Source organism: Manis pentadactyla, chromosome 10, assembly GCF_030020395.1.
Source record: "Manis pentadactyla isolate mManPen7 chromosome 10, mManPen7.hap1, whole genome shotgun sequence".
Classification (NCBI taxonomy): Eukaryota; Metazoa; Chordata; class Mammalia; order Pholidota; family Manidae; genus Manis; species Manis pentadactyla.
The window spans coordinates 38,438,529-38,508,320 of NC_080028.1; the positions used below are offsets into that span (position 1 = coordinate 38,438,529).

The 69,792-nt window shown below is 51.3% G+C and overlaps 2 long non-coding RNA genes across 2 annotated transcripts; one reads left to right on the forward strand and one right to left on the reverse strand.

Annotated features, from left to right (window-relative positions):
• Positions 1 to 18,024: 18,024 nt before the first annotated feature.
• LOC118927299 (uncharacterized) lies at positions 18,025 to 22,588 on the reverse strand. Its single transcript, XR_005030788.2, has 2 exons — positions 22,325 to 22,588; positions 18,025 to 18,331 (listed from the first exon to the last, which is right to left on the reverse strand). It is a non-coding gene; the product is annotated as an uncharacterized LOC118927299 (long non-coding RNA).
• A 9-nt stretch (positions 22,589 to 22,597) lies between these two features.
• Positions 22,598 to 28,477, forward strand: LOC130679023 (uncharacterized). The gene is made up of 2 exons (XR_008992031.1): positions 22,598 to 23,169; positions 27,553 to 28,477. It is a non-coding gene; the product is annotated as an uncharacterized LOC130679023 (long non-coding RNA).
• Positions 28,478 to 69,792: the final 41,315 nt, after the last annotated feature.

Consider the following 69,792-nt stretch of genomic DNA (forward strand, 5'->3'; position numbering starts at 1 on the left):
ATGGTAGTCGTTAGAGACACAAGCTGGGGGAGTGGCAGGGATATTTGACAACTTAAAAAGTCAAACTGGAAGGGATTTACTTCCAGGGCCACAAGTGACATACTTCTCATGGAGTGCAAGTGTCACTACATTGCAAGTGGCTGCATGGTGGTGTCATGGCATACATAAGAAACTTCCCAGAGGACCACAGAGACTTTTTTTGATGGCAAATAGTTTACAGCATCATTTTATATTCTGACAAACAAAATATACTATTAATAAAATGCCAAGTTTACATAATTTTAAAGCTAAAACTTAAGGCCCCAAAAGTAGTTGGTCCTCAGGGAGGACCTTTAAGCTAGGCCCCCAGACTGCTGGGGCCCAGTTCACTCTCTTCTCTCACTATCAAAGGAACTTTGGCAGAAGAGTTTGAGAATCCTTATACCAGTGACAGAGCCTGGACAAGAGCCAGGAGTTCTGACACTGTTACTCTTTAAAAGCAGCACATACAAACAGCACTGCTCTTGCCCCTTTCCCACTGTTTAACCTTCAGATTTAGCATTAAGAACATGAAGTATTCGTTCAAATTTACGGCAACTTATTTCAGGTTCCTTCCTGTTTAATAATTACGAGCCAAACCACTAATCATCAATCCAGGGAATAATCACACTTTATAGAAGGTTGAAAGCAGAATATTTAAAATTGGTTGGATTCGTAAGGAAAACCCCAAAGGCTGCCTGTCACTTAGATCTTTAAGTTTTATGACCATAGACGGAGTTCAGCCATTCAGGTCTTGCTGACCCTTCCTTTCATTACCCCACTCTCAGCCTGTGCAGGTGCCCTCTGTTGGCCCAGTCTTGGGGCTGCCCAGGGCTCAAGGCTGCCATGTTCTCCAAGGGCCTTGGTGTGGCCCTTGAACATCCACAGGACACACACCGGACTAAGGGCTCCATTGCCAACTCAGCAGAAGCCACCACCATGGCCCTGTACAGCTGCACTCCTAGCTCCTGGTTTTCTAAAGTGTTACTGTCTTCTTAATAGTACAAGTGATATATGTTGATTGTAGAGAAATGTAATAGTCTGGATAGGTGAAAAGGAGGAGGAAAAAAGTCCCAGTAGTTTCCCCATGGAAGCAGAACCTTGGTTAGCTTGGACAAGTCACTTGGCTTCAGGGGCCATGTTGGACCACCACCTGTTAAGTTTACATAGTGTGACTCTGACTGTTTAAAGCTCTGCTCAGTGTGGGGGTGCAGGGAGGTGGTATTCTGCTGGGTGTATTGCTCTGATAAAAATCAGAGGCCTGCCCAAGCTCAGGGTGGGAGGGGACTGGTCCCAGCCTGGCTTAAGGATCATGAAGTTGGTCCTTTGGTGAGTCTAAGGGTTGGATCCAGGGACAGGGGGTCTTTCCAGTGGATCCCACCACTCCTCGAAATGGCAGGCTCATGAAGAAGTGGGCTGGACAGACCCACCAGTAATTCTGAGATTTTTCCCTACACCTACTCTATGACTTTTGAATATTTAAAATTCCTTGAATAAAGAACAAACATTAATTGCAAGTACTCCTAGCAAAAGATGCCAAGTGACTTAGATCCATGGCAGCTCCATTTCTGAGAGAAGGAAATACCTTATTCTGCCAGATGAAATAAAAGTAAAGTGTCCCCCTGGTGCTCCCAAGGGAGGGGCGCTGGGTGTGGTAAAGGCATTCCCACCCCAGAACCCAGGGATGACATAGGGAAATGCCATTTAACCATGTCCAGAACCCAAAGAACACTGAGGCAAGCTCTTGAAGGCTTAGGTAAGGGACTGGAAAGAGGGATGGAGACAAATGTGATGTTGTGAGCTGCCAGATTCAGTTCAGGAAACCAGTGCTGGGGGCAAGGGGAAAGGTGGGGCACAGAAGGCTTCCAGGGAGATGCACTGTGTCAGAGGAGAATAAGATAAACAGATCACTGTTAAAACATGAACTGGCAGCAGAGGGTAGGTGATGGCTGAGCCTGGGGCAGGGGGTATTGGGGTGAAGAAGAGAGGGGTGGCAGTGGCTGTGAGGGAGCTCTTTGCAGAGAGCAGCCTTTTGAGGTGATGGCCAGGACTCTGGGTCTTAAGAACAGGAAAGCAGGTTATATTTCACACCCTTCCCTGAATTAGAGAGATAGGATTTGGTCAAGAATAAGTCCCTAGCAGGAAGCACTTGTGAGCACCTCGCCTGTCCATCTTGTTGATGAATATGGAGTGGGAACAAAGTTGGGAATGTGGGCGTCTGACAAGGTGTTTACGATTCTAGAATCACTTATACCTTCTTCCTCTTCCTCTGCCTTGGCTAATGGACTGAGGGTACCAATTGCACAAAAGGCAATAAGGCATCTGGTTTGGGTAAGGCAGAAGCTGGGCCCTGCCCTCCTGGCCTTCTGAGGAAACTGATTTTTGAATTTGGTTTGTTTTCCAACCATCCTTTTGTCCCCAGCAAGACGCCTCCAATCTCTGAGTCTCTTCAAATCCTCACAGCTTTCAGTCCTGAGAACTGGGAGTCTGGTCTGCTCCCTAAAATCCACCCCTCCCATGCAATGCAGTCTTATCTCCTCTGACCCTGGAAGGTGGCTTCTGAATTCATCTTTCCCTGCAATCCAGCTCCTCTGGGGCCCTCATTTGGGAGACTGGCATCATCATCCCATTAGTCCCTTGGGCTGGGAATCTGGGAATCATCTGGATTTCTCTGCCTCCATCAACCTCTCTCAACAAATATTTATTGAGCATCTTCAGGGAGCCTGGCCCTGTTCATGGTGCTGAAGAAGAGCATGGACTTGTTTTCAGGGACCTCTGGTATGGATTCTACCTTCTCAACTGTTAGCCTCTCTCCCACCTTACCACCCTTGGTCCTCCCTGTAACTTGTAATCCTCTGCTTGGTAGCCAGAATGATCTTACAAACCCACATCTGCCTTTCTCATTGCTTTACCAAAAAACAAATTTGAAGATTTAAACTGTAGAGTGAAAAAATAAAGTTGTAAATTTTAACAGTTGGACAGCATTATATTAAGCAATATAATCTGTTATTTATAGAGATACATATGTACCAAAAATATAAAAACATGGAGCAGAAGAACTGCGCCAAATTCACAATGAAGTGCCTCTGGGAGGGAGGCGAATGGTACTGAGGAGGGGGCGGGGAAAAGGAGCTTCAGTTTTAGCTGTCATGACCTGTTCATTTTATTTTTAAAATTCCAGTGCAGTTGGCAGAATGTCAATAGTAGCTTAATAAAATCTTAAGTTTGGATAGTGGGCACAAGAGAATGGCATTATTCCATTTTTGGTATTGTAGGAAAACTTGTCAAAATTTAAACCATAAAACCCTTAGGGATCCCTTGTTGTCCCCACTCCCTAAGCCTGACAGACTGGCCCTTTTGGAGCTGGGTGCCAAGGTCCTCCCCTGCACTGGAGATGCCACAGGCCCTCTTGCCTCTGGGCCTTTCTCCAGGATGTTCTCTTCTCGGAATGCCCTTTCCTGCTCTGCTCCTCACGCCTGCCCTTCCAGGCTGGCCTCAGGGGTCAGGGTGGAGGTAGGATGGCTGGTGTAGGGAGCTGGTTAGGAGTGGAGAGGTAAAAACATTCTGGGGAGGACAATTCTTTCTTGTCCTGGTTAGTATTCAGTTCTGGCTAGAGAGACAGATCACTTATTTCTTTTTATTTAAAATCTGGTTTGTTTTAAAACTGTTATCAGTGAGGAAGAGGTGGGAAGAGTAAGACCCTCCACAGAGCCCTCCAGCCCTCCCAAATAGCCTAGCCCCGAGGCAGAAGCTTCCCAGCAGGATAAGGAGAACTGAGGGTCATGCTTTGGCTTTCCCTCTTTCCCTGCTGCCTCGGAAAAGCTGCTTTAGCGCAGGTCAGTGCCATCCTGTGCCTAAAGCCTGGGCCTGACCTGGCCACCAGTCCTGGCAGGACGCTGAACATGCACACACACTCAGCCCAGAGCACCCTCCCTCGCCATTCTCCCCGGACTGCCCTGCAGCCTTTGAGGTAGAGTTGGTGCTGCCCCTTCCATGTCATCCTCACTTCCCCTTTCACATTCTAAGGTAGATGTACTTCATGCCACCCCTGCCCATGGCAACTGTCCCTTCCCTTTCGTAGCACACACCACCCTGAATTCCAGCTGCCTGTTAGGTACCTGTTCCTGCACCACTCCTCTCCAAGAGGATGGGAGGGAGTCTGTGCTGTTTGCAGCTGCATCCCACCACCTGCCCCTCTGCCTGGCTTGCAGTGAAGTGCTCAGTACTTTTTGTGAATGAATGAATTGTCTCCCCACTTTGGGGAGAGTGGGCACTTTGTTGACAAGGACTATGTCCTGGTCATCTCTGGATCCTCAGTGCCTTGTATAGTGCTTGGCATATAGTAGGTGCTTAATAAATATTTGTGACTTGAGTCATTGGAATTCCACTTCTCCCCCTACAAGCTGGGTAGAGGGTGATAATCTTTGTTTCTCTCTCCCTCCTCCCCCAGCTTTGTCTGGATTGGTGGTTGAAGCTGTGGGGCCCTTCCTGCCTTCAACAACCACGCACCCAAACCTTCTAATGGTACAACACAGAGTGGTGGCCTAGTCCCTAGGCCCAGGCATCTGTCCCCTAGCCTATCCCAAGTGTGGGAGGACTCCTTCAGAGAAGGGGTGCTTCCATACCCTTCCCCACTTACTTCAATCTCTGGTGTTATCGAAGATCCCCCTGAATTCATCCTGTTTCATCTTACTCTACTCTCAGAGAAGAGGTGTTGTGTAGCCAAGCACATCTGCTCCTCAACCCAAAATAAAAAGATCGAATCTCTTCCCCATCTGGAACTTTCTTTTCAAGTTCATATCACCATACCAACAAATCTAGTGTTCTCCAGGAAGTCTACCTTGTTTAAGCTAAGCATGTTTTAATTTTCACCCCCTTCTCCCATTACTCTATATCCCAACAGTGATTGCAGTTTGTATTTATTCTATAAGGAACTAGGATAGTATAGGCTATTTAAGTGTGAGCTCTGTCTTCCTAACCGTACTGCATAAGCATGTACTATTTTAAGCAGACTTGGTAGATGATTATCACAAATTGACAAGAAGAATAAAAATACATACCAAAAAGAAAGCAGAGGATGGCCTTTCTTTTTGCTTTAATGTAGAATTTGTCATCTTGGTGCTTGCAAACTCCTTAGAACAGTAAGAGAATTTGATTTCTGCAAAACATTTCAGGACATATGTAATACCTTTTAAGTACCCAGAATAAAGATCATGTCTTTTATTTGATTTATTTTTCTAATTCCTGCACTCGATAAAGTTTACTCAAAGTCCTTGGTTTAAACCCTGAGTGTTAAGTGGTTGACTTAGCTTTGGATTGTGGTCCACTGAGATCCCTGGATCCTTTTAAGCCAAAGAGTTATTCCCTGCCATGTGGATGTAGATAAAGAAGGACCTTTAAGTGTGGCTCATGAGAGGAGGCGGTTCTCCTGGGCCTCAGGCTTCAGGCTGTGTGTGTTGGACGTGGGGAGGAGGAGGGAGAGTCGAGACAGACATATATACAGAGCTGGCAGTTGGGGCAGGGTTGCAGAGTGCAGAGAGAGAGGAAGAGAGGAGTCTGGGCCAAGACCAGAGGTGGCTCCCCGGGGAGTCCTCGGAGCGGGCAGCCGGACGTCTCTCTATCCTCCCCGCCTGACGGATGGGTCTGCCGCCCAGGCACAAGCTGTCAGGCCAGGCCGCTGCCAAGGCAGAACACTGGCGCTTCTGTGCGCGCTGCTCCGCGCGCCTGGAGGATGGGGCCGCCGGGGAGGCCGAGGGAGTGATGGAGAAAGCAGACATCCCGGAGCAGGAGCCGTGAGGGGCGGCGACCGGAGCCGCTGGGTCACAGGAAGCTTGTCTGCCTCCCCAGAACAAGGGCCACAGGCTGCCCCCCACGGAAGCGCGTGTGGGTAGAGAACCATGTTGGGTACTGAACTGGAATCAGCGCTTGGGGGAAGCTGCTGGCGGACGAGAGGCAGAGGGAAGGACACTGAAGGAGGGCTCGGGCGAGGAGTTCTGCGTTTGGGCCAGACGCCCCTCCCCTTCAATAACAAAGCCGTTTGCCTTCAGTTACACGACTTTTCCTTCCTGGTCTGCTGCTCAGAAACCTTCCAGCCTTTCCCTCACCCCTTCTTCGCCGTCTCCACTGGCATCTCCGCAGCCGTCGGGGCCCTCTAGCTCCGCGGCGGTCTGCCAGGCCTGGTGGCGAGGCGGCGGCGGCTCCCGCTCGGGACCTGCGGATCCCCGAGGCTCGCGATCCGCCCCTGGCCCGGCTCCGACCCCGCCCGGCAGCCGCCTCCCCTTCAGCGTTAATTAAAACTTGCGAGATGGAGAGGTTGGCGCGGGCGGCTCCGTTTTATTTGCAGCATCTTTCATGCTGCTGACGATCGTAAAGGGCTTTAATATTGAAATATGGGCCATTTTCCCAGCTCCAGCCCTCGCCGCGCGCTCCCCACACCCCCACACCCAGCCACCCCGCGCTTGATGAAAGAGCCCCTGCAAATCCATTAAGAAGAGATAATTGAAAACTCCAGGGCGATATTTAAGGCCGCGCGCCGACGCGGGGCGGAGGGCCCGATTTCGCCCGCAGCGCCCGGGCAGTGGGTGCCTGCATGTCCCCAGCGCTCTAGGCCCACCCAGGCCCCCGCCTTCAGGGGGCCTCACTCCCAGCTCTCAAAGGGTCTGCTCCGAGCTCTTTGGCTCTGTGGAAGACTTGCCATGAGAGACTTCTAGTGCCATTAGGAGTGACAGGTCACACGGTACAAAAGATGGCCCAGGGTCCAACGTGCACATTAGCAGCACCTTGCCCAGCTGGCCCAGCTTGGATTTGATGCAGCAGCAGGAAGAACGGCTTGGTGCCTCTGGACCTTGCACTCCCCTCTGCCTGCAATGTCTCTCCAGCGCTGTCCACACTGGGAATTGCTGTCCCTCCATCAACACCAGCCAAGCTCCATCCAAAGTAATGGTTCAGTGTGGAGTGGGTGGGAGTATAGTCACACCAAGACTGGCCATGACATGATCATCACCACAGCTGGTAATGGGGACACAAGGGTTTATTATACTGCTCTATTTTTGCATATGTTCTCAATCTTCCACAACAAAATTTTAGAAAGCAGCTCAAGTATCTTCCTTTGACAACTCAGTCTCCCAGAAAGATGAGCTACCTGTGGCCCTGTACAGTACTGCCCCTTAATAGGTTGTGTTATCATTACTGTTTAAAGTCTGTCTCCCTACTAAGCTATGACACCTTGAGGACAGGCATCAGGTCTAATTTCCCTCCTTAGCCCTTGCTCCTGGCTCAGTGCCAGGAACACAACATGTGTGCAGTAAATGTCACTAACTTGTATGCTGCCTGGATCCCTGGAGGTCTCTAGGGTTTCATGATTAGGAGGCACGCACATGGAGGCAGGATGGGACAGAGCAGGCAGAGAGGCAGCATCTGTGAGGCTGGCTTGGGGGTCCTGTCTGTTTCCCACAGTGACTGGCTCCAGGATGTTCCCAGAATGGGGTAGGAGGGCCAGGGAAGGGTTGAGGACCATGTTCTTCACTGTGGTGTGGGAATCCTTAGGTCTCTACCTGTGTCCTTTGGTGGGGGGCTTCTCATGGGTCATGCTCCCAGTCACGTTAGCCTCAAAGGTCCTGCTGCGAGTGAGTGAGTGAGTGTGAGTGTGAGTGTATGTGTGTGTGTGCGCACACCCATATAACACTCTGGGTGGGGAGGGGAGAAGAGAGAAGGGGGAGAACTTATTTGATGACCTACCTGTACAAAAAGGCATGAGTGGGGCAGACACCCAGCTGGCCCCCACCTCTCTGCAGGGCCTTTCCTGATCACCCCTCTTGCCCCACATTTCCCAAGCATGGTGCCCAGTACCCTGCCAAGAGAGAACTCATAGGAAGGCACCATTAAGGGAAGGCTGACTGGCGCCACAGTTGTAGGGACAGCCTCTGCATGGCCAGGATGGGCCCCTTCCAATGCTGTATTTCCAACTCAAGGACTCCTTGTTAGAACTGTAAAGCATGAGAGCTGGAAGGGGCCAAAAGAACATTAGGCTGATGCCTCTCAGTATCTTTGGGGCAGCTGAGGCCCAGAAGGCATAGGTATGTGAGGCCACTGGTGACAGAGCCAAGGCCAGAATCCCAACAGGCTAGTGGCAGAGTTAGAATTAGAGTCCCAATCTCTTAGACTACTTAAATATATACAATAAATATTTGAAGTGCATTTCACAAACATTATCTTATTTAATTCTCATGAACCTATGGAATTGTATTACAAAATCCATCTGCAGATGAAGAAATGATGCTCAAGGAGATTAATGATCCAAAGTCATACACTGGTAAACAATAGATCCAGGATTTGAACGCCAGCTTGACTGGCTCCAATTCCAGTGCTCACTCTTCCAGTATACACCTCCCACCCTACACACATACACACATACACACACACACACACATGCAGCCAAGCTGGACCAGTTTCCCAGACACTCACTCATCGTTTTAGGAATATTTGCAGTCAGAAGTCTTTTCTCTCCTTAGCCCACCTCCCCCACAGGGCAGTGCTCTTTGCCCCAAATGAAGGGGAGATGGGGGTGTCTCCACTGTAGTCCCGGCACGGGCCCCCATGGACTGAAGCCATGCACAGCCTGGTCTGCACGCAGCCCTGCTGCCATCAGCGGCCACTGAGGCCTCAGCTGTAAATCCCCAGGTCTCAGCTCATAACCATTAGCAAGCGATTGGGCTCATCAGGACGCGTTTATGAGACTCAGGTCAGATAAATGGATTGCCGGAGGTCAGGAAAGAGGGATCTCCTTGCCTTGCTGCAGAGGTGTCCCCACCCACCAGAGAAACGGCAGATTTCTTTTGACTTGCAGCTGCAGATGGAAGTGGGGGTGTTGTTACAATGGGGTAAAGATGTGTCCCTGGGGTAATCCACATTCCTGGAAAGAGAAGGGCCTGGAGATGTAAAGCCTCAGAAAGCTCACTGTCCTTAGCACTGGAGCTGCACACAGGGACACAGAGGCACATCTGTAAATGCATATGCACTCTCACACCCCATCTCTGATTCAGATCCAAACTTTTCAGCAACCACCTCTAACTACACACCCTCTATGGTGTCCTCACACTGTCCCCCTTGGAGGTGTTATCTAGATCAGCGCTTCTCAAGCATCACTGTGTACACAAATGACCGGGGAGCTTGTTAAATGCAGATCCTGATATGGTAGATCTGGGGTAGCTCCTGGGATTGGTTTTCTAATCAGTTCCCAGGTAAGGCTGCTTCTCCAAGGATTTTAAACACTCAATGGTCCTGCCATGTTGAAGGGATAGTTTTCAGAATGTGGAAGGGATAGGAGTGTAGAGTTTGAAAAAGCCCCTGCCCCTAGAGAGTCTGCTATGCAGACCCAAGGGACTGAGCCTCTTCTGGCATGCCACTCCACACCTCTTCACATGGCTCCTTCTTGCCCTTCAAATCTCAGCCCAAATGCCACTGCCTCAGAGCAACCTTTTCTGACCATCCAATTTAGCAGATCCCTGCTTCACCCAGTCTGTGATTATGTTAGCCCTCTTCGTAGCAAGTATCACAACATGCATTTATGTATTTGCTTTCTTATTTTTTTGTCTGTCCTGCCTCCTTAGTTCACTCATGAATTCTTGGCACACAGTGTCTGGCACATTGTAGATACTCAGTAAATATTGCAAAGGAATGAATGAATGAAGCACTTCCATGCTGAGAATTGGTCAGGTGAAGAGTATCAGAATCAGAGGCCCGGCTGTAGGCAATTAGAGAAAGCTTCTTGGAGGGAGGGAAATGGAAGGAAAAGAACATTATGTGGAGGAATTCAGAGAGGTGACCCAAGGAAAGGAGAGCAGCAAGTGCATCTGGGTAACAGGCCATATTGGCCCGAGTGGACATTACAGGGCTGGGGAAGCATCCTGGGGCACTGGTGCGGACAGGTGCTGCGGGGTCTGAAAAGCTTGGCAGGCAGCAGGAAGACACATGGTTCTCCCTCAACCTCATGGGCAAGGACCTTCATTTATTTATTCTTTGCTGTGCTTGACAAATTCTTCCTGAGCCTCTACTACATGCCAGGCACTGTGCTGGTGCTGCACACACAGGGATGAACACAGCAACTCTTATTCTTGTCCGAATGGAGTTTACAGTCCATCAGGAGAGACTGACATTAAACAAACTAAATTGTTCTGGTTGGGCTAAGTCTATAAAGAAGTGCCTGATGAGGGGTGTGCTGGATAGTGGAGGAGCTTCCCTAGGGAGTGGCAGTCAGCCAGGGTCCTGAGAGGCAGGGCTCTTCCTCACCAGCCCCTCTGCCTCACAGTTTTCATTCCGGACTTTCCCACCGTCCTCTGCACTGTCTCTTTAAGAGGTGCGTCTTTTTCCTTTGCAAAGGAGGTTCTGGGCACAGAGCCCAGCCTGCCAAGGTTGTGGGCTATAAATCAACACTGGCACTCCCTTGGCAGTGGATTCTCCTCTGAGCTGCCCAGATGGCGGGCAGGCCTAGGGCTCCAGGAGCAGCCAGGCAGGAGTAGGGCGGTGGGCAAGGTGGGGACACAGCTGGGCCCCAGGCTGGTGACAGCTGCCCACCTCTCTCTAAGGGCCTTGGGCCAAAGAAAATGCCAAGGTCCTTCTGTGCCAGTCATAGGGACCTTCTGACTCCTGAGTCACAGGCTAGCATGGGCCTTTGGCATCACTGCCCTCACCCCTGCCAGGGACCCAGGACTCAGAATCCTCTGAGGCCACGGGCCGTGGGTTTTCCCTTGTGGATGATGTCTTGGGGTCAGTCTGCTCTAGCATCCCACCTGGAAGCTCTGCCTGGGCTTTGACCTCTTGCCTCTTGCTCTAGCCAAGATGTGCTCTCTAACACTGCATGAAGGACAATGGCCTCCCATCTGGTGGGGGCTCTGGGCTGTGATGAAGCGCTCCCTCCATCTTTACTTTAAGCCTCCCTGAAAGACAGGGAAAGAAGATTCCTCAAGGTCAGCTGGAGAGGGTGGAACTCCGCCCTCTTGGGGGTTGGCATCCCTCAGCCACCCTCACAGGTGCTGTGACAGAGGGAACATATGTTGCTCCCACCCCAGAGGACAGTGGCAACATCTTAGCAGCCACAGCCCCACAGAGCTGGGCTCAGCAGGCCTTGACAGAACTGGAAAGGCTGCCTCTCTCCTGGGCCTGGGCCTGGGCCTGGGTTTTGTGTGGAGGGTAGGCAGCAAAGCCAGTAGACCCCGCCCCTAACCACAAAGGAATAGACAGGCTTGACTGCTCTCCCCTCTCCCCCCACAAATAACCAACAATGTTTCAAGGACAGCCGACCATTCCTGGGTTATAGAACAATAGAGATTTCCCAGGATGTTCTTGTCCTCAAATTCTCTTGTGAAAGGTCAGAGCTCCTTGAGAGATTCTCTCTCACATGCTCATTGTACAGACAAGGAAACAGACTCAGAGGCATAAATGCAGGTCGTTGAGCATTCAGCCTATTTCCACCACACCATATTTGCTTCCTTAGTAGAAACCCCCTGGGCCGCCCCTAAGCAGCAGTTATTAGGCTCTAAATGTAATGAGCAGATGGAAGTTAGATAACAAGTAGAACTTTCTTGAAACAGTAGATTACAGAAGAGGATGAGACAAAGTAAAGGAATTGAGTTCTCTAAAACAGTGGGGTGGGGGCTGGGAGGGATAGAATCAGGAATCAGTTTGGAATTTTGCAAAAAGGAAGTAGAGGGAATGGAGAGAGCATGAGCCCAGAGCATGGCAGCTGGAGAGTGGGGCTTCTAGGTGCTTCATGGGGGACCTCCAGCCTTCACCTGCTCCAGGCTTCTGGGTATCTACAGTAGTTTAAATTCAGGCCTTACCTCATCTGATTCTCTTGGCTTATTCCTTGCTCTCCCGGGATGGCTTATCTGGCTGCCAGAGTCATTTGCTGTCTCTAATTTGTGTTTAAATTAAAGTTCCCACAAACAGGGGCTTAATGTGCTGTTACCAAGAACTCCCAGGCCCCCTGCAGCTCTGGGACATTGAGGGGGTTGGGGAGCAGGCCATTTTGCATGCACCGAGGATGACCCTTCCTGGCGCAGGGACCTGGCATGGGTGATCCAACTGGGTTTCTCCAGTCTTTGTTGCTCTCCCCAAGATGGTGTTGCCTGGAGGCTGGGCCACTCGTGTTCATAAAGGACCTGGAGATCTACAGACTTGTCAAGGGGCTCCCTGGTGATTGTTCACCCGTTGTAAAGACCTTGGGAAGAAGGGAGGGATGTGTGCAATAAGCAGAGGACAGGGGTAGATAATAAGAAGGCACCAGCTTCCATTTTTTAACACTTACAAATAGTGTTCTCTGTGTGCCAGCACTGTTCCCGAGGACCCATAACTACAACCTCACTAGACTGACTCCACAACCCTGAGCTATGTATCGTTATTATCATCAACTCTGCTCTTATAGATGGGAAAACTGAGGCACAGAGAGGTGAAGTAACATGCCTGTGAGAACACAGCTAGTAAGAGGTGGACCCAGGATTCAAATGCATGCAGTCTGCTCCAGATTCCCAGTGCTATGCTGCCACTAATGTCAAGACTTATCTGTCACCCTCTCAATCTCTTGATCACACAGTGGGGCCTCTCTTTGATTGCCAGAGTGAAGCTCCTGCCCTGCTCCCTCCCACCCTCTCTGAGCCACAGTCCTCTCACCTGTAAAATGATGATAAGGTACCTGGAGGGACTAAGGGGCCAAGAAGGCTCACAGAGACAGCGTGTGAGAGCAGGGGAGCACAGGACAGGCCTTCAGGGCAGCCAGTTTCCTTCCTTTGGTCCAGCCCCAGCCTCCCTGCTGCGCCTTCCTGCACTGCCTCTTAGTTCTATCTTCCAGGGAGCTAGAGGCTGTGATTCCTCATCCCTCAGTGAAAACCCTCAGGAGACAGTTCTCTCTTCCCTCGGGAGCCCCCAGGAAAGAAGGGAATCAGGCCAATCTAGAGCCCGAAATGCCCTGTCCTCCCCTGCTCTGCACCCAGGTGAGTCCGTAGGGGGTCCAACAGGAAACAAACGACACATTCAAAAGGGCTTTCTGAAGAAAGCTTAGTGGGATAACAATTTTCAAGGCATAGACAGGATTAAGGAAACCAATAAGCACAGATGAGGCACCAGGAAGTGCGTAAGACTGATGATCAGCAGAGCCTGAGGCAAGCTGGGGGCAAGAGGGGAGCCCAGGCCTTCAGGAGGGCAATGGGGGCAGCAGGCAGGAGCCTGGGAAACAAGTCTCCTGGGCTCTGGTTCCCTTCCCTGCCAGGAGCCCTGCTGACCACACCTGACTGCAAACAAGAGGCCAGGAGCCCAGGTGCTGCCATCTGCATAGGGTGGCCTCCTGGGGGCCCAGGGAAGCTCCAAGAACATGCGAGGCAAAGAAACTACTCCGCCAGCCCCCCAGGACCCCTTAAGACGAGGAAACCTTATCTCTGCTGCTCCACTGCCACCTCAGTCCTTGCCTGCAGCCAAATGGTGACTGGCAGGGCAAGGGATTCAAGACTCCTTCTCTGACAGAAATGGACCTGCTCACAGGGAGGTGGGGTTCAGGCAGAGAGAAGCTGGAGGGACGGGGGAGGTTCTGGCCATGTGTGAGGGGGACCCAAGTATGGGGAGAGGCAGGGAGGGCAGCACTGGAGGGTATGGATGTCCAATGGCAATGCTAAAGGACTCTCCTACTTCAGGAGTTGGTACAAATCACTGTCATTTGCTCCTGCCTCCCCTCTGCAGACTGTGAGTCCCTGTGGGGCAGAGATTTTGACTTGTCCATCCTTGACACCTGGCTTGCTGCCTCTTAGGTGCATAATCAGAATGTACTGAACAAATAAGAGAGTAAGAAGTAAATGAATGAACAAGGATGTTCACAGCTCATGTGACACCCGTGGGCCCAAGTCAGGAGCACTGCGGAATGAGCAACACACCACGCTCCTGCAGAGGTTCAATTTTATTCATCAGCCACCTCAGATTTTCCATGCAGCCAGTCAGGCACTGGCTGTAGGAGCCCACGTGTATCTCCAAACTGGCCAGAGGCTGTGCTTTGATGGCCCCCAATGCAAATGTGCAGTGACTTCATTTGGCTCCTCCTGATGAGGGAACAGGGGAAACAGCAAGTTACTTCATTTCTCACAGCAGCCTTCCTATGAGCTCTTTCTCTGGAGAAATTTTGATCCATGGCAAACCGTCTGTGGTGTTCCCGGCTGAAGCCTTTGGCAAGAGATGGGAGGCAGGAATGACAGTGCCAAGGAAGCAGCTGAAGGATCGCCACCCTGGGAGCCACAGCTCAGGCTGGCTTTTTCCAATGGGCCATAAAGACTGAGGGAGGCAGGGGGAAGTGGAGGGGTCACCAGAAAAACACACTAGAGCTCCTGAGTGTAGTCGCAGTGCCAAGCCCACCTGGGGTAGCAGTTACGCAGATGGGGTGGGTGGCTGGCTTCATAACCCCTGCTCTACCACTTGCCCGCCGTATGACCTTGAGCAAGACACTTCCTTACTATGCCCTGAGTTTCTTCATTAAAAAAAAAATGTGGGTATTATTGATACCTACTTCCTGTGGTGGAGAAGAGCAGATGAGTTAATAGCCGTGAAATACTTAACAGAGTACATGGTCACTAGTAAGCCCTTCATAAATTTAATTACATAAAAAGGAGCAAGACACTTGGCTTCTAGCCCCATAAACTTTCTTTTCCTATAATAAGGCCAGCCTCGGATACCTCTTGTATTTGCTGTGAGAACTGAACCAAATTGCATGTGAAAATTATAACATGTTAAACTTTGTTATTGGCCATCAAGACCACAGAAGCAGCCAGATTTGGCAGTGGGGGAGGGAGGCTAAAGGGCTGTAAAATGTCAGCTTCTGACTATCTGCCTTGTGGAGGTCCTCTTCTTGTCAACATCATCTGCTCTTTAGCTTGTTCCAGTCTTTGGCTGATGACATCCAGGCTGCCTGTGGTCCCTCCCTCCCACACAGCAAGGGCTGGAAGAAGTCTTTCTAAAGTACAGCGGTGCTTCCTCTCCTTCCCATGAGGCCTGGACAGTCGGTGCATATAAGCTGTCAGAGAGGAGCTGGAACCTCCCCCTCAGCCCCTTTCACCTGTGGGCGGGAAGGGAAGGGCCGGGCAGGGGCAAGCCCAGGGTGGCCAGCTCCTCCATGCCTGGGCTTCCAAAAGAGATGTGTTTGTTTTTGTCGAGGAGAGCTGGGAATGAACACAAATACACATCCCAGAATCCATTACCAATTCTGCCACTTACCACTACCTATGGGATTTCAAATAGTTTCTTAACCTCTTTGAGTCTCAGTTTTTCTCATCCCTAAAATGGGATGATTATACCTAATTAAAAGAGTTAAGATCAGTGATATACATATGAGAGTCCCTTGGTATATGGCTAGTCCACTAAATGGTAGCTATTATTAGCTATTATTTTGCACTATCTGTACCCCATCCCCTCTGAGGGACGGAGAGGTGCTGACATCCAGACTAGAAAAGGTGGCGGCAGCAGAAGGTGATTTATAACTCTGATTTGTTTACATTTTCTTTCCAGAGCACATAGTAAGTACTCGTTTCTTCATTCATTCATTCAAGAGATGCTTACATTGTACAATGGTCCTTGTACGACTTGCCATTATTTTGTTCACTTGTATTTATCTTACTCTCACCACTAGAACTGCAAGGTTCGTGAGGGCAGGGGCTGTGTCTGTTGGGTTCACTGCATGCTAGGCGAGTGAATGGGTGGAGGTTGAAGCATGTCCTCAGGAGGGAACTGGGCCAGGCAAGGAGATGGCGGCAGGAGGCCTGCACTCTGGGCTCAGTCAGGCCTCCAAGAACAAAACTTTCCCTTGACCTGGTGCCTCCACAGACCTTCCTTCAGCTGTGAGATCCTGGAGGATCCCTGGAGACCAGACTTGGGGAACCTCTTCCCCAGTGGGAAGATACCCATCCACCCACTCAGGTGTCTCTGAAACCCCTGGGGAAGGGTCCGAGTCTTCCAGTCTCAGGACTACAGCAAGTGACCAAAATAACAATAATGATAAAAAGAGCAAAGTGATAGAGAATAGGAGGAGCACCCTCAGTAACTTAACAGAGTGGGGGTTGGCATTAACAGGAGAGAAGATGTGACCTAAGATGGTTTCATGGATAGTGGGTGCTCCCACATAAAAAACACTCATTCTTGCCCACCAACTTCATTCTACATGATCCATGCCATCTAGAGACATAAAGGGAGAACGATAATATCCAAAAAATGGAAACAGCTCTAATATCCATCAACTGAAGAATGGAGAGACAGAAAGTGGCACATCCCTACAATGGAGTATTATCCAGCCATGAAAGGGGATGGGGTACTGCCACTTGCGACAGCACAGATGAGCCCTGAAAATGCTATGCTGAGTGCAAGAAGCTGGTCACGGATGATCACGCATTCCATGGTCCCTTCCTATGAAAGTCCAGAATAGGGTAATCTTTAGGGACAAAGAGCAGATTGGTGGTTACCTAGGGCTGGAGGGAGGATGGCAGGGGCGGGGGCGGGTGATAACTAAAGGGTAAAAGGTTTCTTTCCAAGGTGATGAAAATGTTCTAAGTTGTTGACAGTTACTCATATCTGGGAATGCACGAACACCACTGAATTACACACTGAAATGGCGAATTATATGCACGAACACCACTGAATTACACACTGAAATGGCGAATTGTATGGAATATGAATTGTATCTCAAGAAACTTGTTTCAAAAAAGAGAAAGAGAAGGGGAAGAGAAGGGTACTTGCCATGGAGCTGGAAGGCTGTGACCAGAAACAGAGCCCAGGCCCAGTTGGTCCTCGCTGACCCCCAAGCCAGAGCCTACATGTCATATAGGCTGTGTTATGGTAGCCCCCAGGCCCCGACTCGGGAAGATAAACTGGCCCCAGAAGGTATGGGGCTGGGTCTCTTCTCCCCTGACAGCTCCCTCTCTGTGTTTTTGCTGGCACAAGAAGCATTCTGTCTTCTTGTATAAATAGGGGAAATTTATGATCATTTCCCCCCTTCTCCTCCCTAGTGGGCTACTAGGAAGGGGCTGGGGGGAGGAAGGAAGATATAAATGTGGAAAGACTAGAGGGAGTCAGGGATCTGGGCTGTGGCCCCAGCTCTCCTCTCCCGCTGCATGTTTGACCATCTGGATGAGGAGGCGGCAGGAGAAAAGGTACAGGCCCAGGGAGGCGGGTCTCCAAGGCAGATGTCCAACAGGAGGGGCCCAGGGAAAATTAGGGAAACATGGCTTGGCTACCTTGAAACATTACCCAAGGAGATACAGGCCCACTGCCTGCTTTGGGTTATTTTTGTCCTTGTGGCTTGTTGAAGAAGTTGATAGGGTAAGAGAACATATCTTGGATTCAGAAAATTAATGAAAAACTAAGCATGACCTTAAGCTAAGTCACTTCCTCTATCTGGGCCTCATCTACAATGACTAAGAGGGAGGGTGTAGACATTAACTTAAGGGTTTTCAAACTGGCTTTAACTGTGGGGTCCTGTCTTCAAAGGAAACCTTAGGTAGCAACCCAGTGTCTAACATGACTGTCCAGCCAAGCCTCTCGGGTTGAAGTGAGGGTGGGGATGGGGGCGCCCGGGCCCGTTGTGACCTTGAGGGGGCCTGAGCAAGCATTTAGACGATCTCCAGGGTCTCCTCCAGCTCTGTCCCCAGAGGCGGATTTGCCCCATGCTGAAGTTTAAGCTCTGCACAGTCTATGGGTTGGAACCCCAGGTCTACCACTTACCATGTGTCCACTGACATCACTGATCGCCTTTGGGCCTCGGTTTCTTCATTTGAAAATCGGAATAACAGTTATACCTATCTCAGAGGATTGTCAAAGGGCTGTATTAAATAATGTGCATAATATCTGGCACTCAATTAATGTTATAATTATTCCATGATCTGATGTAATCCTGCCGGGGGGTTTAAACTGACAAATGTGATGTGAGAAGGTATATTAAGAAGGATGACAGCAAAACAACTATAACAAAAAAGCACCACAACACAGCAGTTGGTAAAACACAAGTTTATTTCTCATCTAACGGTCTGACAGGGAGCAGTCCCAGACAGCAGGAGACTCTGCTCCACTTGCTCAGTCAGGAACCCCGGGTCCTTCCATATTGTTGTTTTGCCATCTCTTTGGGATTTCTCCTCAACTGCATGGCTGAAGTTCAGTCATAGGTCCCATCTGGTCCATCTCATCAAAAGCAGAACTTATGCCTTAAGGCTCTGATGACATCACTCAGCTCACATTCCCCTCTGGCCGCACCTGGCAGCAAGGGCCGCTGGGAAAATGGAGTGTCCAGCTGGAAGACTCTCTACCCTCCCCCAATAAGGAGAGAAGGCGTTTTAGTGGACAACTGGTTGTCTTACTACCAGGGCTCAAACCCACACCCAAGTCTTCCTCTCTCCTTCCCCAGGAAGGGGAAATAGAGTCCCCAAAGCAGAAAACACTGAGATTGTCCAGTGATGTCCCACCACTCATCCCCAAATCAGCAGTCCCAGGAAAGCAACTTGCTCCAGGGAGAACACCCCTCTACCCATCTTCTTTACAAGGACATAGGAAAGGCTTCTGTCCCCACTGCCTACCTGCCACTTCCTCTCTCAGGCTCATTTCATTTTCTAACCCCTGTTCCTAGTCACAAGGTATGACTACATGTGTGGGCGTGCAGGATGGCCTGAACCAGGAATGGAAGGCAAGACTGAGGCAGGAAGGCCATGCTTTGCAGGCAGCCCAGGCCTGGATTTTGGTGCCAGGCAAACCCAGCTACCCAATGTGTGAACTGAAGCAGAGATTAAGATCTCTGAGCCTCAGCTGGCTCTGCTGGAAATAGGAATAAGAAACCCCATCAGCAGTGCTGTGAGCATTAAACAGGATAACATATATACCTGCACACAGTAGGCCCTCAAGAAATGGTAACTGATTGTATTTGGTGCCAGCAAAGCAAATCAGATCCATGTCCTTTGGCCTCACCCAGCCTTTGCACGGTCCTGTTTTCCTCTCCTTCCTTGCCAATACGCCACTACTGTCCTCTTCACTTCCTATCCTCAGTCCCTTCCCATCTGAACCCTAATCTACACTTTCCTCCTCCAGGAAGTCTTTTCTCCTTGTCCCAACTTTGCATGTGTCCCAACTCCCCCTTCAGAAAGGGGGCAGTAATGGAAAGCGGGTTAAGGTTTGTTGGCAGGCAGATCAGAGGTCAGATTCCAACCTTGCCACTTGACAGCTTTATGATGTTGGAAAGTCACTTCTCTTTGGACCTGTTTCTGAACCTTCTCGAGAGGTCAGTATGTGCTGCGGGTACGGAGTCTGAGGGCAGTCAGTTAACACCAGTCTCCTCTGCTCCACCCCCTCTCCCCCAGCCCACACTCTAGGGACTGACTCTCCACCAGAGGGAAATATTAGACATGAAAGGGGTCCCCCTTCATGGCCCTCACCAGGGAAAAGGAAGTGACTTCCCCTTGAAGTCTGTGGGCACTGGGAAGGGACCTCCTAACCCAAGAGCCCAAGCAGAGACCAGAGAAGGGCTCAGGCGTCCTCCCAGCTCCCAGGGCCTCAGGGTCTCACTCTCCTCCTGCCCTCGCCACCTGCACCAGGTTGTGAGACCAGATCTGGGATGGAGCTGAGAGGGCTGATGTGATGATTACAGTCTTAGAGAATCCACTGAACTCTTAACCTCTAAGAGGGTCTGTCTACCCATCTCCAGCCCTCCCAGATCAGGAAAGCAAAACCTCAACAACAACTAAGGCTTAACAGCGCTTCCTGCAGGACTGACTTGTTCTGGGCACTTCACAGTTTAACTCACTCCTCAACAGCCTGTGAGCTAGGTCCCATTACCTCTTCAGAGGAGGGAACTGTACCAACTTGACCAACCAAGATCCCACAGCCAGCCTGAGGCAGGGCTTCCACTCAGACCTGCAGTCCAGCTCCAGGACCATGCTCTTCACCACTATGCTATAGCAGAGCAGTGTTTACCAGTAGTTTCTATGTGCCAAGCACTGTGGGAATACATTTTGCAGAGTCCCAACCCCCCTCCCACCGAGATAGCAACTGTTATTATCCCAGTTTTATGGGGCAAGAAACTTAAGCAGAGAAAAATTAAGCAAGTTGCCTCAAGTCACACAGCTAGATAGCTTCCAAACCCCCAGCTGCTTTACCTCACATGCCCCCCCCCTTCTGGAGGTGGGTTTTTGAACTACGGAGCACCTTCCTTCAAAATCCACTTGACCTGCGCAGCCCACAACCTGTTCTCCAACTACGCCAGCTCATTCTGCCCCTCTCCCTCCCTCCTCCCCTCGACACCCCCCAAACCATTCTGCCCTCCCCCACCGCTCCAGCTGAATCAGATGAATTTCACCAAAAAAGAGACCCTCAGACTTTCCCCATTTAGGCCCCCACTGAGCCCTGATCTCCTGCCTCTCCTGCCCCCAGGGGAGGCCAAGCAGTGGCTATGCTGGCAAGTCTGAAATAAAATTCCCATTCTACTCTCCCGCAACCCCCTCCTATCACTCATCCTGGAATCCAGGCCAAAGAGGAGAGCTAAAGTGCAGAGTGTTCATTTAATATTAACAAATTGAAATGAATTCTTTTAATGCCAATTAACTTGGAGAGGCCCCTTATTAATAGTAATTTAGATTCATACTTGGGAGAAGTGGGGCTGGGGGCTGGGCCAAATGTGCCCAGAATGTCAACGTGACAACGGAGCTGGAGAGGGGAGGGGCAGTGGCAGTTTTCTGCCTAGTTGGGGTCCGTTTCTCTTAGAGAAAGGGACAGTCACCAGAGGCAGATTTTCAGGAAAAACATTAGTCTTGTAATGTGATTTTTGTTCCTGCAATGGATCTGAATAGGCTAAAACTGTATCACACCATTTTGATGGTTGACTTAACAGTAATGCCAAAAAGAATTTTCTCAGAGCCAGGATTTACCCCAAACTCTCCTAAGCCAGACCTCACTGACCAGAAGTGATGAATCCCCAGGCCAGCTCTCTCTCTCTTTTGTGTCTATCTAAAGTCAGAGATCAAAACGGGGTCCCCCAATCCCTGCCACCTCTGTCTTAATCAAAAGTAAGAGAGGACTAAACATTGTGTGTCTCTTCCCGGAATCCTCTCCTAGGGGGTAAGAGACCCAACAAACTGATTCTAAGCAAAGGGCTTACATTTAGGGGAGGAAAAATAAATTGGCTTGTACTTTTCTGAGAATTCAGAGAAAAGATGAGAATTCAAAATTCAACTTTGTGTACCAATGAGTTGCCCAGAATAGATCCAAGAAGAAAGAGCTTATTCCCAGACCAGAGTCTAAAAGAAATTCTACTATCCCTGATTTTGCTGGCTGGGGGTAGGGGTGGGATTAAAGGTGCCCAGAACCAGCTCCCTGAGTGTAGGCTCTGACCCAAGTAGGGCACTTTCTTCTTCCAAAGGGCCCCTCTTGGCTAGGAAGTTCCATCAAATGTGAAGCTGGGAATGGGGGTTTTGAGATGGAGGGAAGTAGGGGCCTGGAGAAGGGGAAGGGAATGTACAAAATGGTGACAGTTATAAAATAAAACTTCTTAAGTGGTTTAACATACAAAAGATTAAATTTAAAGAATGGGTCAGGTTTTAAAAGGAGCTTATACATCAAAATAGACATCCTTTTATACATGAAAAGGAGTAAAATACATCAAAATTGAGAGATTAAAATAAAAATGAGGACAATGAATAAAACACTTCAAGTAAATTGTTCTTCAAAAGTGGAAAGGTAGGAATTAATCAAAAGAGACCTTGTCCCCCCCCCCATAAATTCACTTACAAAATAAGAGAAATCAGCAAAAACTAACCCTGGGTCAACACTTGGTGAAAAAAATCATGGAAACTCAGTAACAACTGAAAAAACTAGTGAGGGAGGAGAAAAACAAAAGAATAAACCTGAAAAAGGTGGTGATCATTTGTAAATATTGAACATGGAAGATGGGATGGGGAAAGGCCAAAACTTGATAGGCTAAGAGATGTGAAACTTGCAAAAACATAAGGTGTAACTCATCCCCAAAGAAAAGTGAACTCTCCCTAAATAGAATCCTCCTCTCTAAAAGAAAGGAATATAAAATTAATCCCCAAAGCATCACTCAACCCGCACCAAAAAATGTATATTGATTTGAACTTAATCTTTCCCCAAATCTGAAAATTTCATACAAAAAAATACAAAAGGATTGTTTTATTTCAACTAAGAGAAAAGCAAAATCGGATTTAAGTTGCCTAATGAGGCAGAAGGGGGACGTTGTTTGCAGGTGCCAGAAAGGATGGGGGAGGGGTGTTCGAGGGGTGGAGGACTCGCTTACCTTGGTTTGGAGCGGTGGCAGCAGTAAAGAAGTGGGTGCGGGATCCTTCGGGTGCCTGCGTGTAGGGGAAAGGAGAAATAGGCAATCCGATGCCCTACACATATGAGAAGGGTGGAAGAACTGGGGGTACCCACCTCCCCACCTCCGCCTGCCTCCCTCCCTCTCGCACCCAGGCCTAGAGAGCTACTGAAAGTTACAAATTGCTTCCATTATTAGCTCATCCCGGGCGGCCTGGTCATTGGCCAATTCGGGACCACGTGGTCCCTCGTACCAATCGATCGGATTTCTAGTTGCAATTCTCTGTCCCTTGGCGCTGGGCAGGGAAGGGGGAGCCACGGCGCTGAGGCTGGGGAGGGGCTAAATGGGGGGAAGGTCTCTTCGCCCCCTGTCTCATTCTCTCCGCCTAGTCCCGGCCCTGAGTGCCGCCCCAGAAATGGGTGAGGGAACGTGGTGGGTTGGGACACACCGGGGAGGGCACAAACTGGAGGCAGCTGGAGACGTCGCCAGGGACCCAGGACTCCCTCCTCCCAGTTGCCGGGTCCGGCCGGCCCCAAAGGCCACTCCCTCTGTAGCGCCCACGCTGCCCCGGGCGGCCCCCCGGCTAGCAGCCTGACCCCTTGCCCCAGGCGCCGGAATGTCCTCTCTCCGGATGAACTGCTTCGGCCCCCACTTCGGAGAAGGTGCACCCGAGTCCCGCTTCCTCGGGACTCGCCCTGCATCAGGCGCCTCAGCCCTCAGGGGAGCCTTCCCCATCCGACGTCCGAGTTTGCTCCCTCCTTGGGACAGTTTGAAGAAAAGGACAAACTTTTGAGTGGATAAAAATCAAGAGGAGCCCTCCGGAGCAGGTGAGCTGGGCCTGGGAGGGGTGCGTGCGCTTTAGCTTGAAAACAATCTGTCTCTGTGTCTCCCTCTCCTTCTTACTCCAACCCGTTTACCCAGCAGGCAGATAGTAAACTGCCCACCCTTGAAGGACTGTGGGCCGGGGTAGGGCCTGTGTCAGCTGAATGGGGCCAGAGCAGCTTTCCTCTCCCGAGTTCTGGGACTATGTTGACGACTGGCAGAGGGAGGAGAAAGGTTGTTTCTGAAACTGGGGAGAGCGGGAGAAACCGGGGGCCCAGAGACCCAAAGATCTGAGGGTGATTACTTCTTTTCCCAAACGCAACTGGCAGAAACTTCAGAAAAGTTTTTTGAAGGGAGAGAGGGGAGCAGAGGTGGGGTTTTGAGGTTTAAAGTGGGAGGGAGGGGCGCCCTTTTTCCTATATCGAAGGAAGGATACATTCGCTTGTTTCCCAATCAGGGCTGATCCCCACTGTAGAAAAACTGCGGCCAGGTCCGGAACCTGCTCACCCAGCAAGCGCTTAAGAGACGCTTGGAGATCCGCAGCGGGTCTCCCAGAAGGGAGAGGAGTGCCAGCCGAAAAGAGCAGTTTCCCACTCTGCTCAGATGGGGGCGGGGTATCAGCCCAGAGCCTCAGTCCCGGATGGCCTCGGCCCCTGCTGTCCCGGGACCTTTCGCTAACTTAGGAGTGACTTAAGTTAGAGTGAGAACTTCTCCCAAATTTCTAACACTCCTTTTAAATCCAATTCGTCCCAGAGACGCACTTCCCTAAGATGGAATCAAGGGAGTGCGCCTCCCTGTCTGCCAGCACAACCTTCCTACTTTCTCCAGCTTGCAGGAGAGGGCAAGGAAAAGAGCCCCCATCCCCTTTTCGGGGCTGAGAATGCCTCCCCGCCCCCCACCCACGCCGCCCCTACCAAGGGAAGTCCCAAGAGGAAGAGATGGAGGAGGCTCTTCAAAAGGAAATCAAGGGCAGAGGGTGGGTTCGTAGGGCGCGACTGAACTTGGGGGTCCCCAGCTTTGAGTGGGGGGAGTAGGCACACCAAGGCGGGTGCTGGGGCTGGCCTGAGGGGCAATCTGGCAAAGCTGGCAAAGGTGGAAGCTGCTGCAGGTGCCCTAACAGGGCAGGGGAATCCTCAAGGCCCCCAGGGTTCCTGAAAGTTGAGCGTGACCTTGGACAGAGGTCCGCAGTGCCCCTGAGGTTTGTGGGTCCGCGCTGAGCAGTCCGGCAGAAGGCAGGCAGCGCGTTTTTACCGGTTCATGGAAAGGGCCAGGGCGGGAGGGCCTATGGAGCCCAGGAGAGAAAATTCCCACGACCAGCACGTGGTTTCCCTGTGGCGCCCCCCCCCACACACCCGGCCCACACCCTCCGAAGGCCGCTGGGTCCTGCTCGGTCCGGAGCCCCCACACCACCCAGGCCTGTTTTCTCCGCACCCGGAGGTTTCTCCGTCGGTAATCCAGAGGCTTTCCCCGCACCTGCTCCCATGGGAACCCCGAAATTGAGCCCGCCTGAGAGGTTTAGGGGGGCTGCAACCGGCACTGCCTAGAGAGTGGTCTCCGGAGCTGGGCGACTGATGTCTAAAGAAATCTAAGCCCTTTTCTTTCCTCCCATGATGTGGCCCTGCACAGCTCCGCATCCTAGAGGAGTTGGATGGAAAGTCCCATCCTGCCCCAATCCCAAAATTAACAACTGGGAGCAACTAGGGCCCCTTTTGTGGGCAGCCTGGCTCTGGGTGCAATAAGAGAAGGGGCCTGGTTTTGGGCTCCCCCCACTACTGCCTGATGAGTCCAGTCCTTTCTGCACCGGCTTCCCAACAGCCTCCCCCCAGCCACCCCCAGTCTGTGGGGTTGTGTCTCTTTTACCCTTTCCTTTCTCCTCTTCCCCTTCTTCTTTATTAGGATTGACAAGTGACAACAGTTTAGCAAGGCCCTTCTAAGCCTGTATGTAGTGGGGAGCTGTGGGCTCAGCCCCACCTTCTTCACTAGGGGCAATAGCCCCATTACTGGGCCCTTGAAATTGACCCTCACGTTGAGGGAAGTTGAGAGAGAATGACATGAAGGATTGCTGGGCTGACACGGGACAGAACCCTGACTTGGGGAGGTGGCAGTTTTATGCCATATGCCTCTTGCAGAGAGAGGGTTTAGAAACAAAGGAAGATAGAAAGAAGGCCAGGGAAACAGCACAAAGGACTAGAAAAATTCAGAACAAAGAGAAAAGACTAGTAAGGGAAGAAAAGATTGAGAAAGCTCCAGTGCTAGGGACTGAGAAGGGGACTCTGGCAGGGGTGGGAGAGGGGTGAGTGTGAGGAGTTCTGACAAAGGACAGGACTAAGAAGTGGGATTAGTTTATGAGAGAAAAAGGCAGAAAGGAAGGAAAGAGAAAGAAAAAATAGGGAAGGAGAAAGTACATGAATGAAAGGAGGGAGCTAGAAAGTAAAAGACAAGGGAAGGCAAAGAGGAAAGAAAGAAAAAGAAATGGAAGGGAGAAAGAAAGGGAGATAGGTAGAAAAGGAAGAAAGGTAGGGAAAAAAGGAAAGAAGGAAGGGAAGAATAAAGAAAAAAGTGAAGGTAAGGCAAAAAGAAAAAGGAAGGAAAAACAAGAAATAAAGATACAGAGAGGTAAAGAAGAAACTGCAGGTATTCTGCTTCAGGAGGAGTGTAGGGAGGGAAGAAGTAGGGAACAAGGGAGAGGCTGGTGGGCCTGGTGGGGGTTTCCCAGCTCCCTGGGTGCCCACCCTGCTTCACCTGGGGTAGCAGAGGATCTGGCCTACCACCACCTCCACCCCAGGCCCCAGTGCCTCTGTTGGTGTCCCCAGTGCCTCCCCTAGTATCTGCAGCCATGGCAACTGGAGAGGTGGAGACACATTCTTGACCAGCTTCTCCATGAAGCAGCGGACCAAGCTGGACAAGGACTTCCTCCTGCTGCCGCACCTGCCTGGGTTCCAGAGGTCCGGTTCTGCTTCCAAAACCAGTGCATGGAGTAGAGGCAGTTTAGAGAGGGCCAGTCTGGCCAGCTGTGACCTGCTCGGCTCAGTCTCCTCACCCACAGCTCTGAGTGCCTCCACCCAGGCCCTGCTGGCAGAGGCTGTCCGCAGACTGGCCAACTTTGTTCTTCCATGATGCTCTGGCTCTGCGATCTTAGGCCTCTGTTTAGTCATAGGTCAAATGAACCCTTTGCTGTGGAGGGTTCTTCTGTAATTTTGGTTAGCCTGACTCTCTTAGTGCAGGTGAGAGAGGGGCGAAGATAAGGCTGGTCCTCTCTGGGAAGAGCATCTCCATATTCTTCACTGGTGAGAGGAAATACCTTCATCCTTTATCTCTTATCTCAGTCCCTGCCCGAGAAACCTGTCTCCCAGGGCACAGGGTCTCTCCATGCCGGAAGGGGTTGGCTTAATCTGCAAAGAGCTGGTGTGAGGTTGGCAAGTGCTGGAGGAGCCAGAGAAAGAAGAGAAAGAATCTCATTCTTGGAAGAGGGCAAGTGGATTTTAGGTTTGCAGTATATTTCACTGAACTCACACACACAGAGGTTAATTGCAAAGTGGCTTTAAATTCAGCCTGTAGAGATTGAGTTGGGTTGTGCATCTGTTGCCAATAGGATTGTGCATCTGTTGCCTATCGGCTGCACTCCCATGCCCTGTTCTTGTGCTGGGGGGCAGCTGCCCAGTTTGATTCAGAAGGTTTCTTAAAGCCAATTAGGTAACTCCTTTGTTCCCCAAAAGTGGGATGGGGAAGGTCACCAAGGTCAGCCGGAGCTTCCAAGGGCAGTGTGCATCTTGAGGATAGGCTGGAGGGCCCTCAAGCCCCCTGCTTCCACAGGAAACCCCAAAGCTCCTCTCAGTCATGCTTCCCAGTGTGGTTCCTTCACCTTTCCTCAAGCTTTTTCCTTTCCTTCATTTACCTTTCACCCTCTCTTCTGCTCCCTTTCTTCCCTCTTCCCGTTCTTTCTGTTTTCTCTCTCTCTTCCCCTTTTCTTCTAATCCAAGCTGGGGCTCCTGTACTGTCTGCCTCCCAGAAGCTTTGCCCTGAGACCTTTAGGCAAGCTAACCTGCACCCTGCCCTCAGGAGCTCAGTGTGTGGATGCAAATACTGGGACTGGAAGATGAGGAGCAGTGTGGGGAGGAAGCTTTGCAAATCGGGTGCCGGATGAGTCAGCTTGTCCTCTTATCAGTTATGATTATTGCAGACGCATCCCTGTGGCTCATCCCAGAAAATCTTTCCCTGCCCTTTCCCGTATTGCCATTGCTGCCCCAGAGTGAGTGAGGGCCTCCAAGACCTCACCTTGGTGCAACAGGGAGCGTGAGGCTAGTGATGTCAGGTCAGATCCTCAAACCACTACATAAGCAAAGCCTGTTTCCTTATTCTTGATGCATCTAAGGTCTTCTTTCCCTCAGATGGAGAGGCTGGTTGATTCTGGCTCTGGGCCGTCTCTCTAAGGAGTACCCCTGATTAACTGGGTCCCTGCCATCTACTTCTGCTCAACAAAGGAGGCCACTCGAGGCCTTGGTGGAAGGATGCACACTTTCTGCCTGTAGCAGCTTCCTTGCCCCAACCTGGCCGCTTGGAGAAGAAGGGAACCTAGTTCACTTTGCTGAATCCGGAATCTCAGCCAGCAGAGCCGACAGCTGCAGCCGCATCCTGGAGCCTGATGCTGGCAGCAGTTTCTGCCTCTAGGCTCTCCGTGCCGCCTTGGCCTCTGCTCCGTGCGGTTTGCTCTTGTGTTTTTCTCCCTCATTTAGGGGTGGTGGGGAACAGGGAAATAAAATGTGTCTACCATGCCCCTAATCCTTCCCCATGCCCCCACCAAACCTTAAAGCCACTGATAGTAATGAACTGCAGCTTCCAGCTGTGCTCATAAGCTATTCAAACAAATGCACATTCTCTTCGGGGCAGGAGGAAGGCAGATGCCCCTTCTCAGCCCTCCCTTGCTCACTGATCCATTTTGAGCATTTTAGGGTCACAACTGAGACCAGATCACTTCAGTTGGTATAAAATTAGCATTTTTCACCACACCAAAGGCCTAGATTTGTTGAATCAAGGAATAAGAGGTCTTTATCCAGACCCACATCTCTTCTCTGGCCTCTCAAAACAGTAATGATGTAAAGACTTGTTGAGGTGGAAAAATAGAAGAAAATGAGCAATTTGCTCCATCTAGAAGTCAGTAACTTCAGCTGTTTATTCCACTAATGTTTCTTTAACACCTACTATGCAAAGCATTGTCTCAACCTCAGTTTGTCATGACTGCCAAAAATGATTCTTGCCACTGTGAGGCTTCAGTGTGTGTAGAAAAATATAAAAATAAATCAATGGAAAAGAAAACTTGCATTCCGCTGATTTTGATCGCAGCCTTCCATGTGCCCGGTCTCCGAGTTCCTGTCCTCTCAGCTCCAGCTACCCACCATACTTGGGTGGAGAAGAGGACTGCCCTGGGGTTCATTTGTTTCCCCCACTGGAAAAGTGTTAGGATTGGAGCAAGAAACACACACTGGGATTGGCAGGCATGAAAGCCCTGAAATACAGCATTTGGGATGGTTGGCAGAGGGGCCCTCCTGGGCCAACCCCAAAGATGCGTGCATTGTTGGTGTGTGGGGGTGATATGTTTCTCTGGGTTTCTAAGCAGGCTCTGGCTTTGCCTTGTGTGATCATGTGCCTGAAGGTGACAGCAAGGGTGTGCAAGTGAACTGAAGGGGGCTGGACAAGTGTCCCCGCACCAGGTTCATGTGTACTGGACCCAGATGTCTACACGGAAGCAGGTGTGTGTGTGTATGTGTGTGTGCGCACGCGTGTGTGTTGGGCAGGTACACACACAGATCTGAACATATCTCTGCATACATGACCCTCTGTGTATGCAAAAGTGTGCGTACTGGCTGAATTATTATAAAATTACCCTGACCCTTACAGAAAATCCATACCAGCCTCAGCCTTTCTCCCCTGACCTCTCGACCTCTGGGGTGCCTGAGGAAAAAGCTGACCCGGTCACTGCCTCCCCCTAGTCAGTGAGTCCTCTCTCCATTAGCATAAAACATGAATCTGCTGGCAGCTTGACAAATTATAACTAGCAGCCAGAGTTTTGCCAACTGGCTGGCTTGGGCGCTGTCTATTTATCATTGAAAATGGTAAATCATAAGAATCCAGATGACTTAATTATTCAAATCCTCCCAGAGCCCAAGAAGCTGCAGTCCTGTCAATCTCAGGCCTGGGCTAAGCGGGGGGACAAGGGGAGAGTGCTGCCGGCTTGCGAGTTGGGAGACTCAGGTTCTGTCACCTCCACTCTCTGCCTGGCAAGCGGGGGCTTTCTCAGCAGCCCCTGCCCTCCCGGCTTTCCCTGGCCAATTTTCTCCCTGATGACCCTCCAGAGGAGGGTCTCCCTTCCCGCCTTCCACAGCCGCCTTGTCGCTCCACAAGCTCACATGGTGGTTCTTGGCCTCTCTGTGTGAAGCTCTCTTGGCTAGCTCTCCCTCTACGTCAGTGACTTCATTTTTATTTCATCTCTCTCTCCTATCCTTTTTGCCATTTTTCTCTCTCCCCTCTCCCTCCAGATGGGCACTGCTCCCTCCACACACATGACCTGTCTGCCAGAGGAGTGGCTGCGCTCCTGCCCCTTTGTTCTCACTGTCCCAGCGAGGCCCCGCTCAGGATCCCCAGGCACACGTGCTGCACCACCCTTAACGGGGCACCTGTCTGAATTCCGTCCACCTTGGAACCACATGGAAACACAAACTTCAATAGCTGCTCTTGGGCTTGCTCTGCCTTTTGCGCCGCCACCCCCCAAACACACAACCTTTTTGTCCCTTCTGTGGATTTCTGAATACCTTTCTGCACAGCTTGGGAGGTAGCAGACAGGCTGTCAGAGATGTGCCCGAACAGGAGGCAGGACTGAGTCCCAAGGATGTCTGCCCCCTGGGGCTAGCCCTTCACCCCCAGCATGCAACCACCTTGAGCCCTTGTAGAGGGATTGCTCAAGGTGTTTTCCCACAAGGAGAATAAAATCTGCTTACAGAACAAATCCTTGATCCAGAGGCCTGCACACTGAGCTTCTGGGGAACCCTCTCATCTCTAGGTCCTTTTATCTTTGTGTATAAATACGCGCTACTGTTACTTCCAGTACTGGATCCCAAGGGAAGTTAATGCTCTCCCTGGCCCTCTAGTGGGGTGGTGCTGGGTGGACCCACACATTCACCAACACTGGTGTTCACACTAAAGGAGAATGTGGGTGGCAAGGAGGGTTACCAGGGCCCCTCCCTTTGAATGGTGTCTTGACTTATTCTTTTGGGGTGCCTGTGAGGGCCCCAGAGCCCTGTTCCCAGAGGCTCCTCAGAGCCCACTCTTGTGTCTGCAGTTTGTCAGTTTGGTTCTGAAGGGCTGCATTAATGGTGTGTGTGTGTGTGTGTGTGTGTGTGTGTGTGTGTGTGTGTGGTGTGTGTCTACATACTTCAGGAGTCCTTGTGCTGGAACAACAAGTGACAATGTCCCCACCAACAGGACACCTGAGGAATCAGTCCTCTCACTCCCCACAGTTCCATTTTAAGGCCTCTGAGCAATGTTGGTCTCAATAAAATACTGGCCTTGCCATATCATAAAACCTTTAAGATGGAACTACTTGTTTCTGCTACTGAAAGTAAGTTCTTCCTTAAGTCTAGCCTTCTTTTCTTTTCAGGGTGGAGTAACAGGGTAGTCAGGAATCTTGGGAGGGGACTCCCCACTCCTCTGAGAGAGCATTTATGGCATAGATAGGCCCTCCCACCCCTGGACTCATCTGCGCTGCTGTAACAGGCATCCCTTCTTTCCTTTCTCCCCACCTTTCTAGTTGATATTTGACAAGAGGCAAGGGGTGGAGCAGGAGTGGAAAGGATCAAGATTCAAAAGCACGCCAGCAGCTGCAAGGTAGGGAGATCAGTAAGGGAGACAGATTGGAGACAGGCTCCCTCTCACTTTTTTTCTGCTGGCTCAGCACCCCCACCCCAGCTCCTAAAAGCAGGTGGGGGAAAGAGCCAAGTCCTGGCCTCTCTCTGCCCTTCTAACTCAAACAGATTCCTCATCCCTGGGTAGAGGGTAAACAGCCTCCAAGCACGTTGGGATTAACCACAGAAATGCCACTAATGTATCTCGGGCACTCTTCCCTGCCCCCACTCCCATCCTATGTTACTAATTAGCCCAACAGCTTGGGAGAATCTTGGGAGGAGTAGCTAAGCCTGCCTTTGTGCAGACTCTACAAGCCCAGGTCTGAGCTCTGGATAGTGTCTCCGGTGCTAGACCAGCTGAGGGTGGCAGAGGAATTCCAGTCCCCTCCCCACTCACTGACTCCTAAATCAGCTCAAAAGCAGACAGCATTTTTCCCCCTGCACCGTCCCTGAATCCCCCTGTCTCCCCTTGGCTGTTCACAGCTGGGAGGCAGGTGGGGGACAAGAGGGAGAGTGGAATCGGCTCCGGAAATCAAACGACCCAATAAAAAATTAATTGTCTAATTAAAACCATGAGGAAGCCCCTTGCCAGAGTTTGGCTCTGAGTCGTCAGGGCTATAAAGGGTGGGAAAATGAGTCTCAGCTCCTAATAAATTCCTGATTTGCAGCATGGTCTATCAGCGAAGGAGCACTGGGCGTTCTGCCTGGTTAGTCCTCCTGGAGGTCATTCCGTCCCTCTCTCTGCCCCAGCCCCAGCGATCGTGCCCACCACCACCTCCACACACCCCACCCAGCCTGGAGCCAGGAGCCTCTCCAAATTAACAGAGAAGCCCCTAGGCAAGGCAGGTGAGGATTTCCAAGAGTGGCCTACAGTCTCCCTGCTCTGGTGCTCAGCCACTTCTTCCTGGTCTTTTCTCAGGAAAAGAAACTTCCTGGAAACTTCCTCAATGGGAGAGTTCTTCACTGAGGGTAACTAATAATCGTCGTAAACAGGTTTGCTGTGTAGGTTCATTTTGATCTCTCCCCCTCCATTTTTGTGAAAAATACATTTTTACATTATTCATGAACCAACAGGTTCCCTCCCTTAGATTTTAGGGCTGATTTTTGCAGGTATGCCTGAATAACAGGCAACCAAGGTAAGAAATTAATCTAACCCTCAAAAAAGGGCTGTGCACACTGCCCAGCTGTCCAAATTCTCTAGAAGAATGAACACCATGAACAGCCGGTCCATGCATGCCTAGGAGAGGCAAGCGGAGTTAGACATCTCTTGAGTGCAGACAGGGATCTCAACTTTCTCGCTGAATAACTGTACCAGTGCTTCCCTTGGGCCTCTCCATGCCTCTATTCCCTCTCTTCCTTGGCAAAAGCAAATGAATTATACATCATCAGAGGTATTAACTCACAATAGCAGGAGGGGGAGGAAGTGGCTAGCACACAGCTTTCAACATCAATATATATTATTTTATTATATAAAATACAAAATGGGATATATACCTGTGATTAGCTTCTTCAGAGAAACATGGGAGGGTAAACAACGGGTGTCCTTAGGAGGACATACACTTACTCCATATGTATCTCTATTGATAAAAACATTTCTGCAAAGCTTCCTTTAAAAATTGACTTTGTAGCCATTTTACAAAATATTCAAGACAACCATGATTATCTATGAATTATTTTTTGAGCGTGATTCTAAAAAAAGCGAAGGATAAAGATTTGTCACTAATAAGGACATTCAAAAAATGGAGTCAAATACCCTGAAGACAGTTCCCAAAGAAAAGACACAAAACCTTTAGTCTCTGAGGCCTTGTTGGAATAAGGGGCTCTCCTCGCAAGGTGACTGCTTGGAGTCAGCACTGCTCTTCAGATGTGGTTCTCTGGAGCCACATCTGGAGTGTATTATTTATCATTCCTGATGAGAATCCCTTCATTCATCTGGTTGTTATTTTTCATCCTAAGCAGTGAACTAAGCTTTCCTGAAGAAGGAGTAAAAGGAAAGGAAACAAATTCCTGACCCCCCTTCTGGGTCAGGATCCCATTTCAGATTTTAGCAGATTCCCATGCACAAGTGTCCCCATGGTGGCAAGGCCTTTCTGTGCCTAGGAACCCCAACCTAGAGACTGGAATGTAGACACTGATTCTGATTCACCTCATATTAACTGCAGACACAGAAAGTGCCAGGCCCCACTGGTGCTGACATGTGGGTCATCCTTTTAAATCTTGGAGTTTAAGACAGTTTTCCTTCCCAGATGGGAGGAATTTGTCATTTCTTTTCCCTGTAGCCTAATCCAGAATATACCTGTTCCCATGGCCCAGGAGACATGTTCCCTGTTCCTGGAGACAGCTCCGGTTTCCTGGTGCCCACTTCTCATGAGGACTTAACTTTGGAGATAATTTTGTCCATGTCTCTGTCTCTAGGCAAAGCCTCACTTGAATATTCCTAGTTCTCAGGTTGACCAGCTTGGGCTGGTAAACAGAACCTGACCCCAAAAGGGCATGATAGTGGCCCACTGTCACTCAGCTCTGGTGGGCGGGCTGGGATAGGCACCATGCACACTGAATTCTATGTGAATGGCACCACCTAGAGTTGTGCTCCAGCAGTGCAGTGAATGGTGGGCCCTGGAGCTGAGCGATGCTGCCACCCTTCTGCCCAGAGATGCTTGGCAATTCACACAGCATTTGAGGCTGAAAAACCTAAGTTTTGACAACTATAGTGTCGACCCCTCGGTCCCTGAAAAAGGGCTCAAAGTGGAGATCCTCCTGGCCTCACTGATGGCTGGGAGATGTAGGCTCAGCACACAGCTCACCGATCTTCTCTCCATCAACTTCAAAGGCAGCTCCAGCCCTAGAGAGGACCTCGAGGGTATAGTGCAAAACAGACCTGACCTGAGCTTGGTGTGGGTAAGTCACAGTGAAACCTAAGATCTCATCTGGACTAGAGTTTGGGGAGGGATGGGAGCAGGGAATGTAGGAGTGGGTACAATCCTCACAGTGTAGAGCAAATGTACAATTGCTGTGCCCCTCCTCAACACAAGGCCTGCCAGGTGTACACCTGGGTCCTTACCAGCCGGCAAAGCTGCTTTCAGCTCCTTACTCTCTGTAAGCCTCGCCCACTTGGATATCCTCATTCATCCTCTGCCAGCCCCTCCCTTCTCACCTTTCAATCTCTTTCATACTTTCCTCCCCCATAGGGTCTTTCTGAATAAAACCCACTGACCTCCGTCATTTCCACACACATACTCAAGCACCCTCAGCCTACAGCCATTCAGGCCCCGGTGGCCTCACCTCACTGCAACAGGGGCCCCTTCATGTGTCCTATTCACCCCATTATCAGGACACCCCTGGCTCTGCAGTTCACAGATGCTCAGTCACCTCAGCCCCAGACAAGCCACCACAACACAGACTGAGGCACAAGCTCTCAGAGGAAAGGTTCAGCCAGTCAACAGCCAACCCACCCTGACTCAATTCCTCATGCTGGCACTGTGTCATATAAAGAGAAGGAGTTAAAAAGGAAAAAATGGTCCCAAAGAGCACTGGGTCTTATGTGACTAAAAAAAGACATATGCATCCCAGATATTAGAAATAATAATAATAAACCTGACCATGAAAGTGAACCTTATGGACAGTAAATTTCAGAGGTGGAAGAAAGTGCTGCCAACTAGGGTTCCCCCAAAAGACCCCCAGAGGAGGTCAGATAGGGGCTTAGCCCCCAGGATGCTGAGGAATCATCACGTTGGGTGAGCTTTGTTTCACCGACCACTGGCCGTGGGAGAATGGGCTCCAGCTGACAGCTGGGATACAGGAGCCTCACTGTACACCTACTGTCTGCTGGGACCTGTTCCGGGCTCTAGGAACACAGGAAGAGTAAGGGAATCCATGCTTTTGAGGTCCTGGTGCTCTAGATGGGGAAAGAAGCCATAAATAGTCTTCACTAAGCACTAGAGGTACACCCAGGTATCGCGGGGCACCACGCAGGTACCAAACCTCTCCGGGGAGACGGGAGAGGGAAAGGACAGGGAAGGTGTCCTGAAATGGGCAGGGAGGGCTCATACAAACTGCAGCCAAATGGCACCCTAATTCTCCCCACACCCCTCCCAATGGAAGGCCACCTTCACCCGAAGAATAAGCCGAGACCAAAGCCAGGTGTCAACGTCCCAGTACATCCTCCAGGCAGATTACTCAAATCTGAACTGGGATTCCTGCATCTCTGCAGTGCCTTCCTTAACCATCTGCTCAGTCCATCCCACCCCACCAGCAGGATGGCCTGGTGCTCTCTAGTTCCTGGGCCTGGAAGGAGCCTGGGGAGCAGGGGCGGAAGAGCCTACCGTCTCCCAGAATTACATGCTCTACAGCCTTCTTCAGTCAGCCTTCGGGGAAGATGCCCTGCTTCCCCCTCACTCTCCATCTGTGTTCCAGCGTCCACCTCTCCCTGCTGCAGCTGCTCCCTCTCCCCACCTTGGAAAAATGCACCCCTCCCTCCAGATCTCCCTACACAGGGGCAGAGTGGGAGGGAGGCAGTCTATGGCCCCATTTTCCTCGGCTCAGGCAAGCTGTTTTGGAAATGAGAAACCCCCTTTGCCCTTTCCTCCCCTCTGGGGAGCACCCTTCCTCCCCCCTCCACATTCCCCAGAAGTTCTCACACTAAGATCTTCCTACGTGCAGTTATGTGGTGAAATCAGTGCTTTCCTGTCCGGAGGCGCCAATGCTGGGAAGGGAGCCCACTCAAAGCTTTGATGTAGGCACGTTTTAAAAGGCCCACCTGTCCCCTGTCTCTTCCCAGCCCCTAGCCTGAACCTCTGAAGCCCCTTGTCACAGCTTTAAATCCCAGGCTAACCCCCAACATGGCCAGAATCAGGTCACACACACCCTCTTCCGCTGGCAATAATCAAACCCAACCATGCTCACTCGGGGACATCTGTCTCCGGTGACTAAGAAGCGATCCCAAAGTAAAGGGGTTCTGTGGCGCTTAAAAGCTTCAAGCAGGAGGCTCTGCAATTTCTCCTGGAGCAGGGCCTGTGGGGAGGGTCGCTTGGAAACCCTTGTTTGATGTTGCCCTTTCATGGCTGTGGTTTGATCCAGATGTTCCCCACTTGTGGGATTTTCTCCTTGGGAGGGAGGGGTCCTCGGCTGTGAAGACGTTTCCACCATGTGCACATTTGGATCCTGGCCGGCTGGGGGAGGGGTGTGCTTTTATAGCTGATATCACACCAGCCCTGCTCTCGCCAACCCTGCCCTTTCCCCCAGGAGCACATCTTTTCCTTTCATGTCCAAAGAAGAGCTGGGGGCATTCCCATAAGGAGGCGCCCCCAGCCACTTGTAGGGTGGTGGTGTCACTGTCCAGAAATGGCTCTACCTCTCTCTATTTTTCTGGCTCCATAAGATGGAGCTGGAGTTGGTTCCCAGATCATGGGAAGAATGAGAGGAGAAGTTCAAGATTTTTGGGCAAGGAACAGACAATTATCTGAGAAATTGTGAAGGGGACTGCACCGAGTGGATGAGTTAGGGCTCTTGAAAGAGGATGTGGTCATCCCTCTTTTGGGTCAGTCCTGCAAGGGTGGAAGTAAACCTCTCCTGACTCATAGGCCCCTCTACTCCCTCAGAGTTTGAAAACGCTAAGGTCATCCCTCCACGAAGGCTTCACTGAAACCTGGAACTCTTTGCTTCAACCTTCAGAGTCTCCGGAAGTTCTTCCTGCTGTCCCCTGGGCCACTGCTTGCTTAGGAGGCAGCTTCCCCAGGGGAGAGTGCATTAGTCACACTCAGTGGTCCTCTACAAAACCTCAGCATCCTTCTAGACACTTCTGCTGCCTGGATCATAAGAAGCGCTGTTAGCTCTATCAAAAGTCAGGCTGCTCCCTCGTCTTCCTTGCGGAGGTCACTGCCTGAACAGGACACATGAATGTTGAGTGATAGAGGACAGACAGACAAAAGAAACCCCAAACCCTGCTGGACCAAGGTGCCAGTCCACAAGTGGGCCCTAAAGGACTTACATCAGCCACAAGTTTGGGTAAATGGGCTTTTTTCAGGGGAAGGGGCCTGTGTGTGGAAGACACAAAGCCTGGGAGACTTCTTGCAGGAAGTGGAAATTCAGAGGAGACAAGAGAAGGTGGGAGCCACTGAATGGACAGTAGGACCCAGGGCTGGGGAGAGAGAGACAGGCCAGGGAGAGAGGTGGGCGCTGGTTCCCCCACTGGACTAGAGGGGAGTGCTCAGGGCAGGAAGGCAGGAGATGGGAAGAGCTCCACGGCTATCCCACCTGGAGAATTTGAAGAGCTATGCCCAGCTCCCCTTGCTCTGTGACATCAAGGAAATGCACGTTTTGGGGAACAGTTTTTCCCCTGGAGGCCCTGAAGGTCAGCTCTCAGGCCTCCCTCTCCCCTTGGACTTTGAGCCAGTCAAGCACAGATGGTTTAGGTCACAATGCAAGGGGGGTGGGGGAGGCAGGTGGCACTGAGTCTTAGATTTTTTTCTTATTCCCCCACATCCTCTCTCTCAGCAATAATTTCTCATTTTGCTTGGTCTTATATACCCCATATGTCTCTAGCTCAGAGAACTAAGAAACACTCCATCATTCTTAAGCTGGGCCATGCCACCTGCAGGCCCCTCCCTCTCACCCATATGTTCACACAGCTGGGGCAAGTGGCTAGCTCATCTCTCCATTCACCACCACCCTTCTCATCTTTCGGACTAGAATGGGAGCCTTCTCTGCTGCAGGGTGTGGGAGGGACATGGTCAGGGACTCTCACAGCTGGACAGCAGCTGGAAGAGCCCCACCTGCTCTGTGCACTCACAGAGGCTCCTGGGAGGGACCAACAACAGGGGACAGGCACTGGGAAGTCATGTGGGGAGGGACTCACGCAGTGGGGTTCTCTACCTGGTCTGCTCTAGGGGAAGGTCGGATGCTCCCCTGGGTCTCAGGGAGGGGCTGGCAGCAGAGGGCACCCATGCCCTCAGGGCATCTGCAGACTCATCTTCCCCTCCTCTCCTCTTCTGCCTCTCCTACTTGCCGTTCCTGTGGGATCCAAGTGAGGACACATCGCCCCGTGTGCCGCTGTCAGGCTCCCTGTGATTCCACTTCCACCACCCTCAACTCTTCCACCCAGGCCCAAACTATCACTTCAGGATGACTCATGTCTGACCCCAACTCTCTGTTCCAGAGACAGACCTGTCCCCAGGCCCCACTGGTGCTGGGAGTGGAGAAACTGACCTGGGACCTGTAGAACCACACCATCTCCCCTCCTGAGGGGCTGGCAGACCCATGCCCTTTCCAGAATCAGCATTCCCAGGCTGACTTGATGGACCTGAGAGGGGAAGGCTGGGGTGGGAGCCTGCTCCCACTCCCAGTGGGGGGTGGTACTGCTTTGTGCCACAGATGGCCCCACGAGCACTGCATGCATCCTCCTCCTCCTCATTCCCATCACTTCCAAGACAGAGTTGTTTGGGAAAGCCCAACCCTCAGGATTGGGCTAAGATGTTTGGGTGGGAGGGCAGAGGTGAGAGACACCCCCTTAGTGTTTCCTGCAAACCCTGCCAGGCTAAAGGTGCCATGATCTGGGCCCAGTATCAGAACCACTGGGTCATTCCACTGAAAACCCCCCTGGGATGTATGTGTGGCCACTGGGCTAAATGGAGCGGATAAATAGGATCATGGCCAGCAAGTGATCAGCACAGAGCACCCACTATGTGCTTGGCTGGATGGGACGGGAAAGAAGGACCGTTTTACTGGTCTTGCATTCCTACACTACATTAACCCATGCAGTACATATTACAAATACTTGAGACTCAAGCTTGAACAGAACCCCATAATCTTACCCTCACCCCCATCAGACATGTGATTGTATGTGGATCTCAGACACACGAGCTAGACAGAAGAACTCCCCTGAGCATGGATTTTCAATGCTGTACAGTAAAATCATCAGACTTAGAGGCCTCTCCTCTTGGAAGGGAGCGAACCAGAAGACCCTTCCTCTTGCTGAGCAGCTTATTAGGTAAGTCTTCTACCTGAAGGCAGGTGGGTGGCTGAGATGACCCCTTGAGATCCTACCCAGAACTAGGCAGAGGCAGAGGTTCTAGTAGAGGGGCACGAGAAGGAGGGGACACACAGAGGGACAGATGGATGGAGGACTTGGAAGAACAGGGAGGGGGAGCAGGCCTGGAGAGATGAATGGTCTTGGCTGGACTGACGGACACCACCACGATGGATGGATGGTGGCTGAGGTTTGTTTACCGGCAGCCCCCAGCCCACCATCCCTGGGGAAGAGGAATGGTGGCTGGCACATCAGAGGGCTTTTAGGGAGGCTCATGGAGATGATTTAGATGGGAATGAATCAGCTTCATATGGATTAAGTGTCCCTGCAAATCCCAGGACCTTTCAGATGAGGAGGTAGGGCAAGGGCATTTGGCTGGGGGGCTGGGGGGTGCAATGTGGAGCTGATTCGGGGAGACCAGCCTAAAGCCAGTTGGAGGGGCCTGCAGAGGGCACAGGCGATCAGCCTGGCACACACACCACCCTCCCTGGGTCTGTCCATGCCACCGGCTCTCTGGCATGGACCCAAGCTTGGCACGACTGCTGGGACGTGCTCTCAGGGTAAGTGTGTCAGTCTCCCCTTGTCCCTGTCTTTCTCTCTTGAGTCTTCATGTGTCTCCCCATCTCCATTTTTTCTGTCCCCCTCCTTTATGGCCTGCTCCCACCTCTCTCCCCACCTCCACCAACCCCTCTCTGTCTCTCTGCTGTGTCTTTGTCTCTTACTGGAGGTGCAGGTGGCATGGGGCTGAGCACAGTTCCTGTCCACTCCAGCCCTCAACTCTACCTCTGTCTGGCTGCACCCACAGTGCCTGTTCTCTCAGGGGCCCTGCGGTTTGGAGCTGTTCCGAGACCCAGGAAGGTGGCCTGAAAGTGATGTTTTGGCTACTAGAAGTTCTTTCTCTTCCTTTCTGCCCACCTGCCTTCAGCCCTCCCTTCTTCCGATGCCAGGGGAAGCTTGGATTGGGGTGCCCACACTCTGCAGAGAAGGGCAGATTGAGCAGAGCTTACATTCCCAGGCTGTGAGGCAACGGGTCATCTGCTGGCTGTGCGGCTGTTGGAGGCACCATCTCCCCACTGGCCCTCCCATGGCCCACTTAGAGGGCCCCAGGCAGACTGTGGTTATGAAGCTGGCTGCCATGTGGATGACCTGGATCAGAGCATGGGATAGTCATATATGACAATCGGTTGAAATATCATAGTCGTTCTCCCCCCACCCCCACTGGTGATCTATGGGCTGCGTGCCCTGTAAAAATTATTTATCGGGGCCTCAGAGTGTCCTGATTTAGTGCTGCTGCCTCTGGGGCCGAGGGGCCTGCCTGTCTGTCGGAGCCTAAGCGTTAAACGACGCTAAAAAGTTAAACGGCCAACGTTGGGGGCTCACTCAAGGAGGTGCCATAAAGCTGTCGAAGCCGCTTAAATCAGGAGCAAGGATTCCCCAGGACATCTTCTCACCATATGTGGCAAGCCAAGAAGGCGCTCCTCACCCTTGCGCTCACCCAAGCCCACACAGCACACACAGGGCAGGGGGCACATGCAGCAGGGCCAGGGTGGCGAAGGTCAAGGAGGAGCCCATCTGCAGCACCACAGGGCTGGGGCCTGAGAGTGCACAAGCTCGTGTTGCCCAGCCTTCTGCCTCTGGCCCGGGCTTTCCTAGTTCAGACCCAGTTTTTAAAGACTCCCATAGAAAGGCAATGCAGCAATCTCTTCCAGGGGCCTGTGTCGGGCAGTACTTTCCTGGTATGTCATTTCACTCCATGTTTCTGCAGACGGAATCCACTGAACTGTCTCCTGCTCAGATTTGGAGAGGGTGTTCTGTCCAAGCCAGCTGGCCTCTGGCCTCCTTTGCACACTCCTCCCAACCCACATACTCACCTGCAGAGGTCTCTGAAGAACAGAGTCCCCCCTTTCACCGCCCTCCATCAGGCTCCGCTGGGTGCCAGCATGCCTCAGGCTCCCCCGTCTTCCCGGCTGAGGCCCAGTGCATGCTGCAGCCACCTGCTGCCAAGCACGAGGGAGGCAGGTCCCCACAGGCCGGCTGTCACGCCTTCTTTCAGCAGCAGTAAAATTTGCCTCTTAAAACCTCCACTTGGGTTCCTAATATTTGCCTGGCCATATATCTCCGGTGATATATGGATAGAAATTGCTCATAAATGGCTATAAAACTTCTTAGCTGAGCTGGGGAGGAGGTGCGTGAGGGTGGGCATGGCCCAGGCTACAGGGGGATGGGAAGCTGAGCCACACCCCTGAGCACCCCGAACTCCACTCCAGATCCCAGGGGCGAGGGGCTACAGGTGGGTCCCAGGAGTCAGAGGAGGAAGGAGACGCAGGGGAAGACCTTCATGTCCCTCGGTGGTCATGGGCTGTCTCAGCTGGCTGCTCCAGTGATGTGCCACGTGGTGTGGGGTTCTCATCACTATTGATGACATCTACCCAGGCTCCCTCATTATCATGAGGATCAAAGCATGGTGTTAACCAGTGCTTTATAAATGAAAGAGGTGGCAAAATTGGGCACTACCCCTGGATGGGCATGACGTCTTTTGAAGGCCTACAGCATGCTGGATACTTTACTTAATTATCTCTAATCCTGACAGCACCCTGCCATGTAGCTATTACTGTCACCATGTTACAGATGCAAAACCTGAGGAGCACAGAGGAAGTCAGTGCCAGGGACTGAAGCCAGAGCTGGTGCCCTTCCCACACATCAGAATGAAATCTCAGCAACAGGAGGGATAACAGGAGGGGGACTTCCATCAAAGAACTGGGGAACACCAGATACAGACAGCTTCCATCCAAGGTCCCTCTCCTCCCCGAGAGTTCAGGGCTCTTCCCTGTGCACCTTCTGCTCAGGTCCTCACAGGCCTGAGAGGCAAGGTCCCCCTCAGCATATTCCCACTTCCTGCCACCTGGAGAAAAGCTCCCAGAAGGAAAGAGAATTTGTAGCCTTGTGGGAGTCCAGCACCCTCCACCCAGGAGGCCAGGGCTTAGATGGCCAGGGAAGGAGCAGCCTTTGTGGGCACAGGTCTGCAGGCATAGACCAAGACGGCCAGAGTCCCAGAGCCCTCAGCCCAACATCCCAGCCTTCCACCCCCAGCCCCGATGCCTCTCCCCACAGCGATGCCCAGCCCTCTGCATCCCCCCATCCCATGACCCCTCTGGGTACCCCACACCCTCCCTCTCCCACGGCATCCCCCTGAGAGCCCCTGGATGTCCCATTTGGTTGCTCTCCCCTCCCCCCACCCCCACAGTGTCCCCCGCACCTGGCTGTCCCATCCTCTACCATGTGCCCTAGCTCTCTCCCTCTCTCCCCAAGTTCCTCCAACCCCTGGTGTGCCTTTTTCTTTCTCACCCTTTCCCACCCTCTTGATGTCCCCCCAGCTCCTGGGTTCCCTTCCTTCCAAGATCCCCACTCCAACCCTTCCCCTACTCCTCTAGTCTTTTCTCATCTGCTCTCCAGGACCCCCAGCCCCATCTGCCCTTTGTCCCCTCCTTGTGACAAACCAGGACAAACAGTAGAAAGGCCCTTCTGCCCCAACCTCCCCTTCCCTGGTGGCTCCCACCACAACCCACTTTTCTTTAAGTTTCCAAATCAACCTTCCTCCAATAATAATGATAAAGCAGGAAGCTGGGCCGGAGGACAGTACAGATTTTTCTTCTTGACACAGAGTTTCCGATTAAAGGCAAAGGGACATAAATCCTCCTGCGTAATTGCTGTGCTCCAGCTTGAAGCCACTGGGAAGGGAGGCTCACAGGGCTCTGCCTCAGCCCCTGGAGCCCCACCCCCATCCGGAGCAGGGCTTAGTCCTCAGAGCCTTGGGCTGGGCTGGAGAGGGGAGGGAATGGGAAGGTGGGATAAACCTGAGCTGGGCTCCCTGCATTTCCCCTCCAGGGTCCCAGCCCAGATGGACTGTGGCCCCTGGCCTGCCTCAAAGCAGCACCTTTCCCTGACCCCAGGCAGTGCCTCAGCCCTTCATATTGAGAGCAGGCTTTCTGCTTTGGCAAAGCTTGACATTCATGATATCATTTGATTCTTGTAAGGTCTCTGAAAATTATTAAACAAATATCAGATGGAGGTGGGGGCCTGGAGAGATCTGCCAGTGCAACGCTCCTTGTTTTACAGATGGGGAAACAGGCCTATAGAAGGGCCCAGCTAGTGGCAGAGCTGGCACTGGAATGCTGTCCACGCCTCCATCAGAACTTGTCCTCTCACGCACCACGAAGGGCCTGACACTGAGACCTACTAAATTGGTCCACAGGGCCTCCTCCCATGTGGTTTTCTCACCCACCAGAGAAGCCTCCTAAAAAATCGAGAATGCTTGATGTTCTTATCCTCTAAGATTAGAGAAAGAACACTAGAAGTCTGTATGTGAATTGCTCAAGGTCAAGGGTTAAGGGCAGAGTCTGAAGTCTCCAAACCCTTGACTCCACCTTCACACTCTTTCGCTCTCATAATTTGACACCCTGATATTTCAAAGCCCTAGTGACTCTGCAGGTTGAAGTCTCAGCCTTGTCCAAGAAACTGCCTCCCAGCCTGAAAAGTAGCCTTTGCCCCCTGTGGGAGTTGCAGAACTCCATCCAGAACCCTCCTCAACCTCACCCCTCTCTTCTTTTCCAGTCCTGCTCTCCTCCTCCATGAAGCCCTCCTGATTTGAAACCCTTGGTTCCACTTTCCTGTTCCTCCCTGCCCTGAACAACTCCCTCCAACCATTCCTAAGTCAGCTCCTGGGAGTGAGTCTCTTCTCTCTCACAAACTAAGGGAATGGGCCTATGTGTCTGCTCTCAGAACTGCCATTCCCAACCCTTGAACCACCTTGTCTCATGCCCAGCCCTGACCCAGGCCCAAACCAAAACAGATTTGTACAGTAGATGCGTGCACTATATGGTTCCCCTGGTCCCAAGAGCTCAGCGGTCCTGTCTTCTTTTCATCAAGTGGAAATTTCCACAGGATCCCTAGGATCCCCGTACCAGGTGTACACTACCATGGCTTCTGGGTTTCCCTGGCCCTCTAGGGGCCATCAGGTCTGCTGTCCTCTCAGGCCCCTTCCCCAGCATCTCAGGTGAAGAGGCCTTCAGCTGGAACCAAGAGAAAGAGAAGCCACATCCACACTCTGCTTACCCATCTCTGAATAAAATGGGGCCCGACCACTTCAGGCAGGGCCTCCCAACCCCTGACCTCTAGGTCTCCTGCTTGAGCTCCTCAGAGATTCTGTCAAGGTGACAGAAAACTGGGTCCCACTTCCAGACCCTCACTGGTATCACCAAGCTCTACTGATATCCCCACATCCAGCCCTGTGGCCCCCACCCTTCCCTCCTTCTACAGCAAAACCGAGTGGGGAACAAGGTCCAGTGAAGCCCTTAGAGTCTTCAAGAAGAATGTCCTGTCTGGGTTAGGAAAGAAAACAAGTGCAGGGGGAGGAGGCCAGCCTGGAAGGCTCAGGTGCTCCTGCAGGGAGTCCAGGGTGAGGTCTCTGGGCCATGCTCCGGGTGGTACTGCAGCACGGCTGGGCCAGGTAGCTCTGGGGGTTACTACAGGGCTTTGGGTGTTATTGTAGATTCTGGATGTTGATGTAGGGCCTCAGGGAGTTGCTGTGGAGTTGCCCTGGGGATTACAGTAGGGTTTTGGGCTTTATGGTAGGGTTTCTCTGGGATTTCTACGGGGTCAGTTTAAAAGGCCACTCTGTGCTTCTGCCTGGGCCCAGAGAGGGGAGAGAGCTAAGGTCAGGAAAAACAGCCAGGGAGTTGAGGGAGAACAGAGGAGGCCCAGGCTCCAAGAAGAGGGGGATAATCTGAGGTTGCAGAGCAGTGAGGCCCTGCTCACCCCATCTTGGTATTCAGGTCGCCAACCCTGGCCAACAGGCTCCTTTGCTGATGCTGAGGAGCTGGGAGTGGAGAAGGGTCCTTGCTCCCCTCGGAGTGACTGCAGGCCCCAGCCTGTACAAGCCCCCGGCTTGCTGTAGGGAGGAGCTAGACAGCAGGATGATCCTCCGGGGGGGGTGTCCCCAGGAACAGCCAGACTCTGAGCTCCAACCTCAGTCTTAGAGCCCTGTCTGGGTGTTGCTGAGGCAAGGGAGAATCTGGAGGAAAATGACAGGGACTCTTCCCCTTGAAGACCCCCTCTTCAGGGATAACAGACCCTTATCCAGGACTCAAGCAAATAACTGGAGAATTGTTTTTAACCTTAATCATGGAAAAATTCTTGAGAGATGGGGGGGTGGGGATGGGGCAAGGACTGGGCATACAGGTGGGGAGAGAGGGGTCCCAAGCAGGAACAGGTTGAGGCCATTTCAGAGTGGGCAAGGAGGAGGGTGAGTTCTAGCCCCAGAGATGCAAGCTAAGGAAGGGTCATTCACTCTGGTATCCATCACTCACTCAGCAAACATTGTGAGGGCAGCCATGTATCAGGTACCACACCAGGAGATACTGAGATCAATTAGAGGCAGGGGCAGCAACTGGAGAGGCTCCCGGAAACCCAGTTCCTCCCTCCAAACTTCAGCATCAGTTTGCAGAGTTCGCCAGGTCCAAGCTAGCTAAGCTTCCACCTCCACGTCTCTCTAATCCAAAAGAAGTCCATTAGCTGTAATTCCAGCTTCCTTCTCCCCCAGGGTCCTAGCCCTGCCCCGGCCCTTGCCCTAGTCCCTGCCACTCAAATATGCCCTGCTCTTTCCCTCTGGGCAGACTTTGGAGCGTGTCTGGGACCACAACTATAGCAGGAGTGACAGGAGCTAGACCTTCTGAGCACCTTCCCAGGGGCAGGGAGGAAGGGTGCTGAGAACTCGAGCACAAGGCCATGGAATAGATGTGTGAACATCTGAGCCTGGGCCTGAGATCCTCAGCCCGACTTTGCCTGTGCTGAGAGAGGCATCATTCATCCGCCCAGGGGTGGCGATGGGGCAGGGGGAGGGGAATGAAAAACACCCACAGCCCATTAACCTACTTTTGCAACTTCATTAAAACAGAGTCTCCGACATGTCGCCATAAATTGTCTTCTGAGGAGGAAGCCAGATCCAACATCTAGTTCTAGCAGTGACGCTTTGAGAAGAGGCTGGAATAACCAGGTGGAAGGGACACTGTGTATGGGGGAGGGGATGTCACCGAGTGGCTTTGCAGGCTGGGCCAGTCTGGCTGCCTACTTCAGAATCCCCTAAGTCAGCAGGCCACTGGGTGAAAGGCATGGAGGGGATTTTCTATAATGCTGTACAGTTGCTGCCCAGATCAAAAATTCTCATAGCTTGCCTTCTGGAGTCCCTCATAACAAACCTAAAGGTCTCTCAGCCTTTCAAAGCCTCCTTCAAGAAGCCCCATCTGCCCTGAAGCCCCTTTCTCTGAGGTGCGTGCTCATGGCCCCAAGTACAGTGGAACTCAGTGGCCTCCAGACAGCCAAGGCCCACACTGCCCTGGCTGAACAGGTAGCCTGGTCCAGGGGAACGAACACTGGCCCAGAGGTCATATCAGCAGTGACTGAGTGCCCAGGGCCTGGAGAGGGACTGCCAGGGTTCAAATTCTGCCTTTGCCATTGAAGGACCTCAGCCATGTTATTTAACCTGTTTGTGCCTTAGTGTTCTCATGGGAATAATGATACCTCATAAAGTCACTGGGTCTTAAGTGGGATGACCCATGTACTTAGGACCTGGCCCATCCTAGGGGTCGAAAAACACTGGCTATTGTTATCACTAATATGTACTATTTGTCTAGGGCTTCACAGGCTTGAAGAGGACCTTGGAGCTTATGCAATCTGATCATCTGGTTTTACAGATGAGAAAACTGAGGCCTAGACAGGGAAGTGGTTGGGTCAGAATTAGAGCTGAGATTCCTTCCACCCAGTCCAAGGATCTTCTCCAACACATCCCCTCTGGGCCTCAGTTTCTTTGTACAGTGAAGACTAGTGGCCTCCTTCATCACATCTTCATCATCACTCTTGCCTTAGAACCTCTTTTTAACCCAGTCTCACTCAGAACCTTAATACATGAAGGTGGACAGTTCTGGAGAAAACAGTGTAAGGGGGGTGGGGGTGGGGGTGGGGCCTGAGTATTGGCCCCCCTGCCCTGGCAGCAGCCCCCAAGGCCCACAGAGAAAGCAGGGCCATCCAGTCCCAGGCCAGGCCCCTGGCGGGGATGATCTCAGGCTTCCACCACTGGCACTGTAGGGAGCAGGTACCTGAGAAAGAGCGAGAATTCTCCAAAGCCATGCTGGGAGAGGAAGAAGGACCTCAAGAGAGACTTTCTAGGGATAGGATTGTTTCCACACCCTCTCAGCAGAGAAAAGGGGCAGAAGAGGGAGGGATGCAGGGAGTGGACCAGCAGGCCTCCATGTAGAGTGGCTGCTCACCTGCCCAGCTACACATGCCCCTGAGTGCCTCTACCTTCTGCACGCTTCCCAGCTCTGAGTCACTTGCATGCCCGCCATAGCTGCAGCCCAAGAAAACATGGCCATAAAACAGACATTTGCTTTAATTTTCACTTGAAGGGGCAATTTAGCACAGGCTGTTTGCAAGCTGTCAGAGTTGTTTACGAGGCTCTATCATGTTTTCCCAAAATGCTCCCCCCAAGCAGATTCCCAGGGTCAAAGTTCACACATAACTATTTAGGGGGATGAGGAGTTGGAGGGCGCATGGTAGATTGTGGAGAGTGGAAAATGAATATATATATATTTAAATCAGCTCAAGGGAGGTAGGGAAACTAAGAACTAGAGAAAGCCCGGTCAGGCTGTGTGACTGTGCCCAATCCTCCTCCCTCCCTGGGCCTCCCACAGGAGAGGCCAGTCCCAGCTATACAAATGTAACCTGTGACTCACACTTATTCACAATGACCTAGATATTCATATTCACAACCAAACCAATTATGCTGAGTCCTGCCCAGCATTTTCTGGTATTGGCTCTCCTACCTCTTACTTCCAGCAACTTCAGCACCCCACTAACTGCTGACCCCTTTCTGTCCTCTGCTTCCCCTTGTTGGTCTTCCTGCTTGTTTTCTAGGGTCCTTCCTCCCTAGGAGAAAGTGTTACATCTTACTACATACTCTCAGCTGCTCCAAGGAGGGAAAAGTTACCAATCCACCTCCTTCCGAAGCTGGGCTTAATTCTTCTCTCTCGGTTTTCCCACAGCCCACCCCTCTTCCCTCAAGAGCCCTGGGCTGAGAGGCGTCAGTAGGAATAAACCTCCCACACCATAAACACAGCAGCTGTGTCTGAGTCTGGATGTACCCAATGTCCTTGGAGATCACAGAGTGGGGAGGGCCTGGGAAGCCAGACTCCAGAGTCCCCTGAACATATCCCAGGTCCCCTTCAGCTCCTGCAAAGAAAGCTTCCTGTCTTTAAGGTCTTGTGGAAGCCAGGGCATAGGGATTTGGAGGTGCACTCTGGGGCCATCCAACCCTCTCCCAGGGTGACTTGGGAATCAAAAGGGAGCCAGAGGCCATAATCTAGGACAGGGGTCCTCCTCACTCCTCCCCCTTTCTCACATTTCTGAGGAATTTTCCTGGTCACTGTGGACAACTCCAGCTTCAGTATTCCCAGAGAAGGGTGCTGGGAGAGTCCCAGAGGTCAAGGTCAGACAGGGCAGGATGTCCTGGAGGCACAGGAGTTGAGACTATGGGAACCTGAGGCAGTGGGAAATCCCGTGATTCCTGCAGAGCAGCACTTGTACAGAAGGTCCACCAGAGGAGCTAACTGGAAGCCCACTGAGGCATTCTACAGCCCAGACCCTCCTACCGGGCTGCCAGCCAGGGACCCCCTCAAGGCCTTATGCCAAGCCCCCCGGGGCTGATTGGAGGAGAGGTGAACTTGGGTTCTTCCAAGCAATAATCAAGGAGAGAAGAAGCAGTGCAGAGGGCACGAGGAGAAGTGACAAAGGAAGTAGACCCAAACATGCCTCCCCCAATAACTGAGGCCCTGTGTGTACTGTGTACATGAATTAAGCTTCTACCTACTTCATCTTTTCTAATGCCCAAAATAAGTCTATAACATTAATTCTAGTTTTAGCATAAACTGATGTAAGAGGTAAAGGAAGTGGTTCAAGATCACACGGATCTGTCTGGACTTGACAACAATTTGCCTTCTCTCTGAGGTGGGAACTCTCTGGACCCTTGAGTTGAATTGCCATTGATCTGGCTACCACCCCCAGCCTCTTTACCCTCTAATGTTGAAAGGGACTATCTATGCATATGAGGATGTTTGTCTCCATCTCACCACTACAAAAAACACAGAATCTTAGACTAGGAAAGTCTAACTTCCTCATGGTACAACTTGAAAATTGGTACCCAGAACAGGTAAGCTGTTCGTTCAGGGTCACACAAGCCAGGAAGCGCCAGAGCAAGGTCTTGATCCAGTTCAGATGGATGCTCTTCCCTGGAGCCAGGTTCTCAGTTATTTACTCATAATGCCAGGCACCATGTGGGCACCAAGGGAATTAAGATGAATACATGTGTCCTGCCTTGAGTGGAGAGACAGGGCCCTCCCATCCCAACCTGTACAAAGACTTCTCCTCTAAGTGTCAAGAACTGAGCCCAGGAAGGTGTTGTAAGCTGAGGCAGTCAAAAGGCCTCCTGGATGAGACAGGTCCCACCCAGGAGACATGTGAGTGGAAAGAGGGCATACTCTGGGGGATCCAAGATGGAGGAGGAAATACAAGTACCCATGACGTGTCTTTCTCTAGGAAGATACTCCTGGTGGAGGATTACGGGAGACCAGGCTGGGATGTGAGATTGGGACCAGGTCAGAAGAAACCTTGAAAGATAGGCTAGGGAATCTGGGCCTCACCCTATGGGCACTGGGGAGTTATAGAAGGTTTTCATTTGGAGAAGGAGGGGGTCCCATGCAAAGAGTTTACTAGGTAATTTACCCTGGAAGCAACTCCCAGGGCCGACTGCCTGGGAGAAAACCTGAGGCCCAAGCATGTCAGTGTGAGTACCATGGGGGTGAGTGTACTGTGCGTGGGGTGTGTGTGCATGCGTGCAACACAGGCATAAGGCTAAGATCAGGAAAGCTGGTTTCACAACACCGCCCTGGTCTGCTCTGGGGGAGATGATGGATTGCCTGCTCCCCGCCCCTGCTGTCTCGCTCTTGTAGCCGCCCTGAATGGACAAGAGTGTTGCCACCTCCCCCAGACATTCCATATGCTGGCACCTTTCAGGCACATGAAGAAACCCTCCTAGAAGCAGAAACACACCCCTGGGAACAGCATGAGCATCTCCTCATGTGACACTTCCCCCAGTCTTCTGGGTAGTGAAGGACACCCATGATGCTATGAAAGGGTTGGGGTGGGAGAGGGGAGGGCTGCCATCCAGCAGCTGGGGAGTTCAGAAGGGCAGTGGGAGGAGGAGGTAGGAGATGGGGAGCAATGCTGGTGAGAACAGCTCAACCAACCGAGATCCACCTAAACTCACAGAGGTGGGCAAACTGCCGTGGAAAGACGGAGTGGAGATGGGGCAACCATTCAGAAGAGGAGTCCCTGGAGGCCACTAAGAGCCCCTTGCCCTCCTGCTCAGGATCCTCCTCACTGTAGGCACTGCCTAATGTAAGGGGGAGATCTGCCTTACCAGGATAGCTGTTTTATTTTGTCCTCCTTGGGGACCCAGATTGCCAAGGGATTCAAGCCACCTCTCCCTGTCTTCCCTCAGCCAAGAGACCCTCAAAGACTGGGGAGACTATGACTAATGAATTTCAATGGGGCCATCGTTACTGTGACCTGCAGTATCCATTAACAGTGATGAACAGTTACCACAGCCACACCCTCATACCCACTGCCCCTGGGCAGGTGTTCTTCACCAGCCCTCTGCTCGCCCTTAGTTGCCCTTCTTAAAACCCATCCAATAGAGAATCCTAATCTGGGGACTCATAGGATCTCAGAGTCTGTACAAATCTTGTAGAGGTCCCTTTCCCTCGGTAACCATCTGTTTGCCCACCGCCTTCCTGGGGACTCACATCCACTGCCCTGACGAACTGTTGAAGATGTGTATCTGCCCCCTAAGTCCTTGGTGGTCCTGTGGAGAAGCCTGGAGAGTTCTGCATTCTTTGCAATCCCAAGATCTTCTCCATTCCTCCCCAGGCCAGCCCAGACATAAAGCCTCCCAGCTGACCTGTGACAACCTCCTCAAATGTCCAATTCAAGGTCACTCAACCCCACCCAAGTTCTACTTCAAGCCTTGTGACTCTAACTCCAACCTGTTTCTGAGGCTGTTTGCTTTAAGTCTCCCACCAGGCAGGAAAAGGATAATCTGATTTGCCTTTTAAGAAGTCTTCCAAACCTCTACCTCCACTTTCCTGTCCTTTGCTCAAGGGTATCTTGTCTGTGACTGCCAGGAAGTTCCCCTCTATATTAAAGCTGAATCTTGCCCTCAGTGGGAAGGACTTCGGGAAAGGTCATTTATTCAAAGTCCTATCCCAGGTTCTCAGGTCACTGATGTCGCTATGGTGTGCTTTCACTCCCTCTATCACTCTTCCAGAAGTACCCGGTGCCCCCATACCACCCATCACTCCAAAGCAGCTCAGGGAAGGTCTGCCTCCAGGCCTGGCTCTAGCTCAGGATGTCAGCCCCAGCCCCAGCCCCAGTGGAGAAAGGGAGAGCCATTGCACAGCACAGCCCCCAGCCCCGGCTGGAGAAGAAGGTAATTAGGAGCTGTGCAGTCCCTGTTCCCCAACAGGTACAGCTGAGCAGCTGCATCCATCATCGAGGCAGCAGCTAGAGAGGGGAAGGGACACGTGGCTCAACACAACCAACAGGAGGGCTGGGGGAGGCTGCAGGGCCAGGATTGGCTGGTCTGCAGCCAGAGAGTAAGGACTGCAGGGGATAACCTGAGAATGACCTTGTGGGGACTTTAGCCCCCCAGTCTCCACTCCTCCCTAGACATCCCTCCACCTTCCCCAGTTTCTAACCGCAGCCCTGCCAGCTGCTCTTACCTTGGTGTTTTCTCTCCCGCTTCAGCACTGCTTATCTAGGGTGCAAGGGCCCCATTGCTCATTTTTTAAGGGAAACGGCCTCTTGCCTGCTTAATAGGTCTGAATAATCATGTGGGGGTGGGGCAGGAGTTTCCTGGTCTAAAGAGGGGTTGGTGACTCCATGAGAAATGATGGTCAGGGCTGAAGGGAGAAAGGAAAGGAGGGAGGGGGCTTCTGGATGGGGGAAGCACTGGTGTGGGTGCATTTTCTCTAATTGCCTGTGTTGGTGCCAGGGCGGGAGCATGAAAGAGCGCGTGCTGGTGGCCACACGCCTGGTGCATCGTGTGGAGGTGCAGACTGGGATGTACGTGTTTTGCATACTTGCGCTGACCTGGGTACATTACGACACACTGCAGTGCTTTTGGGCAGAGATGGCATGTTGACCTTGACCTCCCTTTCAGTGTATGTTCACACGTGTACACATGTAGCTGGGCCTGCCTGAGCACACTGACACAATGGCTTTCACCTTGTCTCTTTCTGACCCAGAAAGGGGAACCCTGCAACTTGCATGCGCCTAGGACCTCTCAGCACATCTCCCCACTGACTGGGCATGGACCCCCCACCCTCAGAGCCACAGGTCAGGGTGGCAGCTGGCAGGAGAAAGAAAAGGAAAAGAGAGGAGTGGTGGCTTCTCCAACACCTGTGAAGGTTCTTCGTTATATATGCAAATATCCTCATTAGAGATGCAGAGCACTTCCTGGAGCTAATCACTGCTGCAGCCATTTCTGTGAGGCAGTGCTGAGCAGAAGGAGAACAGGGATGGCGGAGAAGGAAGGGCAGGACCATGGCCCTCCGGCTGAGCAGTGCCAGGGCTCTCACTCCCCGAAGCCGGTCCTGGGCCGCCCTGGCCTGGGTGGAGGGGTTGAGGAACCTGTGGTAAGGGGTCAGGCCTACTAGGGCAGGCCCAGTGGAATCAGCAGGCCACAGCTCAGGCACCTGGCTTTGCCTGTCAGGCCTAAGTAGCCCCACACCCTGACCTTGGGTCAGGACTTGCCAGCAGGGTCCTTTGAGTAATGCTACAGCCAAGTGCACAACCCCGCCCACCACCTATTCATCCACCAAACCCAAAGCCAGGGTCCCTCTGGATCTTGGAGCAGGTGACCTTGGTGCCTGCTCCATAGGATGCTAGACGCTTCCGCACCCCTGCGGGCCCAGCCTGACACAGAGACTTATACACAGCCTGCTTCCTAGGACTCACTTCCTCTTGCCACTTCTGCCATTGAGCCCTGGGAAAAACTGTAGTCTTTTTCTGTCACCCCAACCATAGTGAAAGGAGCCCGATTCTAGTCACTGCTGCCTCTCAGCCCCAGTGGACACCCACTTATAGACCAGCTGCTCCGTGGGGTCGCCTTAGGCTTTTTCAGCCTCACTGCCCCCAACATGGCACCGGAGACAAACACAAACACAAACACACACACAGTCAACTCACACACGCTCCTCTTCACAGGCGCACACACTGTCCTATTTATCTTGCTCTTAGACATACACCCACGCTTTACCAGTCCAGGCAGCCTCTGCTGTCCTTGAGACCACACATCACCCCATTTTGGGGACAGAATCCACAGACATCCCCTGCCCTACCCCCACCTCTCCTTTCTTCACTTCTCCCTCCCCCTCCCACCCTTCTCCCTGGGCACCCGTTTGCCAGGGTTATTTATAGAAGCAAGCGATAAATTCAGTGTGTTTCTCGGCGCGCAAAGCTATAAATAATGGCACAGATCATTAAACCCCGAGAGCAGGCCCAGCCGCCCCGCAAACAAGATGAAGTACAAACTACCACGTGAGAAGGAGAGAGGGAGGCGCAAGGCAGAGCCCCAGACCCAGGGCTGGTGGGCCCCAACCTGCACCCTATAGCCTAGTCCCAGTGAACTTGGGCCTTCAAGGGGCTACCTGGGTGGGCAGTAGGGGAGGGGAGAGAGCAGAGCTGGGGCCTGGGCTTGCAGGGTGGTGAGCGGCTTGTCCCCACCAAATTCCCAGCCCCTGCCCTCCCACCCCACCCCCATCAGCCCCTTTCCCAGCTCTATATACCTCCTCTTCTCTCTCCACTTCCCTCTCATCTTTCCAAATCTTTCTTCCCAAGGGCTCCTCTTTCCCACCTCTCCCTCTCTCCCTTCTCTATCCTCTCTCCTTTGCCTTCTGCCCTTCACCTCTCCCTGTCCATCCACTGTTTCCCTCCCCAGCCCTTCCTTCCCCCACCCCAAACTCCCAGGCCCCAGGAGGGGCCCTGATCCCACCAAGGAGCCCTCGGAGGCAGAAAGTCCCCTGTCAGCAGAACACTGGAGCTGGCTGCTGATTCAGTGTCTGTAATCTCCCAGGCAGAGGCAGCCATGGCAGGGGGGCAGGGAAGATGGATGGGGAGTATAAGAACAAAATGGCACGGTCACCAGGGACAGGCTCCAGGCTGGGAGAGGTTCCAGGGAGTGGAACCAGAGCCCCAAGACTCAGGCCAACCCCACCACCACTGGCTGGCCAGTTGAGTGAAAGAAATGCTTCCGAGTGCACAGAGACAGCACCATGGGAGACAGGGCAGAAGGGCCAGGGCAGGGGCGGCAGGGAGAAGGTGCAGAGGAATCAGAGACCAAGGGGTCAGAAGGAAGCCAGAGAAACAGCATGACTCTACCCAGTCCCACCCATCCCTAGTTCCCGTGTGGACCACTGAGCAGCCATATTGTGCTCCTGAGATTGGGCCACAATGTGGAAGGTTTTGGGGTGCCAAGCATGGCTACCACAATCTGTCCCTCCTTCACTTTTAGGAAGTAACTCTACCCTTTGAGGTTCACCCCACCTGGCATGGGTCTATGTTTTGGAGGCCTCCCTCAGCCCCCACTCTAGGTCACCTACTTGCAGGGTCTTTCACCTCTTCCCTTGGGAAATTCTTACCACCTCCTGGTCCAGTTTGAGCCTCTCTCAGGATGGCAGAACCTATGACTAATATGTGCCTACAGGACCCTAGAACATTAAACAATGTTCAACTTTTTGAAGCATAATCAAACCCAGGGTTGGTCATCAGTTCTGTACTTCCCCAGCGGTCAGGCAAATAGACTTCAGATGGCGCAGAAGGGTAAGACCCTACATCAACTAGAACCTGCTGGTGCAGAGGGAAGGGAAACGCCAGGATGGGACAGTTAAACCCTCTGAAAGTTAAGGTCCTGAGAAGGCACAGCCTGGCCTTGTGGACAGGGGTGGACAAGAAAGCCTTGGAGCCTTCCCCGCCAGCCCTTGCCCTCCACACCCAACGGCCAAAGCGGCCATCTGCTCCCGCTCGCTCCCCAGTCGGCCGCTTTGATGCAGAGCTCGGTTATTTGCCAGGGAATTTATAGTAGGATCCAGGACAGCAGCTAAATCCCCCAGCTACAGAGGTAAATCAGCTGCCGCGATGGGCCGGAACGGGGAAGCTGTCAGGCTGGGAGGCGGCACAGCAGGGCTAGAGAGGAAAACACTTGTCCCTGCTCCCTGGGAGCGGCAGCCAATAAATCCCCTCAGGCACCGATTAGGGCTGGCGGCCTGACCAGATCTTGCAGGTAGCAGAGATTACACTGCAGTGGACAGTCCCATGGAAACATGCTGAAGTCATGGATGGGGTGGGGTGGGAAGGACCACAGGACCTTCCCTAAGCAGTCAGGCTAGAACAATGGGTGGGGGCCATGGCCTATTTTCCCAGGAGCTGAGTGAAGCAGTGTCACCATGTAGGAGGGCAGGTTCTCTAGAGCAAAAATGCTTAAGCTCAAATCCTGGCTCTACCACTTTTTAACGGTGTGACTGTGGGCAAGTTAACTTACGTTCCTGCCCCTCAGTTTCTTCATCTGTAAAATGGGGGTGAGAGTAACTACTTGCACAGTTGTGATGATTAAATGAGATGATACGCATAAAGGACTTAGATCAGTGTTTGGCAATGTATCATTAGTAGTACTCTCATATAGAATAAGCTCTAGAGGCTAGGTTAGATCTCATCTTGTGCACAGAAGGGAGAAGGGACAAAAGGCCTTTGGGGGACTCTAGGAATGCCAAGATGATGTTTAAAGAAAGAGGGCGCTCTTAATCTCATTGTGAGGAAAAGGGATGACAGCTTATCCCAGGGCCAGGATCATGTCTGTGGTCAGGAGCACAGGCTTCTTGGCCAGACAGGCTTGCATTCAAGTTCCAACCCTTACTAACTGTGAGACCTTCAGCAAGTTGTTTCACTTCTCTGTTCCTGACTGTCCTCATCTGTAAAATGGGGATGATAATCATACTTACCTTAAAGGGTTATTGAGAGGATTATATGCCATCATACAGAAACTGTTTAATGGTGTCTTGTCCATAGTAAGTGAGCATTGAATTTTAGTCTTGTTATTATAGCCGCACTACATTTTACTCAATTCACTTTATAGCACTTTATGGATACCAAGTATTTTACAAAATCAAGGTTTGTGGCCAACTCTGCTTCGAGCACGTCTACTGGTTCTGTTTTCCCAACAACACTGGCTTACTTCATGTCTCTATGTCACATTTTGGTACTTCTCACAATATTTCAAATGTTTCATTATTATTATATTTGTTACAGAGACCTGTGATCAGCGATCTTTGATATTATTATTAAAATTGCTTTGTGGCACCACACAGCATGTCCGTGTATGACAACAAACTTACTTGATGAACCTTGTGTGTGTGCTCTGACTGCTCCGTGGCCTAGCCCTTCCCCGTCTCCTTCCCTCTCCTAGGGCCTCCCTATTCCCTGAGACACGACATTGAAATGAGGCCAGTTAATAACCCTACAATGGCCTCTAAGTGTTCACGTGAAGGGAGGAGTCAGTTGGTGGGTCAAAGTTCATTGTCTTATTTTAAGAAACTGCCACAGCCACCCCGACCTTCAGCTCCTACCACCCTGATCAGAGTCACCAACACTGAGGCAAGACCCTCTACCAGCAAAAAGACTACAACTCACTGAGAGCTCAGATGGTGGATTTTTTGAATGATACATTTTTTTGGACATAATGCTACTGCACATTTAACAGACTATGGTATAGTGTAAACATAACTTTTGTATGCATGGGGAACCAAAAAATTCATTAGACTCCCTTTATTGAGGTACTCATTGCGGTGGTCCAGAATGGAACCAGCAATATCTCTGAGGTATGCCTGTACTATTATTTCACCAAGTGAATGAGGGCTGCCCAGTGGATCCTAAATCCAAGCAGTGAAACTGACAGAGAAGGGGAGGAGACCAAGGGCGAAGACTTGGGGCAGGGGACCAAGGGGTTAGAAGGAAAAAGGGAGCTAGAAAGTGGAAAAGAAAGGCAGAAGCAGGCAGATAAAGATGGTAGGCTTGGAGGCAGAAAGAAAGAAAAGGGAATAACACAGAGATGAGGTATAAGAGAGAGCTGGGGGGAGATGGAGAGAGAGAGAGGAGAGCCCTACAGGGAGAGGAACAGGTGGCAGATGGGACAGAGGAGATCAGGAGGAAAATGAACACAGGGGACTAACATCAGGAGTCAGAGAAGTGGAGGGGCTGAAGGGGGCTTTGGAAGTTTTGAGGGGCAAGTGAAATGAGGAGAGTGGCTAGAAGAGAAGAAAGAGAAGACACCAGAGTACAGGCTGAGAGACAAAGAAGAAAGAGTCCTATCTGGAAAAAACAGCAAGCCAGAGCTGGTGCAGCATGTTATGCAAACATGATGCCGGGCACCGCTGCACGGCCCCCTCCCAGCTTTCATTTGCAGCTTGGCTTCCCTCTGGTCTCCCTCCTGCACCCATCCCGCCAGCCTCTACCTTCTCAGCCCTTTGCCCCAAGGCAGATGAGGCAGCAGGGAGGGTGAGGGGCTTGGACTCTGCTCACCAGGGGGTGAGAAGAGGAGGAAAGACACGGTCCCCAAAGCAGAACAGAATCCAGGGGTCCAGCTCCCCCTTGATCAGTGGCCAAGAGAACTCCAAGAGAGGAACAGTAGTAATAGCAGCTAAGCATGTGCATTGTGCAGTGTACAATATGCTTTACGAACCCTGAATCTCACAACAGCCCTGTGATGTAGGTAATATTACCCCCATTTAGTATAACCATTCTCATCAACCAATCTATAATGTTTACTACCCGTTAAGCACTCCACATGTGGTGACTCTCTTATTCCTGACAACAACCCTATTATCCCCATTTTACAGAGGACAAGTTAAGGCCTAGATCCTATGCTCCTCCCCCTTTGCCCCATCTCTGATCTCTCCTGTCTTTGCTTGGCCCTCTTTCTAGTCTCTTATCTCCGCTGAACATCCCTTGATTCCCCTCTTCCAATCATGCTGCTTCACCAAACTTCAAATCAGCTTTGTGTTCACTTTCCAGGCACTCTCCCCAGGAACCATTAGCCCCTTCATTGGAGGGCCAGCTGACAGGTAGCAATCAAAAAGAAATCATACAGTGCCTGGAGAAAATCATGGCAATATCTTCAGAGATCCTGTTTTTCCACACCTTCTTTGCCAAAAGATCTGAGATGATCGACCATATAAGACACAGATGTAACAGAACCATTAAAACACCCATTGAAAGAGTGAGAACAGATAAACAAGTAGAGAAGAGAAAATGTCCCGCAAAAGAGACCTATGGATGGATAGTTCCTGCAGAGGAACCCAAATCTCAGCCCTCAGCTTTCTAACACTGAAAATAAATGAAACTAGGCAATAGCTAAAAATCCTCTTCACCAACATCAGAAGTTCCTTAACTTATTCATCGGTCATGTACTGAGCACCCACTCCATGCCACACATCAAAGATATGCCAACTCCAAGGGCACAGGCTTCTTTTATCACTCTACAAGTGGAGGAGATCTTGCCCGAGATGTGCTGGGTGTACTTGCTGTTGAAGAACTGGCAGGACTCAGGGCTGAAAGAGCTGGAGAGAGTGAGGAATGTAAAAGTCAGAGGCCATGGGACATGGGGAAGGACCCATACAGTTGTCCCAGGGCTGAGAGATGGAGGCTGAGGTGTGTTGATAGCACCTGGACCAGTGCTCTGCCCTCAAGCCCTTTCAGCCCCCTCCCGCTCCTGAATAGCCTAATTGAGACAAGTCCCTACCTGCCTGTCAATCTACCCATCTTCCATGTGATGCTGGTGATGGCTACTCCTGGCCTCTTTTGCTGTTAGCACATCAGCATAGGGATCATCTGGAGTCAGAATAAATCAAATGAAAATAATATCCTATGTTCTCCCACAGAAACAAAATCTGCCCTCCCAGTTGGCCCAATTTCCAGCCTGCCTGCAGGAGTAACAAGTACAAGTATGACAGCGACAGAGGACAGGGACAGAAGGAGGAAAGACATGGTTCCCTGCCAGGAAGAACCCCAGATTTGCAGAGGGGGTTCCCTCCCACAATCACAAAAATGCTGCCCCTTCTCCAGCAGCAGGCAAAAAAGGATCTACACCCATATATGTCTGTATGTGAAATGATATATGTTAAATTCTGGTTCTTTGGAAGGCTGACTCCTGGCCTGGCACTGGTGAGACGCCCAAAGGCACCCACTCCAAGATCTTGAAACCCTTTAAGGGGGATTTGAGTGGCTAGTGGGGCCAAAGATGGAAGCACAATCCTGGCCGGGTCGTTGGGTCCAAACATTCACCAGCACATTCCCGTCATGCTGTTACCTGCTCAGTAACATGAAAAACTGACCTTATTTCCGCCCCCCTCCTCTTTGTCCGAAACACAGTGTCCTCATCAGGGGCTCCTGGGTAAAAGAACCTGGAGCTAAGGCAGAAATTCACAAACCTTCCCACATAACAAAATTAGCTCTTTCCTACATTAACACTTTGCTCAGTGGGAGAGAAAAAAGCCCCACCCCAGCTCCTCCCAAACCCAGGCTCCACCCTCTGAAACCTGACCAAGCCCCCAGCCAGCACAGGCTACCGAGAGCACTCATGGAGAAGGGCCCCTCCCACACAGGCAGCTAAACCAATGCAGGACAAGGCAGGCCTAGCAGCACCTCTGCCAATACACTGTTTCCTCATGGACTCCCTTCCCTAGTTCCCAAATGCTTGCAAAATAAGCCTGCATTTTTACCCAAGTACTGATTCCTCAAACGGGCATTTAGAGTCCTCCTTAATCAGACCCATACTGAGCTCCTACAATTTCTCCTTCCTCCATCACTCCCCCTCTCCCCAGTTGCTGGCCCTCTTACAGTTCAAGGAACATGCCCTGAACCATCCTGCTTCTAGCCTGTTCTTCCTGGAATGGCTCCCATATGCTCATCGCAGCTCTCCCCTTGCTCCTCCAAGGTCAAATTCAAATCCTAACTTCTTTCACTCATGCAAGCTGTCTCCCTCCCCACTAGATAGGCCTCCTGGCTCTTATTCACCTGCGGGCCTGGTGCTCAGAGTTGCTCTGGGTAATGGTCATGGAGTTGAATGAAAGCCTCAAGAGCCTCAAGCCTGTTGTCTGCCAAGCTTTCTTCCCTGTGACTCATAGCTTCTCAGAAGTAAGGGGGCCAATCAGGGACATGAGGTGGCAGATGTTTCCAGAGCCCCATTCCCCCAGCGGGTGGGGCCTTGGGGAGACACAGGCTGCTGCTGAAGATGCAGCAGGTGCTTCTGTCTTCCTGAGACTGTTGGGATGGGTACTTCTGAGGGGTTCTGGGAACCATTAAACAAGTAGTGGTGGGTTTCCTTTCTTCCTTTGGCTCCTCAGCTCTACCCCTCAGTGTCTCACAGTCTTCATCTTTTTCAATTTTAGGCAGGGAGTTCCTTTTACCTGAGAGACACTTCCCTTAGAGCCTTGCTGCCTAAAACGTGATCTGACAACCAGCAGCATCAGCATCCCTGGAAACATGCTAGAAAAGCAAACTCTCAGGCCCTAGCACAGACCTGGCCAATCCAATTCTCCAGCTTAACAAGATCCCCAGGTGGTTCACGTACACATTTAAGTTTGAAAGCGCTAGTGTAAAGAACCAGAAAGGCTAGGCCAGGGGCCCAAAAGGGAAGCTGAATGCCTAAGACATGCATTCACTTATCCTTGCAATAAACATTCAATAAGCACCTACTGGGTGCAAAGTGTTGTGCTAGGATTGGGGAAAAAATGGTGAAGGATTCAGACCAGGTACCAAGACTGGAGAGGATGAGATCAATATTCCCCGTGTAGCGCGCGCACACACACACACACTCACTCACTCTCTCTCTCTCTCTCAGAGGGAAGAAAGCTGAGAACAAGGGAGAATGCTGACTAGGAAGAAACAAAGAAGGTGGAAATGTGGGAAAGCAAGGCTCCCTGACATGCTCTGGCCACTTCAGAGACACATTCTATCTCACTTCTTGACCTCCCGGATGAGTGCCCCCCTCCAGGAAAGCACAACATCCCCCGTTCCAACTCCAGGCAGAAAGCCTTCCACAACAGGGGTCCTCAGTGCCCCCATGAATGGAGGACAGCCCTTCTAGTACCCTGCACCCTAGGGCTGAAAGGGGAGAAGGTCACACCTGGGGGAAAAGTGAGCCAGGCAGGAGGACTGGTTTGAAGGCACAGGAATAGTTGAAGCACATAGACTCAGGAGCCAAAATGACTGCTTTGTGGAGAATGCCCATTGGGGAACAGGTGGGCGAGGCCTGTCAGGGGGCTGTCATTGTCAGCAGTGCCAGTGACAAATGGTGCCTTAGCTAGGGTTGCACAGAGAGACTGTGAGGTGTGGTCAGATGTGGGATACACTTGGAAAAGGCCGATGGAAGCTGCATATGGATTGGGTAGGAGAGATGTGGGAGACAGAGATGATGTCTGATCCTTGGGTCTGAGGCCTGAGCTACTTGGCAGAATAAGGTAATCTGAGGTTATCTGAGGGAAGGTTCTGGAAGAAGGAGTTGGAGCAAGATTTGGAGGGAAGGAAAGACCTAAGGCATTAACTAGGGAAAAAGTCCATGTTGGGAAGTCATGAGGAATGAAAGCAAGAGATGGGGAAAAAATGGAAAAATTATTCAGTGGCTCTTAGTTCAAGCTTCTTGAGGGCAAGAATTGCATCATCTGTTTCCACTTGACATCGTGAAGGTCTCCAGTGCTACTCTGCACATGGCAGGGATAATCAAGTACTCAGTAAACATTTGTTGCTTGTTGAAAAGTGATCCAAAAGGCAGGGTGGGGTGGTATAAAGAACACTCAACTGTCTTGGAGGCCTGACCACCTACTGGCAGAGGGAACTTGGATGAATCACTGTTTCCCAGGGCCTCAGTTTCCCTACTGGCGAAGCAATAAAGGCAAACCAAGATCTTCATGTCCTTTCTCACCTTAGTTTTCTTTCCCTGGCTCTACGACGAGAATGCTAAGCTTCAGGAGCCCCTGTTGGTCCTTGAGCAGGGCTGGCATGAAGTGGGCAGTTGGGCTAGTATGCAGAGTTTGGACAGGAAGGCAACTAAGGCCCAGTGAGTAGGATGGGACCCTCCAGATACAGGCCAGTAAGAGTCAGCCCACTAGGATGGCAATGGATGAAGAATGATCAAGCCAACAGCTCCCCACATACATTCCCAAATCTTCCTTGCTGAGATGTCTCAGGATCTTGAGGATTTTTTACAACTCTACAATTTGCAAATATTGAAATACCTGGGCTCAGTTATTGAATGTCCTTTATTTTTTTTCCGCACTCCCTCCTTAGGGGATCTCAGTGTCACTGATGACTTCCAAACTTATATCTCCAGCCTGGAATTCGCCACCAAGCTCGTGAACCACTAGATCTGTGTATCCATCTGCTCTCTACTCGATGCTTAACAGGCATCTCGAACCTAACATGTCCAAAACTGACTCCTCCCCAGACCAGCTCCTCCTGCAGTGTTTCCCGCACCCGTTGATGGTGACACTATGGTTTTGGTCACTCAGGCCAAATCCCTTGGTCTCATCCTGCCTCTACTCTTTCTCTCACACCTTCCATCTGGCCCATCAGCAAATCCTTGGCCCTCTCTGCAGAATATATCCAGAATCTGACTACTTGTCACCACCTCCACTATCACCTCCTTTGTCCAGGCCACCACCATATTTTAGCTAGTACAGCAATAACTGGTCTGCCTGCTTTTGCCCTTGTTTTCTCAATCTAGCCTCAATAGGGCAGTAAGAATTTTCTGTAAAAATACAAAGCAGATCATCACTCCCTGCTCAAAACCTCCAGCGAGTCCCCATCTTACTGAGTGGAAGCTAGCGCCTCACTGTGACTTGTAGTCCCTACATGACTGGTCCCCATCACCTCTCAGGCCTTCCACTTGTTCTTCCCCTAATCCCTCTGCTCCAGCCACATCAGCCTCATCACATCACTGTTCCTCCAACACTCAGACTCGCTCCCATGAGGGCCTTTGCCCTTGCTGTTCTCTTTATCTGGAATGCTCTTCCCAAAACATGCATGGGCACCCAGCATCTGGTAAATGGCAGGTTCCACATCATGTTGAGGGGCCTGAGCAGGAGTAAGAAAGGGAGCGAAGAGCAAGGAGACCAGAAACAAAGCACCCAGGCTTACTCTCTCAGTCCCCCTCCTTGGGTGGCACTTGCCCCACCCTGGCTCCCCAGAAGAGCTAAGCGCTGATGGAATGCGTCCCTCTAGGGCTTTCTGGGACTTCTTGTAAAGGAAACTCCTCACTCCCCTGAAGCTGAATGTGACCGCCCTGTCACCCGGCTCCTCAAGGAGTAGGGAGGAAGGGGTCTCTTCCAGTCATGCTCTCAGGACACATTTATTTCCACCTTGGTCCAGTTGAGCCTGGGCCATCCTGTCCACCACGGCTACCCCTCTCCTTAACCAGAGCTTCTCTTCCTTCCTGGCCCTTCCTGGCTGCCCCCAATCTTCAGGCCCCACTGGCACATACTGGAGGCAGGCCAATGGAGGGGGAAAGGCAAGTAGGCCTGAAGGGAAAGGTTTGGGGTGGGAGGATGCACAGCTCAGACAGACAAGGAAAGTGAAGCCAAGAGACACCGAAGCTGTGATGAGCTGGTGACCTAAAGTGAAGCAGAGAGGACCTGCCAGAAAAGGGGGCCAAGTCAGAGGCAGAAACGGAGAAAGAAGCAAAAGCCAACAGATGGCATGAGCCAGAGACAGGAGCCACAACACAGGCAGACGGACAGACGGACGGACTGAGAGGGAGTCAGGGACAGACCGGAAGACGGAGAGGCAGGAGCAGCCAGCCAGAGAGGGAGGGGGGCAGAGACTCCCCAGACAGAGAGTTGGAGCGCGAGAGCCGGGAGACGGACCGAAGCGCAGGGGCACAGGCGCGCCGACCGACAGACGGCTGCAAAGCAGGCGCGGGGGCAGCGGGGTGGAGGCGGCGCGGGCGGGCGCAGCGGGGCGGGGCGGGCGCCGGGAGTCGGCTCGTAAAAGCCGCGCCGAGCAGGGAAATTGCCGCCAGAATCGCTGAGCTCCACAAAACGCCGCCCGCGCAGCCCGCCGCCGCGCCCGCTCCAATCTCCAGCCTCATCGCCGCGCAGGCTGGTTATGCATTTAAATGTTATTTAATTGGATTGCGGAGGAGCTGGGGGCCAGAGAGGCCCCCCGCCCCCGCCCCGCACGCCCAGGCTGCTCGCCTCCTCCGCAAATCTGTTTTCCAAGTCACAGATTGCAGCGCACCCCCTTCCGACGTGCTCCCCCCACCCCGACTGCTCCCCTTCGTGTCTGGGCTCTTTCTCCTGTTTCCCCGCCCAAACGGAGCCAGAGGACACTCAGAAAGACACAAGACTTCCGAAGATACATGGAAACGCAGGCACACATACACACAGCAACAGCAGCAAAAAATGGGTCACACTAAATTACCCAACTGTCCATCTGGAAGCTTTAAAAACTGCACAAGAAAGATCCCCATGGACCTTACAGAAGTACATAAATGCATGTAATACACTGGAAATCCGCACTCCAGAGGGAACACATCACCCTACCCCTTGGAATGGGTCCTACAAAGTGGCACTGCCACACACAGGAAGGAAATCGTGCTCATCAGGGACCTCACAGGGTGACCCATAAACCTTCCTCAAAGCCAGGTAAGAAGCCAAACATCTACACACTCTCACACTCAGAGCAAGAACAGCACACTCCAGCCACTCAACTGTGTGCCTTTCAGGGTTGGACGGCAAACCCCTCCTTCAGAGCCATCCTGTTCTCCCAATCCAAAGCAGAAAGTAGGGTCTGATAGGTTCTGAGAAGTAACTGTATCAGTCCTCAAGTTTCTTAAAACTGAACAAAGAAACAAACAAAACTGGGCTAAAATTACAACAGGTAGGCTGCAGGGTAGAGACTAAGGAGGCCTTCCTGAGAAGACAAAGTTTGAGGTGAGACTGGGCTTCTCCCATATCATCTGCAATTTTGCAGCCTGCCCTAGGAGTTAGCACCATCAAGGTGGATGGAAGGACAGAATGACCTGCTGAGGCATGTCCTCCACACACTCCCATCCAGCAGACAGGAAATTGCTGGCTTGAAATGATCAGGGTCAAGCTGCTTCAATTAATGAAAATGGAAATGGCAAGCCAGCTTGGCACAGGCTACCCTGGAGGACCATTCTGGGCTCTCACCACTCCTGCAAGCAGTGACTGACATCAGGCTGAGATCCTTGAGAGGCATGTAGGGGCAGAAGAATGGGCAAGAAAATATGTGGGAAAATTCTATTACAGTTTCATTTTTTGCTTTGTTTTGTTTTTGACAGTATAAGTAACAAAACGGGAGGGAGAGAAAGTTTCCCCAAATACATTATAATTCAACCTTGACTGGGCCAGGCTGGCTGGCATTAAAGCCTCTGAAGAAGAAAGCAATTCAGCTTCCCCCAGAGCAACTTATTTCTGCATCACCTGATGGTCATAGCTGGAAAGTTTATCCATGTGTCTAACCTCAATGTCTCATGCTCCAAATGAAATTACTTCCTTCTTTGAGGCCTTAGGAAAAAATTAACAGCTGGCCTACATCTTCCTAAACAAGAATATTTGAGTAGTTGGGACTTAGTCTGGGCTGGGCCACAATCTCTGTTGTCACTCTCCATTCCACCCATCTCTGCCCAGCTATGCCCAGGTTGGGTTTCTGGTCATTTTTGCTCCAGTGCTTGGACACCCCCTAACACAACCTGCTGCAGTTTTCTATTCCAGAGGTTCACAGAACAAGAGATCAAAGAAGCCCCACTCCTTACTGAGCCATTGAGCCACACCCAACCCTTGGTTCCTGCCAATTCCGGCCCTCCCCACACCACGTCCACTGCCCCTCCCCTTTATCCTGTTTCCTATTATCCCTTTGCTATTGGAGCTGAGAAATTCGTGGAGATCTAGCACGGTGGTCCCCTCTTCCAAACAGCAACTCCAAGGAAGTGGTAAGATTTGAGCAAGTGCTGAGAGAACTCTCCAGTCGCCGCCCTCTCTCACAGGCCTGCACACCGCCTGCCCGGCACTCTGAGGGCTAATCACTTCCTCGGTCAGTGTGCCCAGAATGCTGTGTTTCGACTTATTCACAACACATTTGCCATGTGATTTATACTATATGCCTACCTCTCCCAGCACCAGACAGTGAGCAACACGAGGGCAAAGAACCATCTAATTCACCTGTCACTCCCTATGGTGCCTAGCGTAGGGAATAGCACACAGCAGACATCAGTATGAATTTGAATTGACAAAGTGAAGTCAAGGTCCACACAGTGGTCGAACTGTATACTCAATCTTCCTTTAAGCCGTCATGTTTCAGTAAATGAAAAAAAAAAAAAAGAGTAAGAAGAGTCTCTTTTGTCCCCAGAACACTCTAGCCTTCTGAGTCTCAAAAGCACCCCACCCCAAGCACAGCTTGGTCTCTATCTTGACTGTGTGTGTATGTGCCCATGTGCATGCACACATACTGGGGTGGAACTTCTGAGACCCCACCACTCCACTGAACCAGAATTTGAATTACCATCACTGAGCAAAAGCTACCAACTCTGGGGACACTCATGTTAGTGGGTAGGCACCTTGGGGCTGACCTCCAAAACCAGATTTAAAGCATGACTTGCACACTTGTCCTTAACACCTACTTTGTACCAAATGTGGGGTTCCATAACTTGGGAAAGGTATTCAAGAGACTGTTTCCTGTACTTCAGACCTTCTGAATCAAAATCTCTTAGAGTAGAGCTGGGACACTTACCTTTTTTAAACCTGCATAGATGATTCCTGATTCACAGTCAGGGTTGTAAACCACTGATCCCTACATCAGTGCTGTCCAATAGAACTTTCTGCAATGACGGAATGTTCTGTATCTGTACCATCCAATTGGTGGCCACTAGCCACATGTGGTTACTAAGCACTTGAAATATGGTTAGTGATTGAGGAATTGAATTTTTATTTTACATGATTGTAATCAAGCAGCCACACGTGGCTATTGGCTGCTGCATCAGACTACATTCTAGATGGCCCAAAATGACTTAAATTTTGCTTTAAAACACATCTCACAATATTGTTTGGTAGCAGCTGAAGTCTCCACTCCTTTTGGCTTAGGAGAAAACCTGAGCTTCCACACTGTAAGTTCACGGTCATTTGCGCTGAAGAAACTGTTCTAGAATGAATTGGGGGTGGGCGCCCAAGTTCGTGGATTAAGTCCTATCAGCTAGCTAAGCCACCACCTCACTCTACTGCCCAGACAAGAGGAAAGTCACTCCTTAGAATCCTCTTCTGTTAAGAAGCTGACATTCGTGGGGAACAGATAAAGCAGTGACATAAATTTAGGTGCTTGTTATGGACTGAACTGTGCCCCCTTCCACCAAAATTCATATGAGATAATCCCCAACATGACTGCATTTCGAGATGGTAAGGCCTTTAAAAAGGTAATTAAGGGTAAATGAAGTCATAAGGGGGGGACCCTAACCAGTATGTCCGATGTACTTTTGTAAGAAGAGATGCCAGGGAGATGCACACAGAGAACAGGCCACAGGAGGGCACAAGAAGAAGATAGCCCTCTGCAAGTCAAGGAGAGAGGCCTCAGAGGAAACCAAACCTTCTGACACCCACATCTTGGATTTCTAGTATCCAGAACTGTGAGAAAATAAATTTCTGTTGTTTAAGCCACCCAGTCTGGTATTTTTGTTATGGCAGCCCTAGCTGGGAATAGGTAGGCCCAAGACCCTTATCAGCCTCTCCCTGACAAGATGCACCCCAGTAACTGAAGGCAAAAGCCCCACTAGGAGTCAGATCCAGCAGTGACACCTAAATGTTCAAGCCAACTGTGGATAAAATGCGAGTTCCTGTGTCCAGGATTCTCACCTGACCATGGTTGACTAGCTCACTGCACACCTGTGGGCAATACGTGGCTGTTGACTCTATAAAAAGAGCTCTGCCCAGTGCTCTGGGTACGACATGGTAGCAGGGCTGCAAGGCTGCAGGAGAGCAGAGCAGAGGCTGGAGCGGTGGCAGCACCAAGGACAGAGGCCCAGAGAACGGCTTTGCAGGACGTCTGTGCAGAGAGGCCCAGAGGACAGCTGTGCGGACAGAGGGGCCCAGAGGTAGAGACTGGCTTGCTGCATACAGACTCACTCTGAGTGAACAGGATTTTAGTGACTGATCTGCCACCTGGAAATAAAGTTGGGTATAACCCTTTCACCCCAAGAAAGTTTTGCTGTCATTTTCTTTGGTCACATTGAATCCACAGAGAACTCGCCTGGGCAAGACACCATCATTCTGGTCACTAGAATGATCAGGTGCCTCTGCATACTGCCCAACCCTACCCCACCACCTCCTGAATCTACCCCCAGTTCTAGGCCTTCACCCAGATTCTACTATTCCCCTAGGGCATCTTCCCTATACACTAATCCCCTCCCCTCCTATTCCTGACCCCATTGCACCTACACTGACTCCTATATGACTTGTCCCTTTATTTCCCATCTGTTGGGTGTTCTAAGTGTGTTTGTGCACCGCACTTCTCCCACTGGACTGCAAATTCTCAAGCTTAGTCTAACATTTAAGACCTTTCACAAGCTGGATCCAACTTACCTCTCCAGCTTTTCCCCCCAACTAGGCCAAGTCAACACTGACCTACTTGCCACCCCTTGAACATAAGGATGCTCTTTTCTAAGCGCCCCTGAAATGTCCCCATCTCTAAGGTCACCTGAAATGCCACCTCCTCCAGAGAGCACTCCATGACTACCTCAGCTAAACATAAAAGGAAACAATGGCTTTTATCTCTGAGCAGTTATCCCAGTGTCTAATCCAGTTCTCTGCAACATGGGGCAATAACTACTTAGCACTGTTGCAATGACAGAAGAAAAAGGAAAAGGAGTCTAAGGCATGGGGAAGAACAAAACTGTCATGCAGTGCTGATGCTAACTACCTGGAGTTAGCACATACTACACGAACTTAAGAGCACAATCCCCAACAAGACTACCCTCATTTCGGGTGCCAGCTGCAAGCTTGGGGGTCCCCAGACCACCTGTACTTCCAACTGACTGGCTACAAAAACATGGGAACCCATGACTCCCTCAGGTTCAATAATTTGCCAGGATGACACAAAACTCAGGAAAGCGTTCTACTTAAATTACAAATTTGTTATAAAGACATACACCAGGACCAGCCAAGCAAAGACAGACATAAGGCATGATCTGGGAGAGTCCCACACACAACTCCTTTCCCCATGGAATTAACACACATCCATGTATTCACTAATCAGGAAGCTCAGCAAAGCCTCAGTATCCTGAGTTTTTATTAGGGTTTCATTATGTAAGCATAATTGACCTCAAGGTTGAATTCAATCTCAGCCACCCTCCCCTCCCTGGAGGTCAAACTGCTATCACCTGGCCCAAAGCCCCAACCACAAGTCAAATTTCAGCATAAACTCAGGTGTGGTCTGAGGGGACCACCATGAATAACAAAAGAAACTCCTATCAGAAATTCCAAGGATTTAGA